We start from the raw sequence: 71,883 nt of genomic DNA, 5'->3' as shown, positions 1-71,883 counted from the left end.
GTTTATTTATTGCAAGTTCTTACTGGACGTGTCTCATTTAGGACTTTCAGTGTTAGTGTTTATGGTGAGTAAAAGTGTTTCATGTCTCCTTCCTGTCCATGTTCAGTCTCATCACTTCAGAATTACAAAAATGTCCAATCAGAGCTCAGAACCCAAGGAGTCATAAGGTACAAAGTTGTAGGAACGTCGGCACGGTGGTGTAGTGGTTAGCACGGTCGCCTCACAGCAAGAAGGTTCCGGGTTTGAACCCGGCGGCCGGCGAGGGCCTTTCTGTGTGGAGTTTGCATGTTCTCCCCATGTCTGCGTGGGTTTCCTCTGGGTGCTCCAGTTTCCCCCACAGTGCAAAGACATGCAGTTAGGTTGACGTGGGGCGGCCTTGGGCTGAGGTGCCCTTGAGCAAGATACCTAACCCCTGACTGCTTCCCGGGCGCTCTGGGCTGCCCACTGCTCTGGGTGTGTGTGCGTGTGTTCACTGCTTCAGATGGGTTAAATGCAGAGGATGAATTTCACTGTGCTTGAAGTGTGCATGTGATGAATAAAGGTTTTAAAAAAGAAAAGAATGCAGTCGGTTGAATTGTCCTGGAAAATTATTTTTGAATGAATTCAGAATTCTGAGGAATTGTAACAGTGAATAAAAATAATGAATACATGTTTTTGTCACGTCTGCACCTGCTTACACACAAGACTCCACTTCCCAGAATTCACAGTGGCCTTCAAATATGGCCACCATGGACTACAAAACCCATCCTGCACTTCACCGCTCACAGTCTCCTGGTTACTGTTTGCACTCACCTGCTCACAATCACTTCAGTCTCACAGCTCAGTATTTCAGGACTTCAGCTTTCTGACTTTAACCAGCCTTTCTTATTGTTCTGCTGAGTCTGGGTTTTGGACTTTGCTTTCTGATATTGACTCCCATATCCTGTTTGTGTCTCACCTGACCATTGCAGGTTTTTTTTTTTTTACTCTGCTTTTATGTCTGTATGTCACCTGCATTCCGGACAGTTTTTAGATGTTTGAGCAGATAAGAAGCTTTTCTTTCTGTTGTATAATCAAACATTATCTTCCATGTTGCTTTACATGACTCACATTCTTAATCCATGTTTCTGTTTCTCAGCTCCAGTATCAGCTCCAGTAATGAGAATTCAAAGAGGAAACCGAAGAGTGTCTTCTACAGAGCCGTGTTTCCTCCTGTGCTCTGTGGAGAATGGAGAAGATGTGAAGTTATCCTGGTACAGAGAGAATGAGAGAATCAACATCACCAATAACACAGATCTCAGTGTTCCCCTCAATCTCACACTTCAGATACAACACCCAGAGAATAACAGGAACTCTTATATCTGTGTCTCTGCAAACCCTGTCAGCAATAAAACAACTTCTCTCAACATCACACAGCTCTGTTATTATAACTCAGGTACGTCAGAGAGGATTGGGTTTTGGTATTTTTGTCACATTGCCCAGCCCATGTGTGTGTCACAAGGAGAAGATTTGTTTTTCGATGTTTATGATGATATCGTATTGTTCTCAGGCCAAACTGATCGTTCCCGTTCACTGCTACCTGTCCTGATATCTACTGTTTTTTTCCTGTTATTAATATCCATACCTGTGTGGGTTTGGCTAAAGAGAAAACACAACAAGGCAAGAAACTGATCTTTCTGTTTTTGTTTTTAGTATAGATTTTTTTTTTCCATTTTACCCTGCTTATTAACATGAATATATGTTTAGTTTTTGAAAAAACTTGGGGAACTGACTTACACTGAGGTGGAATTTACAGCTCGCAGTGCAGAGAGAGTTAAAAAGGTAAACATCTCAATAAAACTGTTGAAAATGATCATGAGGTGAAATGTTTCAGTGGTTTTAGCATTAAAGAAAAATCACATGACTTCCACAGGAGTGATAAAATCTCCCCCCGATTCAGAGACTGAAATATACTGTTGTCTCTGACAGGAAGAAGATTCGAGAATAACGGATGATGATCAAGAGCAGAAAACCTTCGTGCTGTATTCAGTGATGAAGAGACTCTCATAATTCAATCATCCTTCTTTTGTTTTGGTCACAAATGATCTCCATATTCTGGAAACCACTGATATGTTTACATCATGTACATTCGGTTTAATAGGAATTCAAGTTTTCACGATGATATTACAGGAAGTAGATTCCAGAGTCTGATTGATTCCTGTCTGAACTGGTTTTGTTGGTGTTGAAACTTGTGTTTGTCTCGTCATCTCACACACTCTCTCATTATATCATCAGGACGAGCAACATTTCAACTGACTTATTTCTCCAAAATGCAGAAAAAAATCTTGCATCTGATTTCAAGATTCACATTTAAACCTGAATCCAACCGCCGGGACACAAATCTACAGAGCTGAGTCGTGCTTTTCACTTTCACAAGTGTTCAGGTCCATCGATGTTTGAGATAAATACTGACAAGTTTATTTTTCTACTATCTGTAATGCACAACCTCCAAACACACAGAAAAAGTGATTCACTGTGAACAGAGAAAAGAAAAAAACAAAACTGTGACCGTTGTTCGAGTTGGTGGAGAGGTTTGTGGTTGGTTCTCAGTGTTCAGCTCTCTGTCTCACTCACAGTAAAGGGGAAGTAGTGATGGCCTGATACTGCAAAAATCACCATCTGAATATTTTACACAAGGCCTGTGATGTCTCAAAAGAATGAAAAAAGGGATTATTCTGTCCGATCTAAACTCACTGTTCATGTTGTGACGCAGATGAATCTTTTTACAGAATAAATCTCCAGATGCAGATCGTCTAAAACTTTGAATGAGCTCACTATTTCTAAAATGTAACATCTGTAATATTATAAAGTCATAAATTTTCTCATGAACTTGACTGAAATTATTCTCTCCAGGTTTTTCTCCACATCTTGCAAATGTAATTGAAACAAACACACAGGAGAGAATTTTAAACCTTGTCTCCACTTAATCCATCTGAAAAAGCCGTTTTCTATCAAATGCACATGGACATTGGTGAGAGGAAAGCATGTAGTGAGCATGTAGAGACTGAACACACTGAGACAGGACGTCCGCCCAGCGCTCTGATGAATGTGGGACAGTAAAGACGCCGAGCTAACAGTAAGGGAACATTGTGTACAGCAGCATCAGAACAGCACTGAACACAACGTTCTTCACTGATAAAGACTCTGAGGACAACTGAACAAACATGCTGCTGAATATTTCAGTAGAAATCAGGACTCTCAGGACTCTTCTCCTGCTGCGCTGTAAGTTTGAGTCTTTCCTTCACAACAGAAGAAACTGTAGCTGTAAATATAGTTTTATCAAATAAGTTCATCATGAAGAAGGTGAAAGTGGATTATAAATTGTTGAGGTTCCATTGCTGAAAAGGGCCGAGAACCACTTTAATGTATATTATTATCTCTCTGAACCACAGTGGAGTCTGTGAGTGTAAAGATGAATCTGAAGCTGAATCTGTGATGCAGGTTTACTGTGTGCAGCTGGAGACGAGACGGTCACACTGCAGGAAGTGGAAGGAACCACTATAACTCTCCATACTGGGATAACTGGAATTCAGAGTGATGCTCAGATTCTGTGGTTTTATGGACCTGAGAAAGCAGAGGAAAAGACACTGAACAGTCAGGTGTTTAAAGGAGAAACTGTGACAGAAATCAGTGAGAGATTTAAAGAGTGACTGCAGCTGGACAGAATCAGTGGAGCTTTAACCATCAGGAACATCAGCAGAAACCTTTCTGGAGTTTATTTATTACACGTCATCACTGATCGTCTCTCATCCAGGACTTTCAGTGTCAGTGTTTATGGTGAGTACATTTTATATTTTCACTCATTCTCATCATAATGTGTAATATTGTTTTGTTGAAATGTTGGTTTGTTTTGTGAGTTTCTGGTTCTTTTCCCCCCTTGATTTCATTTAAACAATTACTAATTCCATGGTTCAGTGATGTAGAGTGAATGGGATCAGTTCATGTCCTACAGATGTGATTCAGTGAGGTTATAAAATCTCCTGAGGATGTTGGTGCTGATGTGAAGAAATGAGTGCAGGATGAAAATGAACAGTGCAGTATAACGGCACAGCAGCGAATGTTCGTCTCACAACACCAGGAACCCAATGATGGAGGGACAAAAACAAAGGGTGTTCATGTTCACTCAGTTCAATCACATGAAACCGATGCTGAATTAAATAATTCCAGTCAGTTTTTTATTCAGTGTAAATGTTTGACAGAGAGATTCAGCCGTCTCCACTGACTCAGGCGCTGCTGCGAAACATTTGGTGCCTCAAGTGGAAACTTTAGGCAGCTTTTGTTTTCACTGGGTCTTGATTTAATTAATTAAAATTTAAGCATATTGTTTTTAATGGGTTTGTCTTCTGCAGTGAAGTACATTTTTTATTTTTTACTCTGTAACAATGAGGAAAGAAAAATACTTTAAAGCTGAACAGTTTATTTTTTTTTAAAGGTTTCAAATGAGGCGGGCTGTGATGGAGTAGATGTGTCTCGAGTCTCGCTCCCGCAACTATTTTCATTTTCATGCTTTAAGACCCCGAAAGTCACAACAATAGCAGTACTCATCTTTTCTGACGAACACACCAGCTAAATATGTTGACGTATCCAACTAGACAGAATGTAAAAGACCAGAGTGCCAAGGTCAGTTCCGCGCTCGAGGCAAGTGATGAATTTAGCATGGCAGCCATTGCTAACCTCCTGGAAGAACACCGCTAAGCCCTCTCCGCTGACTTCAAATCTTCCATCTCAACACTCGAATCAAAGCTGGACCACGTCTACACCACGGTGTCAGACCACGCTCAGAAGATAGTCTCTCTCGAGGTAAATGCTACTCTACAAGATGAGCACTTGCTGTCATTGGAGGCATCCTGTGCTACACTGACGGAGAGCAATGCTAAGCTGTTAGCTAAAGTTAGCAACCTGGAGTCCCGAAGTCGGTAGAACAATATCAGAGTGGTCGGCGTACCTGAGTCAGTGGAGGGGCCGCGGCCCATGGCCTTTTTTGCAGAGCTGCTCATGGAAGTTTTCGGCAAAAATATCCTGAGCTCTCCGCCAGAATGTGACTGAGCTTATTGTACACTATCCGAGAAACCGAAGCAGGGGCAGAGAGCACAGCCCGTCATTATCAGGCTGCACAGGTACCAGGTGAAGGAGAGGATCATACATGAAGCCCGAGCCAGGAGAGGCAAGCTCCAGTATAGAGGCTCCCCCATCTCCATCTATGAGGACTACGCATCGGAAGTAGTAGACCAGTGCCAGAAATACCGGGAGGTGATGTTGGAGCTCTACAATCTGGGCTTCAAACCCGCATTGCTATTCCCTGCCCGGCTTGTCATTGTGATGAAGGATGGGGAGAGGAAGAGACTCTCTTTGGTCTCCGAGGCTAAAGACTTCATTACATCCATCCGCACGGATGAGACCTGACGACCGTGGGCAACTACTTCAGTAAGCCCACCGTGATGAGCCACCGCTATGCTGGCCGGATAACCTTGAGTTAATGTGATAAAACTGTGTCATGACCAGCCCCAGATGGGCCTGGAGTTAATTCTCAAACCGCGTCATTAGTTGTCATGGTCCTGACAGATTGCTGGTATTATGAATGTGCAGAGTTTTGAACAAAAGTCACTGGCTAGACATTTTAATATATTACCTGCACATTGATTTGAGATCCGGTATCCACTAATATTTCTGAATTCCCTCTTTTTCATTTTTCTTCCCTCTCGTTTACACTATTTTGGGAATTAAGATTATCTTCAACCCGCTCTCGTGATAAATACGGGAAGCTTGTTTACATGCCGATTGCAGTTGATTATTATATATTTTCCTTACAGTTTTATTTTAAATTCTCTTCTATCTGTTAGAACCTAATCATCTCTAACCCATGATGGACATCAGTGTTTCTTACATGCAGGTATTTTGTTAATCTCATTTGATGTATAGGAACATGTTAATGGCCTGCCTACTTTAAGAAATCTTGGTGCTTATTTACCTTAAGTGTTAGTTGTTTGCATATCTGGTCTGGAATACAGTACTCGACTTGTTTTTTTGACGTTTTCTCTCTGTGACTTAAGGGGTTAAATATTGTTAATGCAAGGGAGGAGACCCAGGAAGCTTAGTTTAGCTGTTAGCTGTGAGCTGGAGTGCTCAGATGATGTTTCTTTCTATGGGTGTAGCCCTCAGGGTGGTCACAAATGTTGTCAATGTTTTGTCTTTGTTTTTGTGTCCCCCCCTTTTTTCTTTGTTTTGTTTTTCTTCTCTCTTTCCCTTTTCAACTTTTCCTCCCCACTATCTCTTCCTTCATTACAGTGCAGAATACAGGTCATGCAATGTCAATTTAACGTGTTATTGTCAGCTCTATGGCTAATGCTGTGAATGGACTGCTTCTGATTTCCTGGAATACTAAGGGCATGAACAACGGGATTAAAATTGGTAAGATTTTGACACAGTTCCAGTACCTTAAAGGGGACGTGACGTTTTTGCAAGAAACACATCTCAAAACATCTGACACCCCACATATTAAAAGAGCGTGGATGAGCCACTTATTCCATTCAAAATTTACAGATAAGGTTAGAGGGGCAGCCATTATTATTCATAAAAGGGTCCTCTTTGAACCAACAAATGTAATTCTAGATACTGACGGCCGCTACCATATGTCATAGTTTCGGGCATGCTTCAGAATATACCAGTGATCTTAATTTCAGTTTATGAGCCGACCTGGGACGATGACCAATTCTTTACGAGGCTCTTTGCAAAAATTCCAAATGCGGATAGTCACCGCATTATCATGGGTGGGGACTTCAATTTGGTGTAGGATGTGACTCTTGACAGATCTTCCCCTACGCACATCACACTGTGTCCAAATCAGCGAACGTAGTAAAATCGTACGCATCGCAGTTGGGAATCTCTGATCCCTGGAGGTTTAAAAAACCCCATGATAGAGTTTTTTCCTTTTTATCCCCATGTACACCACACATTCTCTCGAATTGATTTCTTTCTACTTGATAATATTCTCCAAGACTGCAGGAATGCATGTGAGTACCACCCAATAACTATCTCTGATTATGCCCCTACTACAGTTGACATTAGTTTTCCACGGGAGACAACTCCACGTTCACGATGGAGGTTCAGTTCGCACTTGCTGTCAGACAATAAGTTTAAAGATTTTGTTGCGACTCAAATTCGTTCTTACATAGAGTTTAATGACACCCCTGATGTCAGCAGTAGCATTCTGTGGGAAGCGCTTAAAGCCACTATTCGTGGACAGATGATATCTTATATTTTCCAAATGAGAAGGGCTGAACAGGCTAGGCTGGTGGAAATTGCAGAGGAACTTCTAAAGCTCGATGGAACTTACTCCACCTCTCCATCCCCCGCCCTCGACTACATTCGGAACATGACCTGTTAATGACACGCATAGTGGAGAGACAGCTGTGACAATCAAAACAAAACTTTTTTGAGCAAGGAGATAAGGCAGGGAGACTCCTGGCACAGCAGGCCCGTGCAGCTAGAGCTTCTAGATTGATCTCTCAAATTAAGCTACCTGATGGTAGCCACACTTCTGATCCAGTAGTTATCAATAAATCTTTTTCTGATTTCTATACCACGCTGTATACTTCTGAATGCAACCCAACTACATCAGCGACCCCTAATCCTTTAGACCGGTTAATGTATCCTCAGATTGACGTAAACATCGCTAGAGAACTGGGTAGACCCATCACTTTGTCGGAGGTACATGAAGCAATCAATTCGATGCAAAACAGGAAATCTCCCGGTCCCAACGGTTTTACAACCAAGTTCTTTAAGGCATACTCGATGTTACTAGCTCCTATCCTTGTGAGAATGTTCAATGATTCCTTTATTGAAGGCAGACTACCAGTGACCTTGCATGAAGCATCTATTTCACTGCTTCTGAAGAAAGACAGGGATCCTACCTCTTGTGGGAACTATAGACCTGTCTCACTCTTAAACATAGATTATAAGATTCTTGCAAAGGTTCTTGCCCTCCGTCTCCAGAGTGTGATGCCATCAATAATCTCATTAGACCAGACAGGCTTCACATTGGGGACACATCCATTCTTTAACACCAGAAGGCTGTTGAACATCATATTCTCACCCGCATCAAACACTCCTGAAATCGTAGTGGCGCTTGACGCAGAGAAAGCTTTCGATCGGGTGGAGTGGGGATTTCTATTTTTCATCTTAGAGAAATTTGGCTTTGATTCTAACTTTATTTCTTGGGTTAAACTTCTATATGCCACCCCTTGTGCTTCTGTAAATACTAAAGGCATTCATTCAGTATACTTCCCTCTCAAACGTGGGACCCGACAGGGCTGTCCACTTTCTCCTTTGTTGTTCAATATAGCCATCAAGCTGCTAGCTGTCTGCCGTAGAAACCAGAATGAGTTTAAAGGCATTTCTCGTTTTGGTTTAGTTCATAAACTCTCTTTATCTGCTGATGACCTTCTCTTATTTATTTCAAATCCTACATCCTCCCTCCCTTCAATTTTGTCAACTCTGGATCAGTTTGGGCACCTGTCAGGGTATAAATTGAACATTCAGAAAAGTGAGCTATTTTTTGTTAATAATTTGGCAAGATCCCTCCCACATTCTCTATTTCCTTTCAAAATAGCTGAAGAAGGATTCAAGTATTTGGGGGTGTTTATTACCAGCCCCTTCAGGGAACTCTTTCAGAAGAATTTTCAGCCCCTATTAGATAAATGCAAGTCGGACTTGTCTAGATGGGCTGCCCTCCCCTTGTCCTTTGCAGGCCGAGTTAATCTCATTAAGATGGTTATTCTTCTGAAATTTCTGTATCTTTTTCAACACATCCCAATTTGTCTTATTAAATCCTTTTTTGTTAACCTCGACCAACAACTCAATGCTTTCATTTGGCATAATAAACCAGCCCATATTAAAAAAAACATTCTTCAACTTTCTAAACCTGAAGGGGGACTAGCACTGCCAAATTTTCGCCGCTATTTTTGGGCCTGCAACATCAATAAACTTATATATTGGCTCCATGGGGAGGGTGTAGACACCTGTCCACCTTGGGCTCACACTGAGATATCATCCTCTTCTTGCTCCTTACACTCTACGATCTGTTCCCAGCTCCCCATAAGTGCCCATAATGTCTCACCCAATCCAGTCGTCACAAATACAATTAAAATTTGGATCCAGTTCAGGAAACAGCACGGCTTACATAGAGCTTCGACTTGTACTCCAGTTTTGAATAATCATCCATTTCTCCCTTCTTGCTCTGACCCTACATTTCGTCTCTGGTCAGATAAGGGCCTCAGAACACTTAATGACCTGTATGAAGAAGGTGTTTTCACGTCCTTTGCATTTCCCATTTTCCAAACCGCCCCCTGAAGCCGAAATTGACCAATTACTGTCTCTCAACTTGCGACAAAAGCGACTGATATCTGGCATTTATAATAAGATTGCACTTCTGAACTCAGTCCCCATTGTATCGCCTAAAAATGCGTGGGAGAAGGATTTGGGAGTAGACATTACCGATGTCCAGTGGAGAGACATCTTAAAACTGATTCATTCTTCGTCAGTTTGTGCTAGGCACGGTCTATTACAGTGGAAGGTGCTTCACAGAGCCCATTTTACAAATGATAAATTAGCAAAGATATATCTAAATCACAGTGATGCCTGTAACTGCTGTAAACAGTCTCCAGCCGACCATGTACACATGTTCTGGACGTGCCCGAGGCTGACCAACTTTTGGTCCAATATATTTCAAACTCTCAAACAGGCTCTCAACACAAATTTAGAACCAAATCCCCTGACTGCTCTTTTTGGTCTCCCTCTGTCTAAAAATCTCCCTGTTTCTACACAGCGTGTCCTGGCCTTCACCACCTTGCTTGCCAGGCGTACCATTCTTCTCAAATGGAAACAAGTTTCTCCACCAACTCACAATAGTTGGATACGGGAAATTTTACAATGTCTAAAATGAGAGAAGTTAAGTTTTCTCAGAAGGGATCTTTGACAGGATTTCATAAAACTTGGGACCCACTGCTGGCTTATATTACTAATAGCCTTAATGTTACTCCTGATGATGCCGAGGACACTTCTTAACAGTTGGAAAGAGAGAATACCCCCCTCCCCCCCCACACACATACACACTTTCTTTATTTTCGTCTCTCCTCTATCCCCCTGTTTTCAGGGTTTTTTTGTGTTTTGTTTTATTGTACTGCAATTATTTACTTATGTTGTTATATGTTGTGTAATAATTTAGTCATTTGTTGTGACTACATCTGACATGGGTTGTTGGGAGGGATAGTGGGATTCATGTTGGGGTTCTCTTTTTGCCTTGTTTTTTTTTTTTTGTACTTCACTCTAACATAGATACTTCAGCACAATCTGAAATCGATGCATTTTTCTGTACTGTCTGCAAAAATTCAATAAAGAAATTTGGAAAAAAAAGGTTTCAAATGAGGAATATTAAAAGTTCTGTGATTTAATTATACTAAAGAACTAACACCCAGTGAACCATGTTATCAAATGGTGTAAAGAGAGTTCGTCCATCCATCCATCATTTATTCCACTTATCCGTTGTTGGTTGCAGAGAAACTGGTGCCATCAACACTTTCTGAGCAAACAGAGTCCAGAGTTCAACAGCGCTGTGGTGTAAAAATGATTTTTTCAGGGCAGATTCATCTGTAAATGATGTTCCTGATGCAGTTTGACTCCAAACAGCCCAAACTGGACTTTTGGATTCATGAAGTTATGAAGCAGAAGGTTCACATGAAACACTGACCCTGAAAGTCCTAAATAAGACACGTCCAGTAAGATCTTGTAATAAATAAACTCCAGAAAGGTTTCTGCTGATGTTCCTGATGGTTAAAGCTCCACTGATTCTGTCCAGCTGCAGTCGCTCTTTAAATCTCTCACTGATTTCTGTCACAGTTTCTCCTTTAAACACCTGACTGATCAGCATCTTTTCATCTCCTTTCTCCGGTTGATTAAATCACTGAATCTGATCTGTTCTGTAACACACATTATTATGTCCTGCAGCTCTGGTGTATCTTGTATCATATTTCTGAGGATATTCTCCAGTTTATTCAGAGGTTAGCTCCACATTAGAAAATAAAAACCCAGCGTTTGATCTCAACATTTTGGAAAATGATGCGATTGTGATTTCACAAAGCAGTAAGTAGAACCTCGGTGTGTGAAGGTGTGGAAGAAGACTCGGGAGGCAGGATGAATTTTAGCCCAGCTCCAAAACTGCATTTTGTCATTCTGCGCTTTTCAGCACACTTTCTCCATCTCAACAAAAACAGGACAACAACAGAAAATGGGTCCATCCCGGACTCACAGCTTTGGCTCCGTCAGACTCAAGGAAAATTCATTACATTCAGCATGCAAACAATTAAAATGAAGTTCTTCACAGTTCTTATGTTCTTAAATTCTGTGGTTTTATTTATTGCCTGCTTTAACCTTCATCATGAACTACAGTACATAGCAGGTTCCCCAGGTTTTGCCCAGGTTGTGGGGGGTGTGAAGGTCGGATGTAATTTTTTTAGTATGTGATATACAATATATTAACCCAACACAAACAAAAATCCAAACATCCACCACCGAGGGGCCCACCGGGGAACCCCTGGGTCCCAAATATGGAATTTCTGAATTCTGCCAAATTGTGGCTATCTCCTGTACCTACGTGCCAAATTTAGTGAAGATCTGTCAAGAGTTTGTGTTGATAAATGTAACATGAAAGGCATTGAGGGAGGGGGTGGATGGATGTTGTGCCCCCAGGGACCTCCCTGGGGCCCGTACATGAATTTTGCTTATTGCTGCAAAATTCTGAGTCATCCCTGGACCTACTTGCCATATTTGGTGAAAACCCGTCGAGAAATGGCAACGTTAGCTCAAGACAAACAAACAAACTTTGCCACTTTAGCTTCTTCCTACAACTTTACATTTCCAGGTCCAGTTTATTCTGTTGTACAGAAAAGGTGAAAAAACACAGCAGTAATTGTGCTAAAATGTTCACTTCCATTTTCCGGAGCCGTAGTAACAGTTTCTCCACCATTTTCCCGTCGTCCCAAACAGCAGTGTCACTGAAGAGTTTTGTGCACAGTGCAGGTTGTCAGTTCACTGATGGAGCTGCTGCTGCATAAGAATCTCAATCTACAACAAGATTTCTGTAAAGCTGCTTTATAACCAGGTCGAGAGTTAAAATCACGATACAAATAAAATGGAAGTGAATTTATTTTTCATTAGCGAAGTTCCAATAGTTTTCTGTTGCTGTCGATTCACTATTTGACCTGTAAACTGCTCAGATAATTTGATACAGATTCACATTTAAAGCTGAATCCCAGCTGACGGGACACAAATCTACAGAGCTGAGTCATGTTTTTTGCTTTAACAAATACCAAAATGTTTCAGATAAATTCTGACATGTGTTCAGGGTTCCTATCTTCCACCATCTGTAATGCACAACCTCCAAACACAGGAAAAGTGATTCAGTATGAACAGAGAAAGGAAAAAACAAAAGCGTGACCGTTGTTCTAGTTGGTGGAGAGGTTTGTGGTTGGTTCTCAGTGTTCAGCTCTCCGTCTCTCACACAGTAAAGGGGAAGTGGTGATGGCCTGATACTGCAAAAATCACCATCTGAATATTTTACACAAGGCCTGTGACATCTCGAAAGGACGAAAGAAGGGATTATTTTGTCCGATCTAAACTCACTGTTCATGTTGTGACCCAAATGAATCTTTTTTACAGAATAAATCTCCAGATGCAGATCATCTAAAACTTTGAATGAGCTGACTATTTCTAATATGTAACATCTGTAATATTATAAAATCATAAATTTTTTAATGAACTCTACTGAAATTATTCTCTCCAGGTTTTTCTCCACATCTTGCAAATGTAATTGAATCAAACACACAGGAGAGAATTTTAAACCTCATCTCCACTAAATCCATCTGAAAAAGCCGTTTTCTATCAAATGTACATGGACATTGGTGAGAGGAAAGCATGTAGTGAGCGTGTAGAGACTGAACACACTGAGACAGGACGTCCGCCCAGCGCTCTGATGAATGTGGGACAGTAAAGATGCCGAGCTAACAGTAAGGGAACATTGTGTACAGCAGCAACAGAACGGCACTGAACACAACGTTCTTCACTGATAAAGACTCTGAGGACAACTGAACAAACATGGTGCTGAATATTTCAGTAGAAATCAGGAGTCTCAGGACTCTTCTCCTGCTGCGCTGTAAGTTTGTGTCTTTCCTTCACAACAGAAGAAACTGTAGCTGTAAATATAGTTTTATCAAAGAAGTTCATTATGAAGAAGGTGAAAATGGATTTTTAGTAAATTTGTGGAAGTTCCATGGCTGAAAAAAGGCTGAGAACCACTTTAGTGTATAATAATAATAATAATAATAATAATAATAATAATAATAATCTGACCCACTGTGTAGTCTGTAAGTGTAAAGATGAATCTGTGATGCAGGTTTACTGTGTACAGCTGGAGACGAGACGGTCACACTGCAGGAAGTGGAAGGAACCACTATAACTCTCCATACTGGGATAACTGGAATTCAGAGTGATGCTCAGATTCAGTGGTTTTATGGACCTGAGAAAGGAGAGGAAAAGATGCTGATCAGTCAGGTGTTTAAAGGAGAAACTGTGACAGAAATCAGTGAGAGATTTAAAGAGCGACTGCAGCTGGACAGAATCAGTGGCGCTTTAACCATTAGGAACATCAGCAGAAACCTTTCTGGAGTTTATTTATTACAAGTTCTTACTCCACGTCTCTCTTCAAGGACTTTCAGTATCAGTGTTTATGGTGAGTAAAAGTGTTTCGTGTCTCCTTCCTGTCCATGTTCTGTATATTAATGTCATAACCTGCAAAAAAGACTGATCACTGGACTTGCACATATCTGTGTATACTGTGTACAACCCCGATTCCAAAAAAGTTGGGACAAAGTACAAATTGTAAATAAAAATGGAATGCAATGATGTGGAAGTTTCAAAATTCCATATTTTATTCAGAATAGAACATAGATGACATATCAAATGTTTAAACTGAGAAAATGTATCATTTAAAGAGAAAAATTAGGTTATTTTAAATTTCATGACAACAGCACATCTCAAAAAAGTTGGGACAAGGCCATGTTTACCACTGTGAGACATCCCCTTTTCTCTTTACAACAGTCTGTAAACGTCTGGGGACTGAGGAGACAAGCTCCTCAAGTTTAGGGATAGGAAAGTTAACCCATTCTTGTCTAATGTAGGATTCTAGTTGCTCAACTGTCTTAGGTCTTTTTTGTCGTATCTTCTGTTTTATGATGCGCCAAATGTTTTTTTATGGGTGAAAGATCTGGACTGCAGGCTGGCCAGTTCAGTACCCGGACCCTTCTTCTACGCAGCCATGATGCTGTAATTGATGCAGTATGTGGCTTGGCATTGTCATGTTGGAAAATGCAAGGTCTTCCCTGAAAGAGACGTCATCTGGATGGGAGCATATGTTGCTCTAGAACCTGGATATACCTTTCAGCACTGATGGTGTCTTTCCAGATGTGTAAGCTGCCCATGCCACATGCACTAATGCAACCCCATAATATCAGAGATGCAGGCTTCTGAACTGAACACTGATAACAACTTGGGTCGTCCTTCTCCTCTTTAGTCCGAATGACACGGCGTCCCTGATTTCCATAAAGAACTTCAAATTTTGATTCGTCTGACCACAGAACAGTTTTCCACTTTGCCACAGTTCATTTTAAATGAGCCTTGGCCCAGAGAAGACATCTGCACTTCTGGATCATGTTAAGATATGGCTTCTTCTTTGAACTATAGAGTTTTAGCTGGCAACGGCCGATGGCACGGTGAATTGTGTTCACAGATAATGTTCTCTGGAAATATTCCTGAGCCCATTTTGTGATTTCCAATATAGAAGCATGCCTGTACTGTATGTGATGCAGTGTCGTCTAAGGGCCCGAAGATCATGGGCACCCAGTATGGTTTTCCGGCCTTGACCCTTATGCACAGAAATTCTTCCAGATTCTCTGAATCTTTTGATGATATTATGCACTGTAGATGATGACATGTCCAAACTCTTTGCAATTTTAAACTGTCAAACTCCTTTCTGATATTGCTCCACTCTTTGTCGGCGCAGAATTAAGGGGATTGGTGATCCTCTTCCCATCTTTACTTCTGAGAGCCGCTGACACTCCAAGATGCTCTTTTTATACCCAGTCATGTTAATGACCTGTTGCCAATTGACCTAATGAGTTGCAATTTGGTCCTCCAGCTGTTCCTTTTTTGTACCATTAACTTTTCCAGCCTCTTATTGCCCCTGTCCCAACTTTTTTGAGATGTGTTGCTGTCATGAAATTTCAAATGAGCCAATATTTGGCATGAAATTTCAAAATGTCTCACTTTCGACATTTGATATGTTGTCTATGTTCTATTGTGAATACAATATCAGTTTTTGAGATTTGTAAATTATTGCATTCCGTTTTTATTTACAATTTGTACTTTGCCCCAACTTTTTTGCAATCGGGGTTGTATATTGCACAGTTGTTTCCCTGATTTGCACAGTTTATTTATTGTACCTTATTTCTATCTTGTTTATTTTATTTCTTATTTCTTAATATCTTAGAAGAGACAGTTTTTATGTAGCTCCTTTATTAGAATAAACTGTATTTATTTATTTCGCACCTGTCTCTAGAGGCATTGAGACCAATAGCTCTAAACAAACTACAAACATGGCTGCCCAAGACTACAATGCCCATGAGTCACAGCACCCCCATCACTGGCATATTGAACTCAGCTGTTGATCATTTCTCAGTCACTAACCACGCTACTTAAGCCTTTCCTTCACACACCTTCAGTGCGAAGTATTGTTCTGTGTTTTCCAGTCTATACCAAGCCTTTATATCTCTGCCTGCCTCTTGTTGTTTTGACTCTCACTACCTTCTTTCGTTTACGCTTCCTGTCTTTCCTATGTTGCACTGTTCACCGATCGACCGACCCTCCCTTGCCAGCCCTTTGACCATGACTCTAGTCACATGATTTGGCTTCTATACTGTTTGTTCCCCACTCTCCCCTGCAATTACATCAGTAAGTGCCTGCTTCCTGACAGGATATTTCGCCTACAATAGCTGAGGAGGCGAAGCAAACTGCACTTAACACTCGGAGGCCTTTATTAGGAGAACATCAACAGATGCTTACAGACCTCAACACATGGATGGCACAGCTTGCAGCTGTGATGTCGCAGGCCCTCCTTACACACCCTGAGGCATCTCCCAGTCCCACGTTACAGCTCCCCGTTCTGGAGAAGTTCGCCGGGGATACTCCTTCATGTAAAGGATTTCTGCTCCAATGCTCCATGTATTTCTCTACCACGCCCAACCTCTCGGATGAACACAAAATCGCCAGGTTTCTATCATTTCTCACTGGCAAGGTGCTGCAGTGGGCGAGCGCTGTGTGGAGGAGTGGAAGAGACCACATGACTTCTTATGAGTGTGTCCTCAAGCTGTTCAAACAAGTTTTTGATCACGAACCTGAGGGAATCAAAGTCGGAAAAAGTCTTCTCACCATGAAACGGTTCAAGAAGAGTCGTTGAATATGCCTTGGACTTCAGAACCTTGGCAGTGGCTAGTGGATGGAATGAACCAGCATTAAAAGCCATGTTTCATCAAGGTCTTCATCCTGAGGTACTTAGTGAAATGGTATGTAGGGATGAAAAATTAACATTAGACTCCCTTACTGTAATCCGGTTGCATCATTTGCTGACCAGCCGACCCTCTCTCAAGGAGACTTCCAACTTCATTCAACCATCTGAGGAAACTGCACCAATGGTGGTTTCCAACACATGTCTGAAACATTAGGAACATGAAAGGTGGAAGAAAGGGGGTCTCTGCTTTTACTGTGGGAGTTCAGAGCATCTAATTAAACAGTGTCCCATTCACCCGTTTTGCCCTAGCCTAGTAGGGACCACAACCCATGCGATGAGTCCTGGTAGAAAGTTTAATGCACAGTCGTTTAAGGTGCCTGTATTGTTAAAGTTGGTGTCCTCCACACACATTTTATCTGCCTTTGTAGACTCAGGGGTGGAAGGGAATTTCATTAACAGCACAGTCGTCCAGAAGTATGACCTGCCCACAATCCTTCTGCGGAGTCCACTCAGCATTTGAACCATCGATGGAGGACCCATAGGAGATGCCGTTGTCACAACTCAAACTGCTCCTGTTCACATTCAGGTGGGACCACTCCATTCAGAACACATCTCTCTCTATGTGACCACCACTGTCCATCACTACATCATTCTTGGATATCCTTGGTTACAACTTCATGACCCACTGATTTCTTGGCAGAGCAAGGAAATTCTCCAATGGTCCTGCACATGCTTTCAAAACTGTCTTTCACATCCACAACTCTGTATTTCCTCAATGACGGTGGAGAGCCCACAACCTGGCTCCATGGAAAATGTCCCTGAGTGTTACTTAGACTTACAGGAGGTCTTCAGTAAGGGAAAAGCCTGTGGGTTACCACCACATCGACCATACACCTGTGCCATTGACCTTCTACCAGGTATGTCACCTCCACATTGGTCTGATCTATCCCCTTTCCCAGAAGGAACATGCTGCAATGGAAGAATACATCCAGGAAGCACTCAACCAGGGCTATATTCGTCCATCCAAGTCACTCGCCTCAGCAGGCTTCTTCTTCATTGAGAAATGAAGGGGTGGTCTTCGACCTTGCATAGATTACAGAGGGCTCAACCAGGTCACAGTTAAATATCCATATCCTCTTCTGCTTGTCCTATGGGCCCTTGAACAACTTCGTTCAGCCAAAGTGTTCTCCAAGCTTGACCTGCGCAGTGCCTACAATTTGATAAGGATCAGGAAAGGAGATGAATGGAAGACCACTTTCAGCACAAGTACCAGGTAATGCCTTATGGACTTGCTTCAGTTCCCAGTGTATTTCAATGCCTTATCAATGACGTATTAAGAGACGTGTTCGGTAAATGTGATTGCTTATATTGACAATATTCTGATCTACTCCCCAGATGAGAAGTCATCCGGAACATGTCAGAACTGTCCTCCAACACTTACTAGCCAACCATCTCTACATAAAGGCAGAGAAACACGAATTCCATTGTGTCCGAATTTCCTTCTTGGGGTATATAATAAGTTCAGAAGGAGTCAGCATGGATTCCTCCAAGGTTTCTGCAATTATGTCCTGGCCAGTACCCACATCCATCAAGGAGATTCAACGATTCCTGGGCTTCGCTAACTTTTAACATCGTTTCATCAGAGGCTTCAGCACGATCGTTGCTCCTCTCACAGCCCTGCTTAAGAAGGGTCCCAAGTGGCTACAGTGGAACCCTTCAGCTGAGGACGCATTCAGTTGTCTCAAGAGCAGGTTCACTTCTGCCCCGGTTCTACAACATCCCGACCCAACCAAGCCCTTCACTGTTGAAATCGATGCATCTGACACTGGAGTAGGAGTCTTATCCTAATTTTTTGGCGAAAGACAAAAACTTCACCCTGTGGCTTTCTTTTCTAAGAAGCTAACATCTGCAGAGGGAAACTATGATGTTGGGAACTGTGAACTGCTTGCCATTAGGCTCGCCCTTGAAGAGTGGAGACGTTGGCTGGAGGGAGCCACTCACTCCTTCATAATCCTCACTGACCATAAGAACCTGGAGTATCTCAAGAAAGCCAAAAGACTAAGCCCATGCCAAGCCAGATGGGCACTCTTCTTTACTCATTTTAACTTCACAATCTCATTTTGACCAGGTTCAAAGAACACTAAGGCAGATGCCCTGTCTCGTACTTTCGTCTCATCAAGCCAAGATCCCACTACCCACCCTATTCTACCATCCAAGTGCTTCGTACAGTCCATTACTTGGGACCTAGATCAAGAGATAAGGAAGTCCCAACCAAGGACTCCTCTAGTCAGCCTTCCACCTGGTCTTCTCTATGTCCCAAAACATCTCTGAAGATGACTCATCACCTGGGCTCACACGATGCCCACCACAGGGCATCCTGGCAGCCAGCAAACTCATCAGATGTTGAGGAACAAATACTGGTGGGAGAACATGCTCATGGAGATCAACCAGTTCATTACTTCATGCTCTGAGTGTGCCCAGGCGAAAGTTCCATGAACACCTCCAGCTGGAAAGCTTTGTCCTCTTCCAGTACCTCAGAGACCCTGGTCACACACAGCAATCGACTACATCACAGATTTACCACCATCCCAGGGCAACACCACCATCATGGTTATTGTTGACCGGTTTTCTAAGGCACTGAAACTCTTCCTGCTACCTGGCATCCCTACAGCACTCCAAACAGCAGAACTACTGTTTCAACAAGTATTCAGATAATATGGCATCCCAGAAGACATAGTCAGCAATAGAGGTCCCCAATTCATCTCATGTTTGTGGTCCTGCTTCATGGAGCAGCTAGGAGTCTCAATGAGTCTAATGTCCAGTTATCATCCCCAATCCAGCTGTCAAGTGGAACAGGCCAACCAGGAGATTGGATGCTTCCTACGAATTTTCTGTATGAGGAACCAGGGGGACTGGTCATGTTTCATCCCATGGGCTGAGTATGCACAGAACTCAAACACTCTGTGACTCAACTAACCCCCTTCCAGTGCATACTCTGCTACCAACCACTCCTGTTCCCCTGGGATGACTCACCTGTCCAGGCTCAAGCTGTGGAAGACTGGTTTTCTCACAGCCAAGCTATCTGGGAGGAGGTACATCAGTGTATTGAGACAGTTAACGCCAAGTACAAGGAATATGCTGACAAGCACAGAAGTAGCAACCCAGATAGGCCCAGAGTGTGGGTCTCTACAAGAAACCTCAGAGTACCCAACACATGCCAAAAACTACAGGCATGATACGTCAGTCCATTCAAAGTACTTTGACGCATCAACGAGGTCTCATACAGGTTAGAACTCCCCCTTCACAGCCGGATTTCCCCCACATTTCATGTCTCCTGTCTTAAGCCTACCATTCCAGGTCTGCTTGTTGAGAACACTCTTGTTCAGGAGCACCCACCTTTAAGCTTTCAAGGTGAGCCCATCTACCAGCTCAACAGGTTACTCAACTCCAGACACAGAGGAGGTCAGGTCGAGTATCTGGTAGACTGGGAGGGCTATGGGCCTGAGGAACAAAGCTGGGTGGGAGCCAAGGATGTCCTGGACCCGCTGTTAAAACAGGAGTTCCATGCTCAAAACCAAGACAAACCCGCAACTAGGGGGAGAGGGCACCCCAGGAAAAGTGTAGCTCCCAGTGGGAGCTCCTCTGGGGGGGGGGGTTCTGTCAGTAGAGGCATTGAAACCAATAGTGCTAAATGAACTACAAACATGGCTGCCCAAGAATATAGTGCCCTATAGTCACAGTGCCCCCTGTCACCGGAGTATTGAACTCAACTGTTGATCATTTCACAATCAGTAACCACGCTTCTTAAGCCTCTCCTTCACACACCTTCATTGCGAAGTATTGTTCTGTGTTTTCCAGTCCATACCAAGCCTTTATATCTCTGCCTGCCTCTTGTTGTTTTGACTCTCGCTATCCTTTTTCATTTACACTTCCTGTCTTTCCTATGTTGCACTGTTCGCCGATCGATCGACCCTCCCTTGCCTGCCCTTTGACCACGATTCTAGTCTCACGATTTGGCTTCTATACTGTTTGCTCCCCGCTCTCCCCTGCAATTACATCAGTAAGTGCCTGCATCCTGACAGCACCTTAACTCCAAGACAAATTCCTTGTAGTTGCAACAATTACTATAATTGGCAATAAAGCTCTTGCTGATTTCTAATTACAAAAAATCCAATCAGAGCCCAAAGCATGAAGAATGCGGCTGGTAGAATCATCCTGGAAAATAATTTATGAAATGAGATTGAGTCCTGCTATTAAGAGAAAGTTTCAGCTTATGTGCTGTTTAGACACCAGAGCAGTTAAACAGCTGAGTTTCTACTGTATAATCAAACAGTGCCATCCATTTTGCTTCACATGATTAAAGTCTTTAATCTGTTTCTCAGCTCCAGTATCAGCTCCAGTAATAAGAAATCAAAGAGGAATCCGAGGTGTGTCTTCTACAGAGCCGTGTTTCCTCCTGTGCTCTGTGGAGAATGGAGAAGATGTGAAGTTATCCTGGTACAGAGAGAATGAGAGAATCTCCATCACCAATAACACAGATCTCCGTGTTCCCCTCAGTCTCACACTTCAAATACAACACCCAGAGAATAACATGAACTCTTATATCTGTGTGTCTGCAAACCCTGTCAGCAATAAAACAACTTCTCTCAACATCACACAGCTCTGTTATTATAACTCCGGTATGTCAGAGAGAATTGGGTTTTGGTATTTTTTTTTTTCACATAGAGATTTATTTATTTATTTTTGACATTTATGCTTATATCGTATTGTTCACAGGTCAAACTGGTCATTCCTATTCACTGCTATTTGCCCTGATATCTTCTGGAGTTTTCCTGATATTATTAATATCCATCCCTGTGTGGGTTTGGCTGAAGAGAAAATGCAACAAGGCAAGAAATTAATCTTTCTGTTTTTGTGTTTAGTATACAACCCCAATTCTAAAAAAGTTGGGATGCTGTATAAACGGTAAATAAAAACAGAATGTGATAATTTGCAAATCATGGAAACCCTATATGTCATTGAACATAGTACACAAACATATCAAATGTTGAAACTGAGAACTTTTATTGTTTTTTGAAAAATATATGCTCATTTTGGGTGGCACGGTGGTGTAGTGGTCATTCAGCATTAATGATGCATTCCCAGATGTACAAGCTACCCATGTCCTGTGCACTGATGCACCCTCATCCCATCACAGATGGTGGCTTTTGAACAGTGCACAACTGTGCATAACAAGCTGGATGGTCCCTTTCCTCTTTAGCCTGGAAGATGTGGTGTCCATGATTTCTAAAAAGAATTTCTAATTTTGATTGGTCAAACCTCGGGACAGTTTTCCACTTCACCTCAGTCCATCGTAAAAGAGCTCTGGCCCAGAGAAGGTGGCGGTGTTTCTGGATATTGTTTATATCTGTTTTTAACTTGCATTTGTGGATGCAGTAATTAACTGTTTTCACAGACGATGGTTTTCTTAAGTGTTGCTGAGCCTATACAGTGATTTCCACTACAGACACATGTCTGCTTTTAATGCAGTGTCTTCTGAGGGCCTGAAGATCACATCCAATGTCAGTTTTCAGCCTTGTCTCTTGCATACAGAGATTTCTCCAAATTCTCTGAATCTTTTAATGATATTATGTACCATAGATGATGTGATCCCCAAATTCTTTGCAGTTTTATATTGAGGAATGTTATTCTTAAATCGTTGCACTGTTTGCTCACGCAGTCTTTCACAGAGCAGTGATCCCCCTCCTCATCTTTATTTCTGAGAGACTCCACCTCTCTGGGATGCTCTTTTTATACCCAATCATGTGACTGACCTGTTGACAATTAATCAAATTAAGTTTTTTTAGCATTACACAACTTTTTCAGTCTTTTGTTGCCCCGTCCCAAATTTTTTGAAAGTTGCTGACAGCAGATTCAAAATGAACATATATTTTTCGAAAAACAAAAACATTTCTCAGTTTCAACATTTGATATGTTGTCTTTGTAATATTTTCAGTGAAATATAGAATTTACATGATTTGCAAATCATCACATTCTCTTTTTATTTATGTTTTACAGTGTCCCACTGTTTTTTTTAATCCAGTTTATTAACATGAATCAGAATTTTTTGTGTCTTCAGTTTCTGAAAAAACTTGGGGAACTGACTTACACTGAGGTGGAATTTACAGCTCGCAGTGCAGAGAGAGTTAAAAAGGTAAATATCTCAATAAAACTTAAAAATGATCATGAGGTGAAATGTTTCAGTGTTTTTAGGATTAAAGAAAAATCACATGACTTCCACAGGAGTGATAAAATCTCCCCTGATTCAGAGACTGAAATATACTGTTGTCTCTGACAGGAAGAAGATTCGAGAATAACGGGTGATGATCAAGAGCAGAAAACCTTCGTGCTGTATTCAGTGATGAAGAGACTCTCATAATTCGATCATCCTTCTTTTGTTTTTAAATTCATTAACTTATTTTAATTAAATGGTCAGAATGGACACTATGTGATGTAAGCCTCTTATATTTACAACATGTACATTATATTTAATAACCATTCAAACCATCCTCAATGTTTCAGAGAACTTGTATCAGATACAGGTATCAAATTATTATATATTCACAATTCAATCTTTTAAAGTACTTTTTTCTTTCTCATACTCTAGTTTTGGCAGTAAACATCATGTTCAGTTCTTCATGTCACTCGTGTTTATTGTGTGCCAAAAACCAAATATTCTATCTCTGGACTGGACTTGCAACACCAACCACTTGTACAGGAAGGGACAGAGCAGGCTGTACTTCCTGAGGAGGCTGAGGTCCTTTAACATCTGCAGGAAACTCCTGTGGATGTTCTATCAGTCCGTGGTTGCCAGTGTCCTGTTTTACACCGTGGTGTGCTGGGGGGGCAGCACATCCAAGAAGGACACATCCAGGCTGGACAAACTGATCAGGCGGGCCGGCTCTGTGGTTGGCATGAAGCTGGACTCTCTGGTGACGGTGGCAGAGAAGAGGACTATGGACAAACTACTGAACATCATGGACGATGCCAGTCACCCTCTGCGCACCGTCATCAGCAACCAGAGGAGCCTGTTCAGTGACAGAATGCTCCTTCCTAAGTGCAGGACTAACAGACTTAAAAAGTCCTTTGTTCTTCACGCCATCAGACTGTACAACTCCTCTCTGGGAGGGAGGAGGGGTAACTGGAGGACAGAGGACGGGAAGGAGCAGTAGCCTGACAATAAGCAATACTGGACAATGTGCAATATAAATGTACAATATAATGTGCAATACCACTCCTGCTGGACTTTTTTCCCTCCCCATATCTTATTCTTTTTTATATTTGTTTATGCAAATACTTAATTTAATTTATCTAGAAGTTTTTCTCTATCTTCTATTCTCTGTTTATCCTGTAATGATGATGCTGGAATTTTAATTTCCCTGAGGGAACCCTCCCAAAGGGATCAATAAAGTTCTATCTAATCTAGTCTAATCTAATCTGTATACTTTTTAAACTCAATAATAATGATAATAGTTATAAACCTTCATTGACAATTACTGTTGTACTGATGCAATTAATTCACTTAGGAAATGTCCTCCAATGTGTCTGTGGTGAAAGAATATCAACACCATTTTCATGCTTTAGGTGCAGTATAGACTTTAACCACAAGGTGGAAGCAAATCAGGAACTTCTTAGATTAGATTAGATAAAACTTTATTGATCCCTTTGGGAGGGTTCCCTCAGGGAAATTAAGATTCCAGCAGCATCATTACAGATAAATAGAGAAAAACTTCTAGATAAATTAAAATGAATTAAATATTTACATATACAAATATAAAAGAATAAGATATGGGGAAGGGCGGCACGGTGGTGTAGTGGTTAGCGCTGTCGCCTCACAGCAAGAAGGTCCTGGGTTCGAGCCCCGGGGCCGGCGAGGGCCTTTCTGTGTGGAGTTTGCATGTTCTCCCCGTGTCCGCGTGGGTTTCCTCCGGGTGCTCCGGTTTCCCCCACAGTCCAAAGACATGCAGGTTAGGTTAACTGGTGACTCTAAATTGACCGTAGGTGTGAATGTGAGTGTGAATGGTTGTCTGTGTCTATGTGTCAGCCCTGTGATGACCTGGCGACTTGTCCAGGGTGTACCCCGCCTTTCGCCCGTAGTCAGCTGGGATAGGCTCCAGCTTGCCTGCGACCCTGTAGAAGGATAAAGCAGCTAGAGATAATGAGATGAGATGAAGATATGGGGAAGAGAGGAAGGGGGGAGGGGAAACCCAGTATTGTCCGGTATTGCTTATTGTTAGGCTAGGCTAGGCTACTGCTCCTTCCCGTCCTCTGTCCTCCAGTTACCCCTCCTCCCCCCCAGAGAGGAGTTGTACAGTCTGATGGCATGAGGGACAAAGGAATTTTTGAGTCTGTTTGTCCTGCACTTGGGAAGGAGCATTCTGTCATTGAACAGGCTCCTCTGGTTGCTGATGACGGTGTGCAGAGGGTGACTGGCATCATCCATGATGTTCAATAGTTTGTCCATAGACCTCTTCTCTGTCACCGTCACCAGAGAGTCCAGCTTCATGCCGACCACAGAGCCGGCCTGCCTGATCAGTTTGTCCAGCCTGGATGTGTCCTTCTTGGATGTGCTGCCCCCCCAGCACACCATGGTGTAAAACAGGATACTGGTGACCACAGACTGATAGAATATCCACAGGAGTTTCCTGCAGATGTTAAAGGACCGCAGCCTCCTAAGGAAGTATAAACTGCTCTGTCCCTTCCTGTATAAGTGATTGGTGTTGCAAGTCCAGTCCAGCTTGCTGTCCAGCCACAACCTGAGGTACTTGTAGGAATCCACAGCCTCCACCTCGACTCCCTCGATCAGAACTGATTGTGACCTTGGTCTGGACCTCCCAAAGTCAATGACCAGCTCCTTGGTCTTCAAGGTGTTGAGCTGCAGATGGTTCCTGTTGCACCACGCAGCAAAGTCCCTCACCAGGCTCTTATACTCCTCCTCTCTGTCGTCACTGATACACCCAACGATGGCTGTGTCATTGGCAAACTTCTGAATGTGACACAGCTCCGAGTTGTAGCAGAAGTCCGCGGTGTACAGGGTGAAGAGAAGAGGGGCCAGCACCGTGCCCTGGGGTGCTCCAGTCCTGCTAATTACAGTGTCAGACGTGATGTCCTTCAGCCTGACATACTGCAGCCTGTCAGTGAGGTAGCTGGAGATCCAGGTGACCAGGCAGGGGTCCACTCGCATCCTGTTCAGTTTGTCCTGAAGCAGTAGGGGCTGGATGGTGTTGAACGCACTCGAGAAGTCCAAGAAGAGGATCCTCACTGTGCCATTTCCCTTATCCAGATGCGAGTGGGCTCGGTGTAGCAGGTAGAGGATGGCGTCTTCCACACCAACACCTGCCCGGAATGCAAACTGCAGACAGTCCTAGGCATGTTGTACCTGGGGTCTGAGGAGATGCTGCTCCAATGTCTTCATCAGATGTGAAGTGAGCGCCACCGGTCGGAAGTCGTTCAGCTCACTTGGCCGATTCTTTTTGGGAACTGGAACGATACATGATGTCTTCCAGAGGGTTGGCACTCTCCCCAGCTGCAGGCTGAGGTTGAAGATGCGTTGGAGTGGTTCACCCAGTTCAGCAGTGCAGGTCTTCAGTAGTCATGGACACACCTTGTCTGGGCCTGCTGCTTTCCTGGGGTGAAGCTTCCTCAGTTGACCTCTGACCTGGTCTGCAGTAATGCATAGAGGAGTCTGTGTTGAGGTGGGGGAGGAGGAGGCTGCTGTGATGACTGGGGGGAGGTGTGTTGAGGGAAGAAGGAGAGATGGCTGCAGTGAGGGAGGGGGGGGACGTGGGCTGGTTGAACTGATTGAAGAAATCATTCAACTTGTTTGCCCTCTCCACTGTCCCCTCAACAACTCTGGTCTTTGTATTGTGGCCTGTGATGGTTTTCACACCTTCCCAGACCTCCCTCATGCTGTTCTCCTTCAGCTTCTGCTCCATCTTTCTCCTGTAGCTGTCCTTAGCTTCCCTCATGCAGCATTTCACCTCCTGCTGTGCTGCTTTCATCCCCTCCCTATCCCTGCTCCTGAAGGCGGCCTTCTTCCTGTTGAGGACAGCTTTGACTTCCTGTGTTACCCATGGCTTGTTATTAGGGTAACACCATACAGCAGGGGTGTCAAACCTGATCCATAAAGGGCCGTGCGGCTGCAGGTTTTCATTCCAGCCATGCAGCAGCACCCTGATTTGGCTTATTCAATCAACTGACACACCCACCCTTTAATCAAGGGTGGTTGTGGCTGCAAGTATTTGACTGTGTGAAGACAGTTCAGTTGATTGAATGAGCCAAGTCAGGTGTGCTGCTGCATGGCTGGAATGAAAACCTGCAGCCACAAGGCCCTTTATGGATCAGGTTTGACACCCCTGCCATACAGTCTTAGTGTCCCATAGTGGATACCTCAGGAGTGAAGGTATCAATGCGCTGTCGAAGCGCGCAGAAGGTGTTAGTACGCCTGTCATTATAGTGCGGACTTTCCATAGCATAGAAAATCGCCACGTTTCAATTTGTGTAACTGAACTTTGTTTCATGTCACTGGTCATATAAACCTATGTAAACAGGAAAAACGTGGAAGAGTTTGGTCGCATCTAACTACAGCCCCAAAAAATACCATTGGCTATGCTGGGCCTAGCTACATTGCTAACAGGAGTGACAGCGCGTCTGACTGACTGGGAGGTCGCGCAAAGCTCGGAGAGGTACGGATCAGCTCGTCTCAATTCAGAGAAGAACATATTTCATTATGGAAGTACAGTGGACTGTTCCTTTAACGCTTCAACTCCTGTTCACACACTACACCATTATAGCATAACTATTCGGTTCTCACGGAGTGGGAATGAGGTTCGATACTGAAGCTTTCTTCTCTCTCCAAGTGTGCTTCATAGAGCATCACCCTACATAGTGCACTACAGGTCCAACAAGGACTCATTTGGGACTTAGATACCTCATGCAGGATGAAATGACATGCTCTGCACACTATGGGCAAGATCAACGTGTGTGCATTTTATACTCCATAAATACATGTTGTTGCAGTCAAGATAGACAAAAAAACCCCGTGTTATTTAAAAGTCATCACAGAATGTAAATCAGAGTCAAATGAAGAGCTGTATTGGAGCTTCACCACCACTCCAGTGCTATTGTTCCCTCCTTTACATGTGGAGCAATAATGTTGCCATCAATACACGCATGCTAACGGTTGCCTTTGGAACTATTACACAGGGTTTACTGCAAAATAATACAAAAGAATAAATAGGGAAATAAAGATAGGAACAAAGAAAATAAAGAAGTGAAAGATGCACTTATATAGAGAAAAGTATGAAAACATCCGATTATCACACTCCTATAAGGTCCTTCTTCAAACTGTCAGCAGAAAGCACACACACGCGTCTCAAATGTTCTTGTGTAGCATTGAGGGCATTTTCACACCATTTGTTGAATCACCCGACCAGCCTTTGAAAGAAGGGTGCCAATAATTTCTGAGTTGGATGTCTGTCATCTGGTTTTGAAGTCTAGAAAATAAACATTTAACAACAGTTTCATTTTTTTATGTAGCAAGAAAGCAAAAACACACAAACCTGTATCATCTTTAGAAATTTAATTTATTTTTTTCATGACAAACGACACAGTTTACATGGTAAATGTTCTTCAGTTGAAAGTTGTGGTCCAGTTATATTGCACTTTCAGCACTTTAGAAAAAAATATATTTGAAAGCAGAACAAGATGAAATCTAAGGCACAAATTAGTATTTTATATCAACATACTAAATAACAAAATACAGCAACGGGGGGGGAAGAAAGAAAGAAATCTGACCACACACACATGACACACAACTACAGTAGACTCACTGTCGAGAAGATCATTTCTACAAAGTTAGACAAAAAAAATTTAAAGGACGTACAAGTTCCTCATCTCATTATCTCTAGCCACTTTATCCTGTTCTACAGGGTCGCAGGCAAGCTGGAGCCTATCCCAGCTGACTACGGGCGAAAGGCGGGGTACACCCTGGACAAGTCGCCAGGTCATCACAGGGCTGACACAGAGACACAGACAACCATTGTACAAGTTCCTTTTTGTTAATAAAATTATCAGGATTATAGAATTTTCTTCTTCAGGATCAGCGGCCCAACATTGTCTCCAGTCAGCTCGTTGTGCTTTATGTGCGATTTGTCGCAAACAGGAAACTGAAAAAGAAAAAAAATTAACACAGGAAAAAATTCAGTGTTCACAGCTGAGGACACAATGTTTTTTTTTTTTTTATTATTATGCATTTATAGATCCCCCCCCCCCTTTATTTTGGATGATTAAAACCCAAACTCCGTGCTCAGGGGATGAATTTTTGATTTCCGTTGTTCGACTGTAATGTTCAAGAGGAAACTGAAATCTGATGACACGCTGACATGCAAATCATCACTGTTTTAACAGATAAGACTTCCTTGTATGATTTACCTCGAAACATTCCATACAAAATACAAAGTTAAAAAAATAATTAAATTCTATTTCTGCAACCATGAAAATGCACTTTTAAATAAAACAATGTTATGAAAAATTTAGATTAATAGCATTTTAAATAACTGAGATGCCAATACTTTTGTCTTTCTTTAAGGAAGGGGTGGGAGAAGAAAAACAGCAATAACATTTATCGCGTTTATGTAGTGCACTAGGTGTAAAGTCACTGTTATACCCTATGTAGTGAACATAGATCATGATTATCTCCAATATTTAATCAGAATTTATAATTTTATGAAAAACCAAGAAAGATATTTTAAAGTTGTGATGTGTGTGCATTGTAGCAATATCGACATTAGTGTCATCGTGTTGCCCAGCCTTAACAATAAGACACTGCATAAATTGTTTTGTGATAAAGCATATGTATAAAATCTATAAAACTGAAATATCATTCCCAAGACAACCACAAATTATTTCCCACCAATATGAGCAAAGTTACGTAACTCGCTAATCACGCGTGCAGTTTCTGGAGCTCAAAGTATTGATGCACCATACAGCCACTTTCTAATCCTGTACCTTACAGAGTGAATGACTGATTCAAAAAGTCATGGAGATTATTTTGTGACATCACAACCTGAGCTCATATGTAGCTCTGACCCTGAATTAGATGCATTATTCCTTTAAAAAAAAAAAAAAAAGGGACTCAAACACACAAATCTTTATAAAGAGAACTGAATGTATGAACTAGTTTAGAAAATCAGCTTAAAAAAAGCCCCACATTATAAATCACTAAATAAAACTTTGTTTTTCCTTCTTGATTTTGAGAAAATGAAATCCTGTAAAATTAAAGACTTGTATGGATTTGACACTACAAATTCAGTCTGAGTCGCTCTCCATGTGCTCCTCAGATCACAACGGTTTTCAGTGTTCTCTCACCGTTTTGGACCTCCAGCAGCGGCAGTAGCAGACGTTGGTGCTCCGCAGGTCTTCGATGTCGATCTCGTTCACCACTTTCGGGTTTTCCTTCTGGATCTTCAGGTTGATGAGGCAGTCTCTCTGCTTCTGCTTTTTGGGCAGGAAAGGCCTAATGGTCAGGTAACCAAGCAGAGCCAGGATCCCAAGCAGGGGGAGGAGGCGGAGCCACTCTGAAACTGCAGAGAAAAAGAGAGAGAGAGAGTGAGGATACATTATATTTAATGACGCTATTACAAACACTCGCCTGTTCAGTCTTAACTCTCTCTCTGTGCACTAGACTCGGCCTTTCGCACATCTGACAAAACCTGGCACAACTTTGCGGTTTCTTAGGACATTTGTGAGGGAACGACTGTTTATCACTCTTATAACAAATGAGAACAGGAACTCATTTCATGGCCGATCCACAATATTAAAGGCAACTATAAACAATGAAATGTCGGACAGGTTATTGAATACAGAACAAATTGTAATTGTTGAATTGCTGTGGTATAAGAGGAATAAAATACATCATGTCATGCCATTACAGGAAAAATAATCAACTTCAGGGCTGTAACAGGAACGCCGCTTCATCACACCGACCCACTGTGATCAAATCCCAATGACAGGGTTTCTAAAAGCAACAGCACTGAAGGTTAAAATTGAATACTAAAAACTGCCTCAAAAAAAAAAAAAAATGCATAAACCTCATTTACATATTGTAACTTCCTTTGCTATTGGTGTAGGATATTAATGAGTATTACAAATCGCAATGATGGATCATGTTGCAATATTGTGCCATGATGTCATTTTACTGTTTTTTTTGTTAAACATTTTAAAATATTCCTCATCATTTATGAAAATGGATCTTTAAAAAAAAAAAAAAAGTTATAATTGTACTTTTGTATTGCATATTTTATCAACTTTGGGTGTTTAATCACATGAAGCGTATAACACATTCCTGAAGTAGTCATGCGATATGCAAATTGGTGTATATTTAATGAGCAACAATCTTCTTTGCATATTGCAACTTCCTTTGACATTGGTGATGAACTGGATTATTGAACATGACAATTCAGTCAGTAGCTTTGACTCCCCATGTTCATGAAGCTCCACCCATAGGGGCTCAGAGAGTAAAAAGTGTATCTAAAATAACTGACAGGATGCAGATCCAAACACAAATCACTTCAGTGAACAAGTTATTTTTGTTCAGTTCTTTCACAAGACGTATTCAGTATTCTCGCACGTCTGAAAGACCGATATGTTTGAGTTCATTCCTCTGAATCACTTGGCTCCGACAGACATCCATTTTCCATCCATCCACTATCCATAACCGCTTATCCTGTGCAGGGTCATGAGCAAGCCTATGCCAGCTGACTATGGGCGAGAGGCGGGGTACACCCTGGACAAGTCACCAGATCATCACAGGGCTGACACAAAGAATCAGAATCAGAAGCACTTTATTGCCAGGTATGTTACACACACGAGGAATTTGACTCCGGTTTGACTTAGCTTTCATAGTACAAACAGAAAAAAGTATAGAAAAAAGGAAAAAAAACACACACACACACACACACACACACACACACACACACAGAGAGAGAGACAGAGACAGATACTCACTGCAGTGAACTCCAGGGGGAGAATTGCGTTACTACAGCGACGGCCTTGAGGCAGTGCTGGCTAGGGAGCCAAGATAAGATTGGAATTTGTTTAGACTTAAAATGGACAGACGTGTCCTTTTTCGCCTAACCCGCTTGTCCATTCTGGCCACCAAAATGATCCATTTCTCTTTGCAAAGCCATCAACTTCTCCATGATGTTATCCATGTTGCGATTCAAGTTCTGAATAGCTACAGTCTGAGTGCTAACGGCTCTGCCCACCGCTTTGATCATATTGGGCAGCTTTGTGGGGCTTTGAACAGCTGCCACCATTAACTGATTTCCTCGATACACCAGGGCAATGCCAAGTCCAATCAGCACACACACACACAGAGAGAGAGAGAGGCGGGGTACACACACACACACACAGAGGCGGGGTACACCCTGGACAAGTCACCAGATCATCACAGGGCTGACACAAAGAATCAGAATCAGAAGCCCTTTATTGCCAGGTATGTTACACACACGAGGAATTTGACTCCGGTTTGACTTAGCTTTCATAGTACAAACAGAAAAAAGTATAGAAAAAAGGAAAAAATAAAGGAAAAAAAAATAGGTAAATATCCTCAGTGTCCTCCACGGAAAGAATCGCCAAGTACACCACACGCCACTTTTCCCAGGCATCCATGGTGTATCCGGCTGCAAACGTTCCGGCAGGACAACAGGTTCCCCCGAACCTAGACTTCAAGTCGAGAAGACTGTCAATTGCGTGAAGTGACCAGTTGATCAGATCCATAATTTCGATTCGGAGAGCAGTGCAGGAAGGGTCTCTCAGACAAGACGAGTCCGCAGAAACAAAGCAGGAGAGAGGCTTGTCAGGAAGGGAGAGGCTGAGAAAATGAGAGATGAGAGGAAAAAAACACCCACACATTTCGCTCCTATCAGGACCGGACTGTGTAGGCATTAAAAAAAAAACCTCAGCGCAGCATTCCGTGAAGCACGGAGAAGAATTAACACAACAATTACACAAAAACAAAGTACGAGAGAGCAAAGTCCCGTGGCAGCCATCTGCGGCGCCATCTTGGATGGAGTACTACCATTCACACTCACGGTCAATTTAGAACCACCAATTAGCCTAACCTGCATGTCTTTGGACCGTGGGGGAAACCGGAGCACCTGGAGGAAACCAACACAGACACAGGGAGAACATGCAAACTCCACACAGAAAGGCCCTCATTGGCCACTGGGCTCAAACCCAGAACCTTCTTGCTGTGAGGCGACAGTGCTAACCACTACACCACCGTGCCACCCTGTCAAACTTAAAATTGTAACTTTAATATTGGCCGAATAGTTAAGTTTTAAATGCATCATTGCATATTGTAAAATTCTGCTGATATTAAAAACATTATTGGCCCAAGTTTGAGATAATATTCGAAAATCGCCTCGAAGTAACCTGGATTTTCAGTAACTATAAAAGACGCCACAGCCTGTATGCCGTTTTATGGAATTGTGGTGACAACATAGCTGTTTGAAAATTATTACAGGCAATGGGATTTATGTGACGAACATACTGTTTCCACTACGCTTGCTGGTTTAGTCGGCGAAGTCTTTTAAAAGCTGGTTTGTTCACTGAAATTCCAAAACAACTGTAAATTAAAGACTGCAGGTCACCAGTTTGTTCGCTCTCAAAAAGCATGTCATGAACAGCACAGATGGGTTACGTTGCTGGATAAAGTTGTCCATCATCGAAGGCCAATGTTATGTTTTCTGTATCTGCAAGTATGCAGGGGTCCACGTGATGTAAATTCCATCTTCAGAGACTCTCTCTGTGTGGAAAGCTGCATAGCCTTCAATTTTTTTTTTTTTTTTTTTGCCATGATGCTACAAGAGCCAGTGTGCCTTAAGGGCCTGGTTAGGACTTGGATGGGAGACAGCTTGAGAATACCAGCTATGGACACAGGAAGGACTTTGATGCTACAAGGGCACTTGGAGATCTGTCGCTACCCACATCTGTACAGATGTCTGGGTTTTGTTTTAAAGATGAATCAAATGTGCAATAAACCATGGAGGGAAATGCAGATCGTGTCTGGAAAGTGTTTTTCAAACGCAGTAGAGTAGTGTGCACTTCCTCCAGAGAGTACAGCTGAGGCTTCCTCCTCTGGCTCCAGCCTCCTCGGTCATTTACAGTTTTTTGATTGACAGGCCAGTGAGCCAATCAGTCTTCAGCTTTTGGTGAGTTGCGTGAAGAATGAATGGGAGACAGTGTCGGTGCTCACAAACAGGAAAAAGACAACATTTCAGAGGAATGAAATCACTGATTAGTTCAGTTTCAGTTCGTTTGGATGCTTTATTCAAAAAAGATTCTTAATTCGTCTTTCATCTCCAACACAAACCAGCTTTCCAGACCGGAAGTCAGTTTTCCAAACGGGTTTTCTCAGCGAATTCATTCACTTGTGCCAAGGTCATGGTGTAAAACATTATTTTTTGTGTCATGTTATTTACATTTTCAATGTTATTTTGTACAAGTAAGAAATACATAAAAAAACAGCCAACTGCACCTTTAAAATAAAATCAAGTCTCTGAAAAAAGAAAGTGTCACGATATGCAAATATGAAAATGCATATCTAAGCACCTCATTTGCATATTTATGAGCCTGCACACGTTAAGGTCTGTTCTTATAAGAATAAAAAGAGGAAAATCAGGATTTTTTAATGTTCTTAATAAAATGCACGCAAAGAAAAGAGATTTATTTTCTGTCGATCTTTCATGCAGCTGAAAGTTTGGTAACAGTGAAAATAACTGAAGTACCCGGATGCTCACCTGTGAGTCGCGCGAAGCCTCCGATGGTCTCCGGAAGCGGCAACTTTTTCAGATATGCTGGAAGCTGCACTTTAATAATCTTCGAAATACTCTCTAACACCATGTTGAGTGGCGATTTGTAACATCCAGTTTCAAATTCACACTGAAGCGTGATACTTCCTGTTTGTCACTTTCAACGTCATGACGTCAGTTCCGCCGCGCTGCTCGCGCTGTTTACGTATTTCGTGTCGCAGGGACTCGGCGCAGGAGCGTAAACGGAGATGGAGAATCAGCGCCAGCGAGGAAAAAAAAAACCCACCAACCAATCAGCGTCTACAGAGCTGGTCGATTGTGATTGGTTCAGATTTTCGGTCACGTCCCGCCTATTTTATTTTTTTCGTTCTGTCAGGCTCGGGTTGCCAGGTGCTCATTTTTCAGACCTGTAGCACATTATATTTACATCTCCAGAGCTACACAATAAATAATCTTCTACATCCTATATTTAACGAAAATCCGAACACACGCGTTTAAGTTATATCTTTAATCTTACTTCATGACTGATATTTTTATGTTGATTTGGTTCACTACCATCCATTATACATACATCCATTACCTGTAACGACTTATGGGTAAGAGGCGGGGTGCACCCTGGACAAGTCGCCAGGTCATCGCAAGGTTGACACATAGAGACTAACGACTATTCACACTGATGGTCAATTTAGAGCCACCAAGTAACCTAACCTGCATGTCTTTGGACTGTGGGAGAAACCCACGCAGACACAGGGAGAACAAGCAAACTCCACACAGAAAGGCCCCCATCGGCCACTGAGCTCAAACCCAGAACCTTCTTGCTGTGAGGCGACAGTGCTAACCACTGTGCCACCCCCATCCATTAGCCATAACCACTTATTCTGTTCTACAGGGTCGCAGGCAAGCTGGAGCCTATCCCACCTGACTATGGGTGAGAGGCGGGGTACACCCTGGACAAGTTGCCAGGTCATCACAGGGCTGACACATAGACACAGACAACCATTCACACTCACATTCACACCTACGATCAATTTAGAGTCACCAGTTAACCTAACCTGCATGTCTTTGGACTGTGGGGGAAACCAGAGCACCCAGAGGAAACCCATGCAGACACAGAGAGAACATGCAAACTCCGCACAGAAAGACCCTCACCGGCCATCGGGCTCGAACCCAGAACCTTCTTGCTGTGAGGTGACAGTGTAACCTCACAGCAAGAAGGTACCTGACAGAAGGTACCTGACAGAGGTAACCACTACATCGCCTTGTTTCACTACCATTTAATACTTTTTTATATTATAATTATGATTAATTTAATTAAAAAAACAAATATGTACACTTTTAATCTATTGTTAGTTATTTTTATTTACATTTTGTCACTCAGATCTGGCAACCCTCAGTTCACTGGCAAATTTTTTTATATATATATATGTGTGTGTGTGTGTGTGTGTGTGTTTTGCTGACTTTATTTTTCTTTAAATCAAATAAAATAAGCTCATTAATATCATCAGGTCACTGAATCCAGGATTTCTTCTGTATGTTGACTTTCATAATTTGAGCAGAAAACCTTCAACCTCATTGGCCTACATTACCCATAATCCCTTGCACTTTGGGGTCTTTTCCAGATCTCCTGTATCACTAATTACTCATCTTATTTACAATTTACACTTATTTATTAAAAACAATTAATACTTATTAAGATAAGAAGACAAATGTAAACATCCAAAACGTCTTTCTGCGGAAAGTTAATCTTTATATACATTTTAATTAACACCCGTATTCTGTTAGATCCCGCCTCCTGGGCTGGGATTGGTTGAGAGAATATAAGCAGCTCCCCGCTGATTGGATGAGCTGAACTGCATGATGTGTTTTATTAAAAGCAGCAGGATTTAAATAATTTTTATTATTATTAGTAGTAGTAGTAGCAGTAGTAAAATAGTGTAAAACATTATTATGATTCTGAAACTTAATTCTCATAAAGAATCACAAACTCCGTTTTGGTTGCAAAACAAATACATTTTATGAATATAATCCAATTGAATAAACATTAGGAATATCTATCTATTGAACCTATTAGAGTTTTTTTATTACAAAACTTTTCTCAAATTAAACTGTAGAAACTTATCACATGATGTTCATTAAAGCTGCAGTTAGATTTTGGTTTTTATGATTTATTCTGGATTTTTTTGCAAACTTGAGATAAATACATCCTGATGTAAAGTTAATTAGACTTATAATTATAATAGCTAAATAGTAAGAACAATAATCATTTTCAACAAACAAAATACCTTATATCCGATGGAACAAGTCTTTTTCTACAATTTTGTGAAATAACCCCCCCCAATAAATAAATATTTATTTATTTATTTATTTATTTATAGTTTATTTGGCAGGGACAATGCAGTGCACATGATTACAAACATGACGTGGCAAAGCCATGACAAAACTTGTAGATGTGAATACATGTAGCCAAATGGCTAGTTTGCAACCCCTGTCCCTGATCAGGCTACCTATTGTAATAAAATATCACATTAAACAAAAATTATACAGATATATGCTATTTTAAAACATGCTTGCTATAGCATAAAAACCTTATACCAAAAAATAAACAACACAGATAAACAAAAAAGATAAACAACACCACTTGTGTATACAGACAGTATATGGTGTGTGTGTGTATGTGTATATGTGTGTATATTATCTATTGTCTGTCCTGATGGCTGATGGCATAAATAAATGTAAAGCAAAGGGCGATGATAGTGATGATGAAGATGATTAACTGAGCGGTGTTTTATATGAAGCTCAGTAACTTATACACGTAGAAATAATATCTTAATTCTGATTATAACTCATTAAAGTGTTGTGAAAATATCAATACTAAACATTTCAACAAAAAAACCCCAAAGTAATTAAAAAATCTTTAAAAAAGCTTTCTGTCTCAACATGTGCTTTGTATAAACTCGATCAATAATTTGTACACAGGAATAAACAATATAAACTTACATCTGATTGGAGAAAAACTGAATTAAACTTGCATGTTGAAATGGTGAGAAAAATACAATAAAATTAAAATCGGAATAAAAGTGTAAATTGAAAGAAATAAAATGTGCATTTATTGCATTTTCTAATGTTTTATTTTGGTCTCAATGTGTGTTTTGTATAAACTTTGATTAGACGTAAATTATTTGATTGAAATTACATTTTTTAAACTATTTTAAAATATAGATGTAACCCAGCTTACAGTACAACAGCAGCAGCAGCAATAATAATAATAATAATAATAATAATAATAATAATAATAATAATTTCTATCACTCCTTTCACAATCCCAAGGTCACTTTACAGGAAAAAAATAAACAGTAAGAGAGGAAATGTTCATAACCCTATGAGTGAAAAACGAACGAACAAACAAACAACCTAGGGTACTTTGCATGAAATTATAACACCTGGCAACCCAAGTGAAAGAGGCGAGGCTTTCTCGGAAAACGGGTGGGGTAAAAACAGCACACGAATCAGGCAAATGAGAAGACGCGCGTGCGCGCACGAGTGTGCATTAGTGAGTGTGTGCATGTGTGCGCGCGCGCTTGTGTGTCATTGCTGAGTGACCCAGGATGTCTCGCTGCAGGCTGCTCGCGCGGCTCCTCTGTAAGTTTAGAACCTCTTTATTCAGTTTCCCACCGCATTTCAGCTTTAAGTTTTATTTCCAAACCTTGCCGCCATTTTGTCTCTTAACCCGCACAGTTACACGATTAGCATAACTACTATTAGCCTGACCTGCTGCTAGCCGGCTAACTGCTACGGTGAACTGATGAACTTTCACCTTTACTGGCGAGTTTTTTTTTTTTTTCATGTTGTCTTTTAAAATGCTTCTAAATAAAATTTTTATTTTAAGTATGCTTTATTATATTTTTAAATATGTATTTTTATTCGTTAGCCAGCTAACCCTTTTCTAGCTAGCGATTTTACTGTGTTTTTGTTAGCTGGAAAGGTAGAATCCCAAACGACTCCGGTTTTAATAAGTAGTGCACTAGAAAGGGGTCAGAAATGTAGCAGTTACAAAGACAGTCACTTGCACTAACGTAGGGCTCATGTTCCGATTTAGGATCGAGCCCACCTCCATTACAGTTCTGTCCAACCTGAATGATTGTTTTAATAATTTAAAGATATTTTAAATTAATTTGAGTTTGTAGAAAAAAATGACAAAAGTGGAGTTTAATTATTAATTAATTAATGTAAACTTCATTTATTTGCATAACATTAATATATTTCAATTAACACAATACATAAACTTTAATACAAATTAAAAAAAATATATCAAATAATCATGTATTATTGTTATTATTTAAAAATAGTTTATAAATAATTTCTCATGTCCATGAGACTTGATCAGATTTATGAGACTTTGGACTTGGGTGTAAAGTTCCTGTTCTCCTGATTTATTCTCGTCCAGCTGCAGGTTTCCAGATGTTTTATTCCTCTGATGCCGCCACAGCAGCCTGAGAATCATCACTGACTTTATTTATTAAACAGTGACATTTTCGTAATTTTTATCCATTTAATGTTGCATTTAATGTTGGTGATCAAACATTCGTCATGAAGCAGCTAAAATATTTATAAATAATTATTAAAGTGTAAATATTTATTTATTGACTAAATAAATAAACAAGTTTTATAAAGAGATTATTTTAAATGTTTATGTATTTTCTTTAATTTAAAGAAAAGAACACAATTTTTTAGTTAGCTATTTATATTTAGTATAAATGCTTATTTATTGATTGATTAAAGAATTAAATATTTCCCAAGTCTCCAACTGGCCCAAAGAGAAGGAAGGTAATTAATTAATTAATTAATTAGTTGATATATTTCTCATTATGTATTTAGTTTAATTTAAAGTCCAGCTTGCTTATTAAATTAACTTATTTTTAATATAATAAAAATTCACTAAAATGACTTATTTTAGCTGAGTTGTAGAATGATTGTAATATAAATGTTTAGCTGATAAAATCTCTAAAGATATGCTTTCTAATTATTTAAAAATGCATTAATTGTTAAATAATTTTAATTGTAAATTTAAAAAAAAAGTAAGCAACGCCCCAGTTCCCACTCGCAGTGAAAACTATGTTTTCTGTTGTTATGCTGTTGTGTGTGAACGGTAAAGTCTTAACGTTAATCTGTCCCTGTCGACCGAGTAATGATTTGTTTCGGCTCCAGCAGGAATCGGAATCATCAGGTTTACATGTTGATGGTGGTGACGTTGCTGGTGGTGATGTAATGATGTCGTGATCAGCGATGGCGAATCAAAAGAACAAGCAAAGAAAACATCAGCAGAAATATTATAAACAGTGTCGTCTTTACTTGAACAAAACAAATGTTCAGAAACGGGAAGGGAAAAGTCATGTCCGATCTTGTGTGGTTAGTGCGCCGTAACGTTTGGGTAAATCCAGTCAGGTGGGAAAACACGAGATTCGTAACTTTTCCATGATGGAAAACTGATCTCATTATCTCTAGCCACTTTATCCTGTTCTACAGGGTCGCAGGCAAGCTGGAGCCTATCCCAGCTGACTATGGGCGAAAGGCGGGGTACACCCTCGACAAGTCGCCAGGTCATCACAGGGCTGACACATAAGCCAAGTTTACATTAGATCGTATTTGTCTCATTTTCTTCGCGGATGCACTGTCCGTTTACATTAAACCGCCTGGAAAAGCCGGGAAACGGGAATCCGCCAGGGTCCACGTATTCAATCCAGATCGTGTCAGCTCCGGTACTGTGTAAACATTGAGAATACGCGGATACGCTGTGCTGAGCTCTAGCTGGCGTCGTCATTGGACAACGTCACTGTGACATCCACCTTCCTGATTCGCTGGCGTTGGTCATGTGACGCGACTGCTGAAAAACGGCGCGGACTTCCGCCTTGTATCACCTTTCATTAAAGAGTATAAAAGTATGAAAATACTGATGCAAATACTGCCCATTGTGTAGTTATGATTGTCTTTAGGCTTGCCATCCTTCCACTTGCAAGTGGTAAGTGATATGCGCTGGGATCACACACACAGCGGCTCAGTCCCGAATCACTGCTTGTGTGCTTCACTCGCGAGCTCTGTGAGCTGCGCAGGGCCAGAGTGCGCACCCTCCAGAGGGCACTCGCTGTTCAGGGCGGAGTGATTTGGAGCGCAGGATGCCTGCGGAGCCGAGCGTATCCGTGTATTGGTGTTGCTGTGTGCACGCAAGTCGTGTATTGGTGTTGCTGTGTGCACACTAATCGTTTTAAAAACGTTAATCTGATGATCCGCTGATACGGTCTAATGTAAACATGGGCATAGACACAGACAACCATTCACACTCACATTCACACCTACGGTCAATTTAGAGTCACCAGTTAACCTAACCTGCATGTCTTTGGACTGTGGCCGGCGAGGGCCTTTCTGTGTGGAGTTTGCATGTTCTCCCCGTGTCCGCGTGGGTTTCCTCCGGGTGCTCCGGTTTCCCCCACAGTCCAAAGACATGCAGGTTAGGTTAACTGGTGACTCTAAATTGACCGTAGGTGTGAATGTGAGTGTGAATGGTTGTCTGTGTCTATGTGTCAGCCCTGTGATGACCTGGCGACTTGTCCAGGGTGTACCCTGCCTTTCGCCCGTAGTCAGCTGGGATAGGCTCCAGCTTGCCTGCGACCCTGTAGAACAGGATAAAGCGGCTACAGATAATGAGATGAGATGGGGATATATAATCAGAACAGATCTCCTGTGTGAAATAGGCTCAGGTAATAACTACAATGAATGTTTGACCTTTAACCCTGTTTTGTTTTAGGGTTTTTTTTATGTTGATTAATATTCTGATATTTTCAGTGCAGTGTGTTGTGATTTCAGGTTAATTTTACTGAACCAGTTCTGAAACTTAAATGGTGTGTGTGTGTGTGTGTGTGTGTGTGTGTACAGTGCAGCAGCAGCAGGTGGGAGTCAGACACTGTTACACGGCCACACGGAAAAGTCTATACATCAGCAAAGACACTAAAGTCATCTGTCAGGGTTTTACAGGAAAACAGGTTTGTAAACAACAACGTCATCATGGACATCAACACATGACCTGGATTCATTTATTGTAACTCAGTGGTGTGATTTAATATATTTGTCTCTTAATTTAAAAAAATCCCCTCATCTTGGATCAAATGCAATTTATTTAAGTCTTGTACAACTTTATATTCTTTTTTTCTTGTATTTTGACTGTTCTCTACACTGTAGAACAATACTGAAAACATCAAGACTATGGAATAACTTCTGGAACAGCTACAGAATTATGAATGAATGAACGAACCCTTTGTCACTAGTCACAAGTACCAGCGAAATTGGCCATCAACCCATCTGTACATATACACATACATACAATTGACAGAGGGGGAGTAGACAGGACAGGAAAACAGGGATGGAAAGAAAAATACAGAGTAACATGAAGAGAGGGGAGGAGAAAAAGCAACCCCCACACTATGCTCCTGTGGGGAGTACAGTGTGGGAACATAAAAAAAAAAAAACACCTCAGCACATAAGCACAAAAGTACACTTTACAACATGAAAACTCGGGACTTGGGGGGGGGCAGAGGCAACCCAGCGCAAGCAAGCAGCTGTCCATTCCTGCAGCCATGACGACGCTGGTTGCGCACCCGCTTGTCACACTGGGGGTAAAAAGCAGCGACCGTGGGAAGTGGGGGAAGGAATGCAAGAGCGTTTCACTGCAGTGATCTTCAGGGGGAGTTGTTGTTCCAGCAACGGCCTTGACCGAGGCCAGTGCTGTCTGAGGGAGGGAGCCGAAAGCAGATAAGATTGGGATTGTTTGGTCTTGGGGCGAGTAGACGCATTCTTTTACACGACTACTCTGCTTGTCCATTCTGGTCTCCGAAGCGATCCGTTATCCTTTGCAAAGCCAAAAGCTTCTCCATGATGTTATCCATGTTGCGGTTCAAGTTCTGAATAGCCACAGTCTGAGTGCCGACAGCTCTGCCCACTGCTTCAATCATGTCGGGCAGCTTTATGGGGCTTTGGACACCTGTCACCGTTTTCTGATTTCCTCGATAAACCAGGGCAATGCCTAATCCAATCAGCAAAAGACCTGTAATCATGGTTCCGAATAGGTAGATGTCTTCAACGTCCTCCACAGAAAGAGCCGCCAGGCACAAGACCCGCCACTGCTCCCACGCGTCCATCGTGTAGCCAGCTGCGAACGTTCCAGTAGGACAGGCCGGTTCCCCCGAACCCAGGCTTCTCGTCGAGAAAATTGTGTCAATTGCGTTGAGACCAATTTATCAATTCCATGATTTTTAGTTTGGAGAGCAGTGCGGAGAGTCTCTCAAAAGTATAGACAGTAGCCAGACAAGACGAGAGGAGCAAAGCAGGGAAGATAAGGGAGAGGAGAGGGAGAGAAACGCGACCGCCTTCCATGAGAGCACGGCAGAAGAAGTGTTATGTCACCAAAATTATGTCACCAAAAAAAAAAAAGTTAAACAAAATACATTTGATATTTTAGATTCTTCAAAGTATCCAGCGTTTACCTTGGTGATGCTTTGTCCACTATTGGCATTCTCTTAACCAGCTTCATGAGAATGGAATGTTTTTCAATTAACAGGTGACTCGTCAATAGTTATTTAGTAGATGAGTTTCTTGCCGCCTTAATGTGTTTGTTTGAGATCAAACAGTAAATAATAAACATGCAGTAAATAGCCCGATTCCATAACTATAGTAATCCATATTATGTCAAGAACTGAACAACTCAGAATAGAGAAATGGCATCCATCATTACTTATATATAATTTCAGACATAATTAATGAAAAGGAGGCGTGTCCAAACGTTTGACTGGTTCTGTAGTTAAATCACATTTGAACTCCATGAAGTTATTTTTAAATGAATGCATTTTTATGGAAGTTTTAAGTTCAAACTCTCAGAATTAAAGTGTGAAGTGTTTTACAGGAAGCAGCCATAAGGGGGCGCTGCACAACTTCTCAGTATAAGCACACCTTCAATCTCTTGCTCTCTCTCTAGTAAATGGTTATTAGTTGAAGCTCTAACGACCACTGAGTATAATTAGAAGGCTGATGAGCGACAGCTCGAGTGTCCGTAGTATTACTTGTCGCCTTGATAATCAGACCATTCCTCATTCACGGCGGTGTCATTAAGGCGAGCGGCGTCGGGGGAAAATTTGGCCGTGTTCGCAGCTCCAAATGAGGGAGGATGAGAAAGTGATGACTTTCCACACACTCGCCTCTTAATTCTCTCTCGCTCTCTCATTCATTTATTTATTCTTGAGCGTGAGTGATTACTGCTGCAGGTTTACGAGCTGCACACTTCACCTGACATGAACTGAACTTGTGATGATTAACTCGCACACAATGGAGGAATGTTAAAGATTAGCCACGCTGTGTGCTTGTCATCCACTCGGAGAAGTGAAATTAAAACGTGGGATTAAATGACGTGCTGCGACTCCCACACTTCCTGAGCGCAAAGTGAAAATAACTCCAGGCTTCATTTATGGACCACTGAACAGTTTTTCTTTTCTGGAATAAATCCTCGGGAGTTTGTCAGGAGGGTGTTCAAACTTTCGCCCTTAATTGGATCGGTCTTTGACAAGAATAACAAATATCCTGTAGAGTAAATATTTAATCCATATTTATGAAGTGTATATACAGTATATTTACCTTTTTTAGTTCTATAGTTTTCAAAATAGTAAGTTGGTTGCAGTTGTTTGCTTGTTTTCGTTTTGTTTACTTAAGTAGTGTTCTTTGTTTCCTTCTGCAGTTTTCTTATGGCACATTTGTTTACTTGAGTAGTTCTTGTTGCAGTGCGTTGTTTACTTCTGTAGTTTTCAAAATAGTATGTTTACTTCAGTTGTTTTTGTTGTAGTACATTGTTTACTTGTAGTTTTCATTTTGTTTACTTCTGCAGTTTTCTTATGATACATTGTTTACTTGAGTAGTTTTGGTTATAGTATGTTTACTTCTAGTTTTTTTTTGTTTATTTGTAGTTTGTTGTGGTACGTTGCGTATTTCTGTAGTTTTCAAAATGGTACCTTGTTTACTTCAGTTGTTTTTGTTGCAGTACATTGTTTTACTTGTTTTCATTTTGTTTACTGCTGCAGTTTTCTTATTGTACATTATTTTACTTGTAGTTTTTGTTGTGGTACGTTGCGTATTTCTGTAGTTTTCAAAATAGTACATTGTTTACTTCAGTAGTTTTTGTTGCAGTGCGTTGTTCACTTCAGTAGTTTGCCACGTTTCCTCTGTCGGTGTTACCGGTGTGTTTTGCGTACTCTGTGCAGGGGACGTTCCACAGTCAGCAGGCTCTGGATTATGGCTCCAAGTTAGTCGGAGGCGTGTCTCCTGGAAAAGGCGGGAAGTCTCACCTGGGGTTGCCGGTGTTCAACTCTGTGAAGGAGGTAATGACGTGTGTTCATCGACTACAGCATTAATATAGACCCCTTCGCATGTTTGTAAACAAACCGACCGTTGCCAGGATGCGCGCGCAGCCTGGACTCAAACAATGGCGCTGCCCATAGACCGGCATTATGAGCTGTCAGATTATGCAAAACAATTGTCGTTACAAGATCGAGAATGCTACATAAATAAGTTAACTCTAACAAGTGGACATCGCCTACCGGATCCATATTTAATTAAAGAGTGGACGGACGATGTTAGTAAGCTCCCTGGTATACAATGGCCAGATATATACTCGTACCTTATTGACAAGACTTCAGTGTACACCCACGAAAAACTTCGTGCCTACAAGTCTTTAGACGCATATGATTATGTGCGGGCATGTACAGAACGTGTTTTACACTGAAATTGTTTTAATCAAATTATGCCAGTGATGTGATGGCAATGTGGCTTTAGCTACAACAGCAAATACCAACACTAAACAGCAATTTGCAGGAGGTAATGGCATGAAAGGAATGATAGTGTAAAGAGTGCAGCTAAGAGAAATCAGAGCTGCGTAAAAAGCGAGAGGCAGAGAGCAGAAATGAAACTGAACGGGGCGGGAGCTAGGTTAGAGCGGTCAACGTAAGTTGGCATTTAGAGTGAGGGCACACAATTTCACCTTTCCATCCTTGCTTTAAAATTGTGATTTTCGGCATACACAAATAATGATGGCACAAAATCTGGACTGCTTGAGTCAAGCGAGACCTCTCCTACAAACAAAACTGCATGCAAAGCCAAGTTAACATGCTAACAATATTCATTACATTGTGTAACTATGACCCAGCTAATCAGACAAACGTTACCAAAGTATTTTGCTACATCAATAAACGAAGACTAGAAAGAATAAAAAAGAAAGATTTAATAAATAGCCTGATCTTACCTGTGATGAAGTGGGCGCTGCAAACCCGTGCATTTTTGATGGTGCTTTCATCCCAGTCTACACGTTTGATGGCTTGTAGTCATAGACGTCGGCGATTTTTTTGGAATGGGTGAGATCCTGCTGGAATTCTGAACATTTTAACCCCATCACTGCTACGATTCTGACACCCGACAACACAACAACTAGGCATTTCTTCCAAATATTTCTTCTCGTCTCTACCGTCGCCAAAAGTCAGTCTGACCGTCGCTGAGTCTTTTTTGAGTCCAGGCTGCGCGCGCAATTTCCTCTTACGTATGAATGACGTTTACTGCGAAGGGGTCTATAACTTGCCGCAGGTTAGCGTGGATTAGCGTGTGTTTGATGGTTCAGTCCCGTTTGTTCTGTCCGTGTTTCCAGGCGAGGGTGGGAACAGGTGCCGATGCCACGGTGATCTATGTTCCTCCTCCATTCGCGGCGGCGGCCATCATCGAAGCCATCGACGCTGAGATGCCGCTGGTGGTGTGTATCACGGAGGGAATCCCCCAGCAGGACATGGTGCGGGTCAAACACAAGCTCCTTCGCCAGAACATCACCCGCCTCGTCGGGCCCAACTGCCCCGGCGTCATCAACGTGAGAGAACAGCTGAGAGCTTTTCTTTCTTTCTTGAGTTCACGCTGTCTGTCCCAGTGTGGCATCTGATCCTCATTCACATTCACACAGTTTTAGAACCTGATTCTCGTGATTGTTGTAACGGAGTTAAATCCTTTTATTGTAATTCCACAGTGTGATTAATAATTTCATGACTTTATTCCCAGCCTGGAGAGTGTAAAATCGGGATCATGCCTGGACACATTCACAAGAAAGGAAGAATCGGTGAGATTAACGCTGCACACGTCATCTTTTAGCACAGATTGACTGTTTTCAGTTAGACTGAGGCTCAGATTAGGCTTGAGCCCTTTCCCTTTACTCACTGAAAATCCTCCAGATTTATTTTTAAGCAACGTGTTTTAACGTGTTTGTTCAGGTATCGTGTCGAGGTCTGGCACCCTGACGTATGAAGCCGTACACCAGACTACACAGGTGGGACTGGGCCAGTCTCTGTGTGTCGGTGCGTAGCTGCTCGCGCTCCTTCACTGCGATTTGTTCCACGTGATCTTTGGTTTGTTTAAAGTCGGAGCTGTTTGGTTTCAGGAATCGGCGGAGATCCGTTTAACGGCACCAACTTCATCGACTGTCTCGAGGTGTTCCTGCAGGACCCGAAAACAGACGGCATCATTCTGATCGGAGAGATCGGGGGCAACGCTGAGGAGAACGCAGCCGAGTTTCTGAAACAGCACAACACTGTGAGTCTGGGACACGTCACCGGAAAACGCACACCATCACCACATCCAGTAAAAAAACCGTTTTTGTCCTGTTCGAGTTTCAGACTGTAGAGGCTTTATTACACAGCGTGTGTTCTGATTGGCTGAGAGATGAGACACTACTTTACACTGAAGAAAAATAAAATTAGATTCTTCTCCTGGTAAGAGAGTAAATATCCCTCGACTACACCAAAGCAACAAATACATCAGGGTTCAACCATTTCTTTCTTTCTTTCTTTCTTTCTTTCTTTCTTTCTTTCTTTCTTTCTTTCTTTCTTTCTTTCTTTCTTTCTTTCTTTCTTTCTTTCTTTCTTTCTTTCTTTTTCCATATTTCCTTCTTTCATTTGCTGTTTTCTCCCTTTTCTGTTGCTTTTCTTTTGTTTCATTTTCTGTCTCTCCCTCCTTTTTCATTTTGTTTCCCACTTTTTTCTTTTTCCATGGTTTTCCCCAAAGCGTTTTAGCGTATCGGGCCTGATACGCTTGCTCTGCCTGCCGATACTCTTAGTTGCTTTAGTTAAAATCCGATACGCTTAGATTTATACTGATACGTTAAAACTTCCTACCCACAAGTAACTAGATACATAGGAGAGCAAATAACAGATCCATTTACATACTGATTGATATTTGTGTTAAACAAGCGCTCTTTTTTTCCAATGTTTGTGTTGATTCTGTCAAAGTAATATGTCCGCGTGGTATGATGTAAACAAACTAATCTATTGGCTACATCAAGATCACGTGTTCAAACCGTCCAATAAAAATATCGAAAGAAAACGTCAGACATCCCGGAAGTTGCCGATTCATTATAAGCGATCTCATTGGCTGCCGATGTTGTCCCGCACCAGACGGACAAAGCCGACTGATTTTAATAAGCTAGGAGAAGACTCGCTGGACAAATTAATCCACATCAGCATGGATGACAGCGAGATGGACTATGAGAGGGTTGCCCAACATTGGGCCGAGCAAAAGCCAAGGAGAATTAATCTGCTTTAAAGGAGTAGAAAACTTAATTCATTAGTTTGGGTTTGCAGAAAGATTATGTACTTATAAACACTCTCACGAAGTGAAGCTGTCCAAATGTGTCAAATATAGCATAATTTCAAATAATAATCATAAGCATTTTTGGCAGTGTGAGGTCACTGGGATCCATTTAACAAAAGGCGGCTCCGGATTATTCTTTTGTTAAAGGCTCACAGTGACATCTCACTGCCAAATACGCTTATCATTTATTATTCGAAATTATGCTACATTTGACACTTATAAACAAATTCCCTTTATGAAATGTTTATAAGTACATAATCTTTCTGCAAACCTAAACTGTAGAAATTAAGTTTTCTTTTCCTTTAAATATGTTTTAATCTTAATCTAGTCCATTTAATAAAGTGCCAAAATTTAAACTTTATAATATGCAGTTGTGGGCGGCACGGTGGTGTAGTGGTTAGCGCTATCGCCTCACAGCAAGAAGGTCCGGGTTTGAGCCCCGTGGCCGGCGAGGGCCTTTCTGTGTGGAGTTTGCATGTTCTCCCCGTGTCCGCGTGGGTTTCCTCCGGGTGCTCCGGTTTCCCCCACAGTCCAAAGACATGCAGGTTAGGTTAACTGGTGACTCTAAATTGAGCGTAGGTGTGAATGTGAGTGTGAATGGTTGTCTGTGTCTATGTGTCAGCCCTGTGATGACCTGGCGACTTGTCCAGGGTGTACCCCGCCTTTCGCCCGTAGTCAGCTGGGATAGGCTCCAGCTTGCCTGCGAACCTGTAGAACAGGATAAAGCGGCTACAGATAATGACATGAGAATATCCAGTTGCCTTACTTTTCTTTTCAGTGCATCTTAGTTATACATATATTATGGTAAATGCATCCGAAACATTCTAAATCGGGGTATTCAATTAAGTCACTGAGGTCCAGTTATTAAATTTTGTCCAAGTAGAAGGTCCGACCCGAAGTCCAGCTTGTGTCTTAGTCTTCCTATCTATCTCTTTTACCATAAATAAAAGTAGTCCCAGGAAAATAAATTCAAGGCCTTCATTTCAGATTAAAGAAAACAGAAACCTCAGAATAAAATAAATAAAAAAGTGCAAACAGAGTGGAATAACTCCTTTTTCTCTTAAGTTTAAGTGGTCCCAACCTGAAGAATTGAAGGCCTACACTTCAAGTAAAAAAGTCAACTCAGAAAACATTAACTAAAAAGTGCAAACAGAGCGTTGACTTAACATTTTCTCTTTTTTGTTCTTAAAATAAGGAGGTCCCAGCCTAAAAAAATGAGGGCCTACTTCTCATCTCATCTCATTATCTCTAGCCGCTTTATCCTTCTACAGGGTCGCAGGCAAGCTGGAGCCTATCCCAGCTGACTACGGGCGAAAGGCGGGGTACACCCTGGACAAGTCGCCAGGTCATCACAGGGCTGACACATAGACACAGACAACCATTCACACTCACATTCACACCTACGGTCAATTTAGAGTCACCAGTTAACCTAACCTGCATGTCTTTGGACTGTGGGGGAAACCGGAGCACCCGGAGGAAACCCACGCGGACACGGGGAGAACATGCAAACTCCACACAGAAAGGCCCTCGCCGGACCCGGGGTTCGAACCCAGGACCTTCTTGCTGTGAGGCGACAGCGCTAACCACTACACCACCGTGCCGGAGGGCCTACTTTTCAAGAAAAAAAAAGTCCACATCTTCAGAAAACAAGTGGCTTTTTAGGGGGGGGGGGGAAATGCAAACAGAACATTTTTCTTTGAATTTTTTCTTTTAATTCTTCTTCTTTTACTTTTCTTAATGAGAAAAATGGGCATGTGGCTGACCTGCCAGTAATTTAAATCTTGGTTGGAATGGAGTTAGTGCCATTTCTCATGCAGATATGTAGGTGTTCATTGTTGAGCCTAGAACGGTACTTGGTTTTGACAATGAGTGCGTTTACATGCACATAGAGAAAATCGAATTTCTGCCGTAGCTCGACTGAAATCGAAGTTCTAAATGCCATGGAAACACCTTAGCTAGGCTGAAATTGAACCGAACTTGATTTCTCATAATCGAGCTACGCGACCTAGATTATGCGATTTTTGCTGAGCTACTTAGTGCATGTAAACCCTATCGAGCTACGTAGTCCAGCTACTTACTTCTAGCCTGGCTAACGCGACTTCAAAGCTCTCCGAGCTATTGGTCTGGCCAAGCTATTAAGCCAAACCGTTTCCCAAAGCGCGTGGTTGACCCGCCTCCCTGAAATGCCTCAGTTTGCTACTGGTCGAAGCCAGAAAAGGCTGTGACGAAGCTTAAACCAATCACATCACTCTTTCCTCTGACGTATGTGACGCGACGGAAACTGCTTGAGTAACAGGAAGAAGATAAATACCTCCAGGGCTGCTCTTTGCTCCGTTTTCAATGAGAACTTCCCGTTGAATGCTTTCAATACAGCATCTACCGCTGTGTTAAAGGCTTGCCGCTGCTCCGTGTTCGTGATGTGAATGAAGCGCTTCCGGCATAGATTCTGTAAACAATCTATGGCTTCCGGTCGCAGTTCTACTACGTCAGTGCCTTGAACACGCCTCTACCCAGGGCCGTTGGAGATGCTCAAAGTTGATTGGTTCCCGATTTTTCGGGAGCTTGGAAATGCTGTAGATAGCCTGCCTGGCCAGACTAATAGCCTGCCTGGCCAGACTAAGCTTGCAACAGGCCCTCGTGTTGCATCACGCTTAGGATGGGCGGGCCCAGGCTAGACGAGACCACAAGCGGGAAACGCAACAGCCTCGGTCGGCATGACACTTCACCTTAGCCGCCACTTTATTAGGAACACCTGTGTCTGGACATGTACGCACCCATTTCCAATTAGTTGGCCAGTTATTAGCATGTTAGCAGGCTAACAGTTAATATGTTCACCATTACAGATCAACTTAGTGACCATTTTATTAGGAACACTTCTGTTCGTACATACAAACACTCTTCTTGTGAACACGGAACTGATAACTTTGTTTATACGTGTACCAACATGATGGGGTGTGTAGCGCCACCTGTGGCTCGGGTGCACAATGTACCTCACACAATAGCTCGATTTCCTTGTGTGCATGTAGGATTGGATTTCTCTGGCACCCCTGCTGGGACCCTTAGCTCGATTACCGACAGTAGCTCGATTTGGATGTGCATGTAAACGCACTGATTGTTCATCGTGGAAAAAGCTGACTCACAGCTGTAAGTCGATCCAAACATAGTCAAGGTGTGCAGTGCTCCTTTGGTTAGACCAGGGAACACACTCTCAGAAACAGTCTGTAACCAGAAAGTAGCAGGGTCAGTTGTCTCAAAATGCTCTCTTAATGCAGCTTTTCCTTGCAGATCAGTGAGCAGATCAACGTCTCAGCAACGGCGTTTAAGCACTCCTTCACAACTATCCCATCACTAAATGTTTTTTTATGTTGCCCCAAAATCCACGCTACTTTAAGGAACATTCGTTTGCACGTTGCTGGGCTGTAAGTGTGTGTGTGATGAGTCGGGTAGACCTGTCATACTGTGCTTGCAGTTGGGTTATTTTGCGTGCCCTCAGCTCGGACTTCAGGGGATAACTTTGCTCAAAAGAGCTGTGCTTTGTTTCGTAGTGGCGCTTCACGTTGCTGCTTTTAATTAATGCCACACTTTCGGAGCATATGAGGCACACTGGTTTTGAACTGCTCGCCAGAAGAATGAACATATATTTCTCCATCCATCCATCTTTAAAACAACGATTTTCCTTGTCTACTTTCCGCCGTCTTTTGGAGCAAGCCATGTTGTCTCAGTCGGTTGTCTCTTAAAGCCTAGGTCACAACCGGACGTACGAATTTTTTTGGCCGTGCGATTTTTGGCGTTTCCCAAATCATTGCGTTTTTTTTTTTTTTTCATGGAGAAAGATGCATGTTGGCCATAAGTTTGTCTTGCAACCTGAAAAAAAGTAAGCGCCCGTAGAGTTTGTTTGACATGACAAAGAACCTCTGCGGCCAGTATACGGCTCGAAAATCAGCACGTCACACGCGCGCCCTCCGTGCGTTTCTTGCGTTTTTTGCACATAGACTGGCCGTAGGAGCACGTACGGCCAGTTGTGACCGAGGCTTAACTTAACTCTCTTCCTCTCTGCTTGTTGCTCTGCTGTGGTGCGCTGGATAAACTAACGATTTTATTGGCTCAACTGAGTGAAGCTATTGTTGTATTAACTGTAGTAACAACGCCCGCTGTCAATAGCCACAGCCGTCCAAAATAATGCTCCATGAAAATTACTTAATCTCGTGAATTTACCATTGGTCATGGGTCCGGACAGAACCATCACTGGGTCTGGATCCGGACCGAGGTCCGCCATTTGGTGATGCCTGTTCTAAATCATTACAGTTATAGTAATACAGCAACTTATTTTAAGGTGGCAGTTCTTGGGTTCAGATCCCTTTGTGATCAACATGAGGTCATGATGATCGATTCTCTTCATTGGATTGCATAAGCTGGAGCAAAACCACTGTTCATATTTTCATGCACATTTTTGTTACAACACTACTTGATCATAGATAATTAGTGCAAGGGATCCCCGTAGATTTCCAAATCTATCATATGCCTCAGTAATCTACCGTATAACAAAACAGTTTAACTTGCATGTTGAACTTTAAGGTGAAATTTCAAATGTGTATACATTAATACTATTTAGGTCAGAAATCATTGAAACACTGGTAAAATCTATCCTACAATCATGTATCTAAAACCTCTGAGACCCTGAAAATGTACCTCAGAGAATCTGTTTTCAAAAAATTTTCCGGGGGAGCATGCCCCCGGCCCCCCCTAGTTTCGCTTTGCGCCTTTGGCACTTGCTTTCACATAATCGGCACTCAATCGTCTGTGTATTATCATTCCAGAATTTAGGGCTTTAATTTTTTTCTGGGGAAAACACTGTTTTCTCAGTTTCTTTATTTCTCTATCTTTCCCTCCTTTCTTTCTTTCATTCATTTGCTGTCTGTTTCCCTCACTGTTCTTTCTTTCCTTACTTTCTTTCGTGTTTTTGTTTCACATTTTTTTTATTTCTCTTCTTTCTTTCTTAAACTACTACCGCTACTTCAAAAAAACTTAACACAGAAATACTAATATAAACTATCAGTATATAATTTAGGAAACGTGCTGATGTTTGAGGTGTGTGCGTGTGTGTGTGTGTTCGGAGTGTAATTTTTCAAATGAACCCGGGTGTGTTACAGAACTGAAGCGCTGCGAGATCCACCACAGGATACAGTTTTCATCTAAAGGCCAAAAAGTCTCTAAAATGGAGCATATGGGTTCACTCTGGGGTTTTTAAAGATAAAGAGTTCAGTGTGTGTGTCAGAGAGCCGGATCACACAGCCGCCTCTGCTCCTCCCGGACTCTGGAAATGTGATCTCTGCACCAATTGAGTTCAGTGCAGCCTTTTCATTCTCGACAGTCGGCTTCACCTTTAATTGCTCCACGTTACTGGCATCTGGAGTTTCTGCAAAATCAAATCCTCAAACCCTGAGCCTGTTTACAGCTGACCTTTAAAATGAAGACGTTTGACATGGAGGAATGAATCAGATGCGAGCGCTGAGAGCTGCTCTGAGAGTTTATAATGCAGAGTAGAGAGCTCATAGACTCATGAAGCTCCTTCAAGTGCTTTATTTAACCTCCGTCATCACACGTCACTGATTACTGACTCTGCTGGAAGATCTTTCACGTCACCTCAGACCTTCTTTCTGTTCCAGGAAACGCAAGAACAAAAAATTATTAAAGCCAACATTTTATTCCACACTGGGGCATGGTGTTCGCGCTCTCTCTCTCTTTCCACACACCCATGTTTTCTCCTTTTTCTTTCCTTCCTTTTCTCCTTGTTTTTCTATTTCTTTGTTTCCTTTTGTTTACCCTCCTTCTTTTCCTTCTTCACACTGTTCTTTCTTTTTCTCTCTCTCTCTCTCTCCTGGAATCTGTTAAAGAAGTGATTTGTGCTCGCTAGCTTACGGATGCTAAAGTGTCTTTGTGAACTCCTCCATCAGCTGTAGAACCGAGCTCAGGGTGGAATCTCTTGAGGACTGATGGAGAGAAACCGTTATGGTGGTTTCTGTGGAATGATGACGTCCCAAACTCTGTTCCACCAGCAGAAATCTGAAGTAAAATAAGTGGTCCCGTGGCCCCGCCCATGTTGGCTCCACCTCCTCTCACTGTAAATATAACGCTCATTAAGAAGGAAGTCCTTCAGGCTGATTTTAAAGTCTCTAAAGTTTCCTGATCTCTTGCATCAACTTCTCTTTCATAAGAACTTGGAAATCTCTCCATTTTTTGTTTTTTTTCCAGAATCTGTCACATGCAAATGAGGCACTTAACATAAAGAATCTGTCCACAGGTGACTGAGTTCTCTCCTGTCAGATCTCACACCATTTATACCTTTTTCTTTTTCCATGAAAGGAAACTGAGAATGTACTTTTGTCGATCTTTGACGTTAATTATCGAGTTCGTCAAGCACCTGAGCCGGGAAATGACATCCTTTTAAGAGCAGAATCAGTTCAGGCTCTGCTCAGAAACTCAGAACCCTTTCACACGGAGTCCGTTAGTTAACGAGCTTGTTATTGGTGGACAGCTCTTACACTTCCATGAGCAGTGTGGAGGAGGTGAAGAGTGATTAGTGTGGATCGAATTTGACGTGCGCTCGTTAACGTTAACATCGCCGTTTATTGTGCGACAGAAAAAGAGCTTTCTGATGGTTTTCAGATGGAAAGATGGACGATTGAAGAGAACATATTTCACTAAGTGGAGGAAAGAAATCGAGGCGCAAGTAAATTAAGAAGCTCTGCAGATTTTAAAAAAAGATCGAATTGTTTTTCACTCGAACAGCAGCCATGATAGATTTGTCAATTTCTTTGCCAGGGTGAAATTAAAAACAAAACCCGATGGATTTTACTGAACTGAATCAGTGTTGAATTCTGATTGGTCAGACGTCAAATCGCAGCTTTATTTATATTAATGCGTTATTTCTATAGTAACGGCTAATGTGTAATCGTTGATGATTATGGTGACGAAGTTTTCTGAGCTGATGTTTATTTAACGTTTAAGGAGGGAGTCTACAGTGCGAGGGGGAAGCTGGAACTTTGCTTTCAAACCTCTTGAGGACCGAGCCGTGTCCGGTTTCTCAGGAACATGACAAATTGAGGGTGGGTTATTTATTTATTTTTGTGTGAACTACCGTAAAGAATGTGGCTGCTTTAACGTAAACGAGAACAGGAGCTAAACTTTTCTCATTGAACATATAAACAGGAAAGAAAATGTCGTTCTTTCTTTTAGTAAATTTTAATGTTAATTGTTGGAAGATTGCTGTGATATAAGAGGAGTGAAACACTCTGGTGTGCTATTAGAGGAAATTGATCAATGTGAGCGTGGTAACTCTTGATCACACCACTCTGTGATGCAGTATTTTACTTTAACATGATGTGTGCTCCCTCCCTTACTGTGCGAGCTGCTATAGATTCTCTCAACTGTGAACGACAAGCAACATTAATGGAAGTAAAATAGCAGGGTTCCCGCTGGCGCTCATCACACTCCTCATTGATGAACATAATCCATCAGTGACGAAGAGAAAATTTCTAGTAGTCGTCACAGTGACGAATGTACTGGTCATTATTAAGTCATCATTTCTAGAAATCCCTCCGTTTGCTGAAATCCAACTCCAGTGAAGAGCCGGCGGGAAGCCAGAGTGTAAACCGTGAGCACGTGCTTGTGACCAATAAAAATCGACTGCGTATAATGACCAAATGGGCGCCAAGCTTTTGACCAATCACAGTGCGTTTTAATTGGCCTGATGTGGTGGTGTGATTAAGGGTGTATTCAGACCAGGATAGTTCGATAGTTCACTTGCTTTGGTCCGAACCAAATGTTTTTTTTTTTTTTTTTTTTTTTTTTTCATTTTGGTGCGGTTCGCTTTCACACTGTACATTTTAGTAAACGGACCAAAATCTGTCAACAAAGCCACGTGCCCTGAGGTCGTTCAGCTGTTGGTCAGAGACGACACGCGCACAAAGCGTTAAGTTCAAAAGTAGTCACGGAGGATAGCGCTGATGAGCGCACATCATGTTGTGACAGTTCTGGCTCTTCACGCAAGTCGCTAGTACCGCCACTTTTTGAAAGAATGTCCCTGATTTTAATGTCGGTCTGACGGAGTTTCTTCACTTTTAGCCGACATTGTTCTGGGGAGCGCGTGAACCCCTTCTCCTTCATTTTCTCACTGAATACAGCAAACACGTCGGCATTTTTGTGTGTTCTCTCCAAAAGCTCAGATATGTGGACATCTGCCCATATATCCACAAGGGTACACGTTTCTTCCTCGGCCCACATTTGCCCCCTACTCATTTTTTGTACTCTAGTCTAGCCTACCACTGGTCTGAATGACTGACTGAACGACTGTTGTAAGGTTCCCTTGACAACTGAAACAGTGTTTGCGCTTTGCGGTGGAGTGTCAAGACACTGTTTCCCATAATGCTCGACAAACGACGGAAGCTCCCGAGGTACAAAAAAGCAAAACTGTCGCATTAGGTCTGGTCTGCTTTCACACCTCCAAAAGATCCGCACCAGGGTTCCTTTGGTCCGGACCGAGTCCGACCTTGCAGCTCGGTCTCGGTCCGCTTGTTTGGTCCGGACCAGAGTTCGGTGGTTTGTATTCAGACCAACCCAAAAGGTCCGGACCAAGAGAAATTTGGTTCGTTTGGTCCGGACCAAACAACGTAGGTGTGAATACGCCCTAAGTCTGTGTGAACCGAACAATGGCACAGTCTAAGCTGAGGAGGTTTTTTTGGGCTTCTTCAAGCACTGAAACAGTCACGGGGAGGCACACTCAGAGCTCATACTGTCCCAGAGCACATGGTAACACGGGTTGGTTTAAAACGCCAAAGTGAACGTGCCGTCAGCCGGCATGCAACTGAAGGGAGCTACATTTCGGGCGGCGCGGCATGTTGCGTTTCCATGGTGACCGTATGATGTAAAACGCAGTGTCATTCTGTGTTCGGTTTGTAAACTGACAGGAAATTCGGATTCCTTCACTGTTGTTTGTTCCCGGATTCTTCTCGACTCTTTTCAGTTGAAAATCAAGTTTTGTGTTGCAGTAAAGGCTAAAGGGAGTCCTGATACCTCTCTTGGATAATCCCATGATAAAATAACCTGAAGTAAGCTCAAACTAGAGGTTTATTTTAGCTTGATGGTGCACAGGGCGCCCAAAGTGAAGTCTTTGTTATTAGAGGCTGGAGTGGAGCCCAAATTTGATATGGAATGGAGAGGCCTCGCTGTATCTGTACAAATATTTGAATTGTTCCAGTTTGGTTGGTATAAACCTGGTATTAAGTCCACTTTGATAAGTAGATAACTAAGAAAAAAAAAATACAGACTATGTGAATACTTCTTTTGACTTGATTTTTCAAGGAAAAAAGTGGAGAATAGCCCTGTGATGACCTGGCGACTTGTCCAGGGTGTACCCCGCCTTTCGCCCGTAGTCAGTTGGGATAGGCTCCAGCTTGCCTGCGACCCTGTAGAACAGGATAAAGCGGCTACAGATAATGAGATGAGATGAAATATATGATTTTTCCCCCCCAGGACCTGTTGCCTTAATTCTGATCACTTTTTTAGACTTGTTTTTTTGAGCAGTTTAACAGTTCTACATGAGCAAGTTGAAAAAGCGAGCAGTTGAAGCTTTTCTCAGGAGTTTATACAAATGAAATTGCTGTGGATTGATTTTTTTTTTTAAACGAGGTGATGTGAGGTTTGGAGAAGTGGCTCGCTGCTGACAGGTTAACAAAGAAATAGTGTTTTTCCTTTATCTATTTGGCTGTTGATTCTTTCGCTTGAGTTTGAAATGTTTGTTGCCCCCGACCCCCCCATGGTGTTTTTATTCTCTGTCAAAATGCAGTGCTCTATTTTCCCTTCTCATCAGGAGGATGTTGTGTCCCCAGTGTAAATAAAGATTGGTTGAAAGAACATGTCTGTAGCTTGTAGCACTATTATCACCAGCGTGCCAAGTTCTCCTCAGCACAAGGTGTTTTTTTTTTTTTTTTTTCTCTTCTTAATCCTGCACCTTCTCACACCCACCTGCTCCCTTTAAACCTGTTGTAATTCATTTTCGAATCAAGACTCGGTTGAGTGGAGTTCTCGACATGAACAACAAACGTTCTTTACAAGAACAAAGGGGGGGAAAACGCAGCAGTGTTTTGTTGCCGACGTTCCCTTGGCTCTCGGTGCACGGGCCCTGTAATTGGTTGCGATGTTAATCTTCTTCGGCAGATTAAGGCGAGGCAGTGAGTACGGTCCTCTGGTGGGCGAGGAGGAGGAGAACACCACGACTCTGTTTTATAATTAAAGCAATTCTGATTAGCTGCTAAAGACGATAAAAGGCTGGAATTTTAATTTTCAAAAGGCTGATTTAACTCGCTGTGCGCTCAGGAGCCACTGTTGGGGGTCTCGTTTAATTTCCTTCCACCTGTTTAGATGAACTTGAGACTTCGTCGGTCCAGTCATCTGATTCGAGGACGATTTGAGATTTCCGTAGGTTATGTCCCAAGGTGTGCTTATTTTCCCCAGGACACTTGGAGATGAACAAATGACCTGAAAGAGGGCGGAGCTAGAAACGGTGCAGGTTAAACAGATAGGTGGTCAAAGCGTGATGACGCTGATGATTATGTTGATGCTCATGCTTTGATCTGATTCACAAAGGTGGGGGGGGAACCACAGGCACCTCCATGTTCATCTTTTATTAGCAACAAGCTAATAAGTTGTTTAAAACAAATAGTTTAAAGATGAGACCTGCTGCTGTGTTTACTGTTGACACTCAGAGCGGCCATTTTTATTTGATTTCACATCACTTGCTGAACTTGAGGTTGAGGAGACGTTTCTGAGTTTTCTTTGTTTTATCTCGTTTTAGAGTCAAGTACAGAATATTTCTCGCTAGAAACAGGAAGTGTCTATTTTTTTTTCCTCTTTCTGAAAATCTTCAGAAACTTTTTCATGTACCTTTTCAATATTTCCGGTCCATTTTAGTTCCCAGTTGGGGACATCAGTTTTGTTGTTGGTGAGGTTTAGCTTGGGTTTTTTTTTTTTTTTCCTTTTCTTGAACCGAGGAAGGTCTGTATTGCTGAATGCCCGGCTTTGTATCACTTTCTTGAAGATCTTTAATCAGTTGAAAAGTGAATCAGCTTTGAGAGCCTGAGAACTTGGAGGTAGTAGGAATTGGTGACGTAATCTAACCGTCTTCTCCTCAATTATCTCCAAGGCCTGAGTTCACATCTCGTTTGGTCATGTTAACGCTGCTGTTCTTCAGAATGAAATGTTAGCCGTCAGACAAGGGCAGAAAAAAACAACAGATGTCCCGAACCACCAGACATCCATCAGTTGGCACAAAAGCAGACCAGCAGCTAATCAGCTCAGACGTGACTAATTATCCCCGAGCCGAACCAGGGGTCATGTAGGCAGGCGGAGAGAAGCCGCTGTCGGCTCACGCTCACAAACGCGCGTTGTTCAGACACCAGCGATGGAATTTTCTGAGCGAAGAGAATGCGATGAGTTTTGAGACACTAGCAGAGAAAAGCAATTTGGCCTCGTACGACGATCAATCAAGGTTCTTCTGCAGATTTACTACACTTAGATTGGATCTTGAGTGCCTGGAGGGGTATTGTGCTCAATGGCCTTCTGCAGGAATAATGACAAAATGTGTTTAAAAACGCTTAAGGAAAGGGAAGAGGAAGAAGAAACGCTGCTGAGGTGTGTGTGTGTGTGTGTGTGTGTGTGTGTGTGTGTGTGTGTGTGTGTGGGTGGGTTTGGTTTCTCAGCCGCAAGATACTACATATTAAAATGTTGAATTAATATCCACTCGGCTCCATAACAAACACGCACTTTAGTTAAAATAATTACATCCCCTTTTCCTTCATGAAGTAACCGTGTGTGTGTGTGTGTGTGTGTGTGTGTGTGTGTGTGTGTGTAGGGTGCCAACGCTAAACCGGTGGTATCATTTATTGCCGGCCTCACGGCGCCCCCTGGCAGGAGGATGGGTCATGCTGGTGCCATCATCGCAGGAGGAAAGGGCGGGGCTAAAGAGAAGATTGCGGCCCTGCAGTCAGCAGGTGTGGTGGTCAGCATGTCCCCTGCCCAGCTGGGAAGTACCATGTTCAAGGTGAGACAGGAGCACAGTGTTATAGTTTATGATTAAAATAGATTTTTAAATCTAACCTTGCTGTATTTTTTTATTTATTTATGTGTTTAATATTAAATCAGTGATAATGTTTGTATTTAAAGTTGAATGGTCATTAACCAACGTGCAGGCTCCGTTATCCAACACCGTCAGTTCTCACCGTCAGCAACATCGTGGATAAATGTGTCTAAAGTCTCAGGACTTGCACTTATGTAATAGTTGTATAAGGTATAAATACTTTTTTTAATCTAAATTAATCATGAACATCCGTCCAGGATGCAGAAATACACCCAGAGTATAAAATACAGCACTGTGCAAAAGCCTTAGCCCCCCTGTATTTTTTCCAGGCAAACTTTGTTATAGATTTCTATTTTCTGACTTCTACATTATCGAGTCAGTACAAAAACATTTTGGAGTCCAAACATTCATTTTCCAGCACAAAATTAAATGTGACCGGGGGGGGAACCCAAAAAACTGTTTGTATCTGAACAATATGTTCCTTAAGAGAGCACTTTTCACATTAAAAAAAGAAAACATAATGAAGGCTGCTGGGTTTTGGTGCAAAATGAAGAAGCGAGTGTGACAGTCAAAGTGTGCAGAAGAACTGTGGCTGGTTCTGTAAGATGCTCAGTAAAACCTACAGCTCATTTCCGCATCAAACTGCACTCACTGTGCCTGAGACGACGACTTTTTTTTTTTTTTTTTTTAAAAGCAGAGGGTCATCTCACACCAAATATTGACTTTGTTTCATTTACTATGGCTTACTGCTCATCTCATCTCATTATCTCTAGCCGCTTTATCCTTCTACAGGGTCGCAGGCAAGCTGGAGCCTATCCCAGCTGACTACGGGCGAAAGGCGGGGTACACCCTGGACAAGTCGCCAGGTCATCACAGGGCTGACACATAGACACAGACAACCATTCACACTCACATTCGCACCTACGGTCAATTTAGAGTCACCAGTTAACCTAACCTGCATGTCTTTGGACTGTGGGGGAAACCGGAGCACCCGGAGGAAACCCACGCGGACACGGGGAGAACATGCAAACTCCGCACAGAAAGGCCCTCGCCGGCCACGGGGCTCGAACCCAGGACCTTCTTGCTGTGAGGCGACAGCGCTAACCACTACACCACCATGCCGCTCTGGCTTACTGCTATTTTATAATATTTTTTTAGATACATTTTTTTTTTTAAATGTTGAAACATTTTAATTATTTTTTAGCCATTTTTGGTTGACAGCATTTCTTTACATGTACATAAGACTTGCACAATACTGTATATCTTGGCTATTTTTATAGCCAAAGATTTATCACTCTGAAGTGGGTATAGTGTAGCTGCTAATTGACTGGAAGTTGTAGAAATTATGGATGTTTTATTTTTGGTTAAAATTCCAATTTTTGAAAGTAAGAATTATTCCATCCTTTGCTTTTATTACTTTTTTCCCCCAGCCCCCCCCCCCCCTTTTTTTTTTTTTTTAACCCACAGATTTTTAAAAGCACCACTGTCTGTCTCTGTCTGTGGTCATCAATCTGTTGTCCAATCAGCATACCATTTAATTTATATATTAAAGTGTGTGTGTAAAATAAAGGAGAACTAATTGGCTGAATAAGTTAAAAAAAAAAAAAAGTGGAAGTCATTTTTAATTAGATTAATAAATCAGTGAAGTCGCCTGTAACTGAACCAATTAACACTTATTTATTTTTAAAAAGCCAGTGATTGTGCAAGATTTTTGAGGAAACAGAAAAAGAAAAGCATTCTGGGGGAAAAACTTCATCTCATCTTTTACTCTTTTAACAAGAAGGATGAAAAGAGAGAGCGTGTATTAAACCCATTCATCATTCCGCTCTTTCGTTATGAGTGGCTGTGAACGCTGTGAGTTCCAGAGCATTGATAGCGTCTCGCTCAATTTCTCCACTTCTCCGGTGTCTGATTTGTAAACATTGCGAGTGATGATGAAAACTGATTTCCTGCTTATTTATTTAGCGGCTCGTTGTGTTTATAGATCTCTCTTAATCTCATTGGCCGGGTTAATCTCAGCCAAACATGAGTGTGTGCTAATAACGGGAATGAATTACCAGCGCATTCGGTCAGATTCATCTTAATTATGCATTTCTAACACACACACACACAGAGAAGCATCGACTTGCTATGATTCCCTTTTTAATTTTCTCTTGCTCTCTCACTGATTATTTGTGCTTGCAGTAATAACACACTTTAACTCTCTCGCTCATACGCACGCACACACACACACACACACACACACACGCTTTATACAAACTGTAACCCATGTACCCTGAATTCAGCTACAAATCCTGCATCAAAACCCACCCGGTTGTCCCTCTGACATCCACTAGATGGCAGTAGAATCTCACATGTTCTCGCAGCCTCTCCATTTTGTCCATTTTCTCTGCACCATACTCTCCTGTCCTGATAAATGGCATTTGCGTAAGGGAATTCTCAACCGAAATGCACAATTCCACCCAAGCCAGTTGGGGGAAATGTGTTTTCGGAAGAGTCTCGGCTCGCCCCACAGCTGTTACTCTTACTAAATTGACTATGTAAATAACTGCAGTGCAGCATAATGGCCTCCAGTCATCTGTGTGTGTGTGTGTGTGTCTCTTCACTCATGCTCAGGAACCTAACACAGTAAATCGGAGTGAAGTGTCTCACTGTTATCCTGGGTGTACCTCCAGGATTGCTGTCCGGTTTTATAGACTGGTACCAAAATCCAGAATTGTGACACCCAAAGGCATTTTTGAGACAAAGTCGGCAAACAGTCTTATTTTGTCAATTTGGGTGTGCCGAATTCAAATCTGCAATATGCCGAGCTCTATCTGACCTCTGTTGACCTCTAGAGGTCATTGAACTTTGAGCCTGTAAACGTCTCAGCTGAACCCGGTTTCTCAGCTTTCTAAGGAATGAAATGTACTAAAATGATTAATGAAGTTAGCAAATGGCCTTGTTTGTTAAATTTTTGGGTACTGAATTCATTTTTCATTTGTAAAACAACATATGACCTCTGATAACCTCAAGGTCATTAAACTTGGCCTATAGGCCTATGCATTTAACGGCATTTTCAAACTGACTTTACTCCCCCAAAAAGAATATGAACAGACAAAAAACAAATAGAAAGGAACAAATACAACATTAAATGCCAGTCCATGTACATGTGACTTACTTTTCACAATGAGAATGCCTAGGCGATCACCTTCCATAACATTGCATTACATTTAGCGGTTATTGTTTATACAAAGCTACTGAAAAAAGGACAGATTCAGCAGCATACAAAATGTGGGGGCATACAGGGTATACAGGTTAATCAGGGTTGTTTTTTTTCTTTGTTTTTTGTAAAGGCTTTACCCCGTTTAAAATAAAACAAACAACAAAGAAAAAAACTCAACCCTGATTAACGTGCCGTTAAATGCATAGGCCTATAGGCCAAGTTTAATGACCTTGAGGTTATCAGAGGTCATATGTCGTTTTACAAATGAAAAATGAATTCAGCACCCAAACATTTAACAAACAAGGTCATTTGCTAACTTCATTAATCATTTTAGTACATTTCATTCCTTAGAAAGCTGAGAAACTGGGTTCAGCTGAGACGTTTACAGGCTCAAAGTTCAATGACCTCTAGAGGTCAACAGAGGTCAGATAGACCTCGGCATATTGCAGATTTGAATTCGGCACACCCAAATTGACAAAATAAGACTGTTTGCCGACTTTGTCTCAAAAATGCCTTTAACTCCTTAAATAAGCACTTTTTTGAATTTTGGTACCAGTCTATTAAGACTGATGTTGGATCAGGACTTCATTCATTCATTCATTCATTCATTCATTCATGTGAAAAAATGTACGGCTCTAAATCAATACGACTCATCCCTGAAAACCCCAAACCACCAAAAAAGGTCTGATTTTCTGTATTAATTACAGCACTAAGGGCACTCTTCTTATCCAGAGGTGCCAGAATTAATGGAACATTACAGTGAATGTAGAGAGACCTCAAAACCTGGACATTTCTGCTTTCTCAGCTTGTGGGATGTGCTGTTTTAGAGAAATAATCCTCCTCCAGTTCAGCAATTACAATATATTTATTGATTAAAAAATAACTTTAGCAGCACTTTAAAAAAAAATCCATTTATGCTTGCGTTTAATGCCATGGAACGAGTGAGTTTAGTTTGTTCTTACTTATGTTATACAGAGAAATGATGACTGGGTGTGCTGGTCAGCTGTCCACAAATTTTTGGTTATATAGTGTCAGTATATTATAGCAGCTATAAACAGTCTTTCCCTCACCAGCCGATTTTTTTTTTTCTCCCTCCCTCCCCCAACTTGAAGTTAATAAGAAAAAAGAAATGAGAACTTGAGAAATGTGACTGTTAGACTGGAAACTTCTGTCATAAATATTAAATAAACCTCTTCTTACATGTGGTGTTTTTACAATCTGTTTATGTGGAGTTCCTGCTCGTGAGCTGTTTCTATAGCAACTGTAACATATTAGAATGAGTGCATTTAATATAAACCTGTGATTTGTCGTGACTGGAAACTTGATTATAGCTTTGTTTTTGTTCTGTCCTGCACAGGAATTCGAGAAGAGGAAGATGCTGTAACGTGGACGAGCCTCACCAATATCACAGCAGTGTATTCTTTTGATTTTGGCCATGAATTTCCAACTTGTGGAGAATTTTCCAGAACCTGATTGTTGTTTTATGGCAGTGAGGAAGCTGACAGTTGTAATCATCCTCAGTGAAGTTAAAAGCGTTAACATTCACATCAGCGTCGCGGGGAGCATGGGGCGGCGCATGTACGTTGTGTTTTATCTCCATTTTCACCTCTGCCTCGTCCATCATCAGCACCTGAAATATAATATAATATATATAATTCTCTTTCCTCCTCCTCCGTGTTATAAGTTTTGTTCTTTTGACATGTCGAGGTGTCACTACTTCTTTTCACTTCTCGCAAGGAGTCCGTCCTCCGGGTCCATGAGTCTGTCTCCGTCCCGGTTTCCCCTCCTACACACACGTACACGTGCATGTCAAAAATTATTTTGAAAAACCTGGAGCTAGAGTTGAAATCACACACCAGTGCTTGCTTTGATCACTCCAGGACGCTTCGCTGCACCGTCTGTGTTTTTCTCCAATTCTGAACCCGTCTCTGAACTTATTTAGCAGCGTCACTCAGGCTCACTCTCAATTCCAACCAATTTGGAGTCTGTTATTGAAAATGGCCGTCTTGTGCCCTGTGTATTAGAGGCTTTTAGAACGCCTCGCCGTTCTCACGTATGTGTTTATTAATTCTGACACGCCGCAGTAGCATAAATTGTCTCTTTTGCTCGTAATGACATGCATTCGCCATTCTTTTTTTTTCCACTTTTCTTTTCCTCCGCTGAGGAACGAAAGTGCCGGTTCGATCTTTGCCAAGCGCTTTTTAGAAAACCACTCATCAAAATGTCAACGCAAAACAATTCCTAACATCTGAAAATCAAATTTGCAGAAGAACGATAGCAATCAGACGTCCACAATATGTACAAGGTTTTATTGTTGCCTTTCTGTGCTGAAAGACACAAGGAAAAGCTTTGATTTCTAGAGAATGGATAAAGAATGGCCTGTAATAACAATGTGATGTGGCATTTTGGTTCGAACGTAAAAAGGAAAGTGAATTAAAAAGTGATTAAAAAAAAAAACTCATTGGTGTTGAAGCTAGAACTCCATATCAACCAAACCTTAATTATGGTGGAAGTGTACGAGAACCCTGTAATTACACAGTTTAAATAAATCTGATTAAAGTGATTAAAAATATCTAGCTAATTGTGCTTGATTAAGAAAACCTTCAATGAACTTTTCTAAAAAAAAAAATCAGGATAAAAATAAACAAGCAAGTCATTGAGGTTGATGCGGACGAGACTGATGGAAAAGGGGGGGGGGGGGGGGGAATATGTAAATGTGGGGAATCCAAATAATTAAATCCCAGATCAACAGTGACTTTCTTCAAAAAGGTTTAAATGGCTGAGATACTCAGGAAACCATGCAGTTTAACAAAGATTAAACTGGCAAAAATGTGGCATTTGAAAGAAGTTAAAGCTTCAAATATTGGAATAAATAACTTCTCAACCTCTTTAATCCCTAAATATCAGGTTGATCAGCATTAGCTGGAAATATGAAGTTAGGCATCAGGACGTTATGATCAGAATGTGTTTTCTCCTTGGGTCGGATCCCAGGTAAGGTTTATTTATTTTTTATTTTTTTTATTTTTTTCCTCGACGGATTATTAAATGTGTGTGTGTGGGGGGGTGTGTGAAATTTAGAACTGTAAAGAGTTCTTTAGTCTGTCCCTCAGGAGGAGGAACGATTCCAAGTAAAGCCAAGCTAGTGTACAAAGAGGAAGCCTGGTATTCAGAAAAGAAATTAAAAGAAAATCAAAATAAATCAGGACACCAAAAAAGTGCTTGTATCTCTTGAGGCATTTTTATTTATTTATTTATTTTATTAGGATTTGCATTTATTAACTTATTTGAACTTTATTTTTAAAGTTGAAATTAAGTCAGTACTGTGGGGTCACTTTTTTTTATTAAAAATGAAAGGAGTAAAAAATTAGGGGAAAAGGCTATACCTTTTAAGAAAGGATGATCTTGAATAATTATTCATTCATTCGTTCGTTCTTTAATGCTCACTGGCCACTTTATCAGAAACACCCCGATATCCACCTGCTGTTTTCTGCAGTTCTCTAATCAGCCGATCCCTTGACAGCAGCACAATGCATCAAATCATGCAGATACAAATCAAGAGCTTCAGTTAATGTTCACTTCAAACATCAGAATGGGAAAAATTGTGATCTCAAAGTGTGACTTTCACTGTAGAATGGGTGTTGGTTTGAGCCAGATGGGAAGCTGTTGATCTCCTGGGGTTTTCACACACAACAGTCTCTGGAGTTTACACAGAATGGTGCGAAAAACAAAAAAAAACATTGAGTGAGCGACAGTTCTGTGGGTGGAAACAAAGGCCTTGTTGATGAGAGAGATCAGAGGAAAATGGCCAGGTTGGTTCGAGCTGCCAGGAAGGAAATAGTAACTCATATAATTACTCTTTACAACCGTGGTGAGCAAAAAAGCATCTCCGCATGCAACAGCAGAAGAACACATTGGGTTCCACTTCTGCAGCCAAGAACAGGAATCTTGGAATCATCAAAAAGTTCCTATTAAAGTGGCCATAGAATGTATGGATTATTTCAGTCGTTACCCTATGAATTCATTTTGCAAGTTTCACATTCTGTGGTGAAATTATATTAAAAAATAGAAATTGTGATCAGACGTGAAAATCGTGATCCTTCACACATGGATTAAAGTTTTCCTTCGTGTGACGGATTTCCGTCAACTGAACTCTCCCAAGGCCAAATGTGAGGTCGGTGCTGATCCGAGGAGAATTAAAATGACGGGTGGTTGGGTAGAGATTGGGTTATAACACTGATGTGTTGCAACACCATCAACTATCAGCAGGGTTTATTTAACTTTTTTTGTTTTTGAGCTTTGTGTCGTTCATTTCCTATGTCTGATCATGTTTAAACGTTCGCTGTCTACGGTGCGGCATTAAAAAAAACATGCGCTGTCAAAATTGGCAAAATACATTCCCATGTGCTTGGCGTGCTTGTGTCTGACCATTTCTGTTTTGTATTAAATTAAATCTTGCCAAAATGACTTGGTTCAAACTTGGACATATAGAAATAGAGCATGTTTAAAAAAAAAAACGAAAAAATAAACCCCGGAAAGTCCGCTCCTCTGCTTCAGCCAGACTTGAAGACCCGACGGTGCAATGCTTGCAGACTGTCGGAAGTAATTGGACCTAAATTTATAGCTAACAAATCAGCAGACGCCCCAACAATTATTATTTTCGTTAGGCCAATGTGTAAGGTATGTTAGAACCGTGCCTTATAGCCTATGTTATATCACAATTTAAAGGACGTTTGAGGAGTTGGAGGCTGCGAGCGCAATGATGTTCCGACATGCGCTAAACTTTATTCCCTGAAAATCATACACCAGCGTTCAATGCCCCAAACAGTCAAAATGTCTAGAAGACTACGGTTAAATAATAATCATAGCCTACTAAGTTAAATTACGTCAAAACATCTGTTTCTGGCCTATGAAATGATGGAGGAAAATGAGAACGAACGCAAAGTAGATAGCAGCCAACTTCACGCGATCTTTTAGGGAACTTAACACTTGTGTTGGCCACAATATTTCTCTTAATAAAATCTTGAATTGTTTTTGAAGTCATATTCGACACAAAGTAAGGTCAAACCCCAATTTTAATTTAAGCGAAGATCCAAACTTTTTTCTATATTGACGTCAAGCACAGAGGAGCATGTCATTCTGCTTTCGGTTTCGGCAGCACGGATGCGCTTTACATGAAAGAAGGCACTGATGTGTCTGCCATCGATAAAGGTGTAAAAAACAAGTGGAGGTGGGCTTGGCTGTACGAAATAGGTGAAAACGGAAAGCCGTTTAGTTCATGGTGCAAAAAACTAAACATTCCAGGCGCTTGCATTTGTGTGGTTTGCCACAAAAAAAAATATACGGAAACAATGGAAAAAGAGTGCAATAAATTTAATATATTAATCCATTAATTAATTGATAAAGTTATCAGTTCCAAGTTAACCATTCTCAGAATTTCATCGAAATCCACCCATAACACCCCCACCCCCTGTAAATTTTCAGTCAAATAATTTTTTTTTGCTTTAATCCATGTTCACATCTTCACCATGTTGGAGCTCAGGTAAGTTTTGTTCTACAGCTCCAAAGCGATTCTTCTCCTATGAGAAATATTTCAAAAAGATGAAATCTAGAACCCTGAAGTGTTCTTCAGCATGTCCTCCTGGTGGTGGAGCCCTTTCAGACAGGGTTCCTACTGAAACCTGTGAGAGAACTTTTTTTTTTCTTTCTTTCTTTTCCTTCTTAAACTGTAACCTTGTTATTCAGTGACCCATTTTACACACTCTGGGGATCTTATGGTGTTCAATCCATTTGAGTTCTAGAGCTGTGGCTCCTGTGGTCTTTTCTTGAAATGGGTGACTACTGAAGACGGGCTGGTGTAGAGCGAGACATTTGTCATTTACGTTCATCACAAGTGACTTTAAGTCAAAGGGAAATTCTGGGGAAGTGGGGGGATGTCTTTAGACCTACTTTTTTTTTAGTGCAAAAGTTTGTGTACCCCATGATAAAATGATTTTCCAAAACAGCTTGTCCCAATTCTGTGTCCAACTTTTCCCTTAATAATTAATTTAATTTAAAGTCTCATGAACTCTGCTATAACATCATTATTCATTGATTTAGTTATAAAATCAAGATACATTTTTGTGAGAGCTTGGAATTTTGTCTAATTTAATCAAACATTGGTTAAAACCTTCAAAGGGAAGTTGATGTAATGATAGTTTTGATACGCTTCTGATGACCAACATATCACATTTAATATAATCTGGCTTTAAACTCCCTAACCTCTTAAGGAAGTTATCATTTTTTAAAACATTCTTTAGCTGTATAAGCTACGTTTGCCTGAATTGAGAAGTTTCTAATTACAGAATCTGGGATTTAACCAATGGCTAAACAGTAACGGCAACAAAAAATGCCATCTTCATGACAATACTCTAAAACTCTTGTGTAAACCGGTTTGGTCTGGAAGACGACGGTGTTCTTGGTTCTCTTCCTCCTCACATTTTGGTGTTATCTGTGTTTTTCCCTGCAGTCGGTACTGCCACTGACTTTCTAATCAGCGTTTAGAGGAATTAGCATAATTAACTTTGCCAATGGAACGTGAGGCTTTATTTGTTTTCCAGCTCAGAGGGTTCCACTGTACCGCATCAACTGGAGATACTTTTCCTGTCTCTTGCGGTTTTAATCACCACAGCAACCAGAAGTTCATCACGTCATAAAGGCCTGGCACAAAACTACAAATGGGATTGATGTTAGCCAAAGCTTCAACAGACGCGGAACAAAGAGTCCCGAATCCCAGGATGTTTCCTGAATGAAGACATGTACAGAGTTTAATATTAATAAGTGCTGAGGTTAAAGAGACATGGTCATGTCATGAACCTTTCCATATCAAACTAGCCTGGAGGAAAGAAAATACAGAAATAATAAAGACTGGGAAATAAGATTAAATAAATGACAGAGTTAAGTTTTTCTTGTTTTTTGGCTTTGTATGAATAAATTAATTGCAGAATTACCTTACAACAAAAATTAAGTCTTTTATTCATCGATCTAATTCTCCATGTTCTTAAAGCGGCTTATAAAAAACAAGAAAATCCTATTACGAAAACTATATTTCAGAATAAATATTTATTAGTTTATAATTTCGTATCGGAAGATGGATGGCTGGACAGACACAAAATTAAAACTAAATACTGTAGTGTGTATGCAGAAACCTGCATGATATCTATTTAGCGATAACGTTCAGGGTTTTTTCTTTTAAATTTTGGAATGGTCAAATCTTAATGATAACTGAAATCACCTGAATGGCTTTGATCAAAAGTTTACATACCCTTGAATATTTGTCCTGATAATATACACACAGGTTTAAATGGCTATTAAGGATTACACACCTATGACTGGTTTGATTTTGGTTTTTTTTGTGTGTGTACAAAAACCCAGAAACACTGGGTTTCTTTGCTCTCGAGAGACCCCTGCACATTTCGTCCAGCGCTGCACTGCTGGATACTGAGCCATAGGGAAAGCAAAAGAACCGTCAAAGAATCTGCGAGAAAAGGTTGTTGACCTCTGAAGGTGTGCTGTGGTATCTGGCACCAAGACATTTGCAGCAGATCCTTTAAGTCCTCTAAGTTGTGAGGTGAGGCCTCCATGGATCGGAATTGTTTGTCCACATACTTCATTGGATTGATATCTGGGGAATTTGGAGGTCAAGTCAACACCTTGAACTCTTTTTTTTGTCATGTTCCTGAACAAGTTTTGTAGTGTGTCAGGGTGTGTTATTCTGCCATGAAGGGGTGAACTTGATCTGTAACAGTGTTTAAGTGGCTGATGTGTGTCAAAGTAACATCCACATGAACACCAAGAACCAGAGTTTCCCAGCAGAACATTGTCCAGAGCATCACACTGCCTCCATCAGCTTGCCTTCTTTCCATAGTGCATCCTGTTGCCAGCTCTTTCCCAGTTAAGCAATGTTCACACACACCTGGGCAAACACATGATGAAAAGGAAACATGATTCATCTGACCGAGTCACCTTCTTCCATTGCTCCATGGTCCGGCTTTGATGCTCACGTGCCCATTGTTAGTAGTAGCTCTTCTGTCAGATTGGACCAGACGGGCTAGACTTCACTTCCCGTCTACATCAATGAGCCTTTTACCAATTCACTGGTTGTCCTTTGATGGTCTACTTTTGGGAGGTCCGAACCACTGCATAGCCAGGAACACCCCACAAGACCTACTGTTTGGAGTCATTACAGTTTGCCTCTTGTTAAAGTCACTCAGATCTTTTGTTTGCCAATTTTTTCTGCTTCCAACACCTCAACTTTGAGAACTGACTGTTTTCTTGCTGCCTAATATATCCCAGCCTTTGACAGGTGCCACTGCAA

At 41.5% G+C, this 71,883-nt stretch overlaps 3 protein-coding genes across 3 annotated transcripts; 2 read left to right on the top strand and 1 right to left on the bottom strand.

Moving 5' to 3' along the window:
* The first annotated feature begins 13,164 nt into the window (after positions 1-13,164).
* On the top strand, positions 13,165-23,216 carry LOC132882585 (signaling lymphocytic activation molecule-like). The gene is made up of 6 exons (XM_060915676.1): positions 13,165-13,222; positions 13,463-13,798; positions 21,013-21,309; positions 21,407-21,519; positions 22,749-22,823; positions 22,968-23,216. The coding sequence occupies exons 1-6, from the start codon at positions 13,165-13,167 to the stop codon at positions 23,046-23,048; spliced, it is 960 nt and encodes a 319-aa protein (XP_060771659.1). The 3' UTR covers positions 23,049-23,216.
* Positions 23,217-28,235: 5,019 nt separating this feature from the next.
* cisd2 (CDGSH iron sulfur domain 2) lies at positions 28,236-34,669 on the bottom strand. The gene is made up of 3 exons (XM_060915975.1): positions 34,474-34,669; positions 30,038-30,252; positions 28,236-28,836 (listed from the first exon to the last, which is right to left on the bottom strand). Exons 1-3 carry the CDS (start codon positions 34,574-34,576, stop codon positions 28,747-28,749), a joined length of 408 nt encoding a protein of 135 aa, XP_060771958.1. The 5' UTR covers positions 34,577-34,669; the 3' UTR covers positions 28,236-28,746.
* Positions 34,670-38,015: 3,346 nt separating this feature from the next.
* suclg1 (succinate-CoA ligase GDP/ADP-forming subunit alph) lies at positions 38,016-66,100 on the top strand. The gene is made up of 9 exons (XM_060917189.1): positions 38,016-38,124; positions 41,413-41,519; positions 44,778-44,894; positions 46,211-46,423; positions 46,609-46,666; positions 46,818-46,901; positions 46,985-47,136; positions 60,101-60,289; positions 64,888-66,100. The coding sequence occupies exons 1-9, from the start codon at positions 38,091-38,093 to the stop codon at positions 64,912-64,914; spliced, it is 981 nt and encodes a 326-aa protein (XP_060773172.1). The 5' UTR covers positions 38,016-38,090; the 3' UTR covers positions 64,915-66,100.
* Positions 66,101-71,883: the final 5,783 nt, after the last annotated feature.

Source organism: Neoarius graeffei, chromosome 3, assembly GCF_027579695.1.
Source record: "Neoarius graeffei isolate fNeoGra1 chromosome 3, fNeoGra1.pri, whole genome shotgun sequence".
Taxonomy (NCBI): Eukaryota; Metazoa; Chordata; class Actinopteri; order Siluriformes; family Ariidae; genus Neoarius; species Neoarius graeffei.
Note: the sequence above shows the minus strand (reverse complement) of the source record. Positions and strands in the feature narration are given on the sequence as shown.

What these genes read in the sequence shown, in the direction of transcription:
- LOC132882585 (XM_060915676.1), top strand. Translation starts at nt 13,165, where the DNA reads ATGGTGCTGAATATTTCAGTAGAAATCAGGAGTCTCAGGACTCTTCTC. An exon ending in GACTCTTCTCCTGCTGCGCT is followed by an intron (nt 13,223 to 13,462) that starts GTAAGTTTGTGT and finishes TCTGTGATGCAG; the next exon opens with GTTTACTGTGTACAGCTGGA. An exon ending in TTTCAGTATCAGTGTTTATG is followed by an intron (nt 13,799 to 21,012) that starts GTGAGTAAAAGT and finishes TCTGTTTCTCAG; the next exon opens with CTCCAGTATCAGCTCCAGTA.
- cisd2 (XM_060915975.1), bottom strand. Translation starts at nt 34,576, where the DNA reads ATGGTGTTAGAGAGTATTTCGAAGATTATTAAAGTGCAGCTTCCAGCA. An exon ending in AGGCTTCGCGCGACTCACAG is followed by an intron (nt 30,253 to 34,473) that starts GTGAGCATCCGG and finishes TTTTCTCTGCAG; the next exon opens with TTTCAGAGTGGCTCCGCCTC. An exon ending in GCTGCTGGAGGTCCAAAACG is followed by an intron (nt 28,837 to 30,037) that starts GTGAGAGAACAC and finishes TTTCTTTTTCAG; the next exon opens with TTTCCTGTTTGCGACAAATC.
- suclg1 (XM_060917189.1), top strand. Translation starts at nt 38,091, where the DNA reads ATGTCTCGCTGCAGGCTGCTCGCGCGGCTCCTCT. An exon ending in GCTGCTCGCGCGGCTCCTCT is followed by an intron (nt 38,125 to 41,412) that starts GTAAGTTTAGAA and finishes GTGTGTGTACAG; the next exon opens with TGCAGCAGCAGCAGGTGGGA. An exon ending in AGGGTTTTACAGGAAAACAG is followed by an intron (nt 41,520 to 44,777) that starts GTTTGTAAACAA and finishes TACTCTGTGCAG; the next exon opens with GGGACGTTCCACAGTCAGCA.